A 71,470-nucleotide genomic window follows, 5' to 3' on the forward strand; every position below is an offset into this window, starting at 1 on the left:
AGAATAAACCGTAACTTTATAAATTTACGCATACTCCAGACATTCACAAACGGAATAACATGCAGAAATTAGGGGCCGGAGTAGTACTGGTTAGTAGGTATCTGCAATGGTCCCCAGATACGCTGGTATCCCCATTATAGAAAATGATTACCATTTCCAATGTTCAGCTCACAAGTACTCTTTCCAAAGTTAAACTATGGTACTGGAATAAAAGGTTGTGTGCAACATATATAAAGCTACTATCAGAAATTAGACAGCGAATAGAGAAGGCTGTATGCCAGGTATATAAAAGTTAGCACAAGATACAAGTAATGACACAGATTTCATACTAACCTGCTTAAGCAATATCACCACACAATGTGCACACTTCATGGAGCGTCCTGGAATACAATATCTTTTGTGAAGGCTCAGAAGATGTAACAAGAAGCAATTGAGCATTGTAACCACGATATCAACCTGGAATCAAGAGAAAGAATTACGGTTGTCAGAAATTACTAGGAAGAAGAGATAGACAATTCATAAAGCATGCTCCATTCACATGAAAATGTTCAAGTAGAGAAAGGCTACCATATGTGGAAGGAGGAAAGGAACAATAATCTGCTTTGACGTAAATGCTAGCATTGCCACACTTGCAATTACATATGAAATAGAACCTCCAATCATCTACAAGAACCCAGTATATCATTAAACCAGGAGTACTGGATACTGCACTCAATTTTTAAGCGTGTAATTCAAGATTTTCCATTCAGAACAGCTTATACTTACACCCTTATCAAATTGAAAAATAAGGGCGCTCTCCTGCATCTGCAGAAATCGTACAAGTTCCATATCCTCGATGCTAGACATCTCGTCCTCGGTCTCTTCTAATATTCTATGAAAATCATTGTCAAGAAGTTTGATATTCTCGCTGATCACTGCATTCAAAAATACCACGTAAAACCCAGTATCTTCTTCAGCAATCTGAAAACAATAAAGTCCAAAACAAAACATAACAAAAAATATTAGAAAGTTAATAGGCCCAATGTGTCCCAAACTGCAGAATTGGGAAGCGAAGTGAGTGTTAGTAGCAGCAATATTAGAAGTAGTAGCAAAAACCTGTCTCCATGCCTCGCGGTGTGAAGGAATCTCCCACAAGCAATCAAGAACTTCCAAAATGCTTTTGCGAAATTGAAGCTTTGTTATGCAAAAGATGGAAAAGAACCAGTCAGCAACTAAAACTAAAATGCAAAAGATGGAAAAGAACCCGTCAGCAACTAAAACTAAAAATAGATACGATGGGTCCATTGTATTTTATACTAATTAAGTTGATTGTATTTAACTAGAGATGCTGGTTAGGCTTATGTTTATCACAATGACGATGATTATTAGCAGAGATCCAAATACTAAAAAAGTTCACCTTCTATTGTTAATTAGTTTAAGACAATTGTAAGCATTTCTGGGGAGAAACTGGGTTGTGTAATTTGATTTGATTGTGTGTTTTTTTGCTTTTTTACAAAATTTTCCGGTTAAGACATGTATAGACACTGGTATTCGAACTGGATACACGTGGACATGGCAGCAACTCTGCTAGCCCGTTAATGTTTAACATTTTCGAAAAGCAGTTCCATAAAGCATGAAATGACAGAAAAAATAACGAAAGAGGAAAAAAAACATGTTCTCTTCTTCATAAAATGATGGTGTCATGTTATTTTGTCAAAATATAACTCGTGTATGGTTAACATTTTTACTGATTAATGTTTTCCTCATTTCCTAGTTTTTCCCTTCGGCCTGTATTTGTTGAATAGCTTTTTTTAAGTGGATTTAGTGGATGTCAGTCATATGGTTTGAAATAGTATAAAATATGAAATGCTTGTGAATAATTTCCTTTTTCATGTAGCATTATCCCCAAGGTCTATCTGGACCTTGGTGTATGTTGTCAAACAGTTTGAAATAGTGCAAAATATGAAATGTTTGCGACTTATTTTCCTTTCTCATGTGGCGTTATTCTCAAGAGGGGTTATCCTGAAACTCTCAGACCAGTGTAATAAAACAAAAATCACCTTATTTGGAGATCCTATGAACTCCTTCCCAGCATAAAGTTCTAGAAGATTACGAACAAGAAACTCCACACATAGTTGGCTGCCTTCTAAAATGGTAATTGCTGAAGACGAGCATCTGCAAATTGAAAACTGAAGTATAATTACAAGAATCAATAGAGATGGAAGATTTAGATACAAAAAAAAAATGCCCAAACACCTTCTATTGCGGATACACAGATCCAAGAGTTCCACCATCCTTTGTCTTATATAAGAGTTTCGAATATAATTTGGACTTGCCACGAACATTATAATGAATTTCAAAAATTCATCCTGATGAAAGAAACAAAGAAAAATTAGGAATTAGATATACATCAAGTAGTTAGGAAGAAGGCATTGAAGAGAGAGTAAACTGGATTAATGTTGAAAAGGTACATATATCCAAGTGCAATAAGCGACCGTACCATTTCAGGAATGACATCGGCCAATGATTCAGAGTACGTAAAGACAGCAATAAGCACTTCTATTGCATCTTCGACCAAGTGTTCAGGCACACATGCAAATTCAATCGGGCAGCTTGATGGCAAAGGCATTTTAAACCCGCCAACAAGGGATACCAACCAAACAACCATCAAGCGGTAGAAGGATAATGCGTCTTTAAGTAATGCTTTATCCTTCCAACAGAAATAAAGAATTAGAACGTGAACTGAAACATTAATGATCAGAAAAGGCGGATCTTGAACCATATTGTCAGTTATCTATAGCTCTATACTCCAAAACAGATAACTATAGTTATTACTTTTTTGGATGACCAACTTGCATAATTGACCAATACATTAGTTGACAAACTTTCACCGATTTCATTAGAGGTTTCTAAACACCAGATACAACAATCCATTGGCAGAGATAGATACTGTAATCATAAGAAAATCTTCAAGCACTTCAAAACCTATATTACATAAAACTTCATGGCATGTAAAACTTCAAAGTGAGCATAATACCTGTAGTATCTGAGATAAATAACAACAAAATTTTTGCCAATCTTTTTTTACTCCAAAAGGAAGATGCTCCATATCCTGCTCTGGCTGTGGGAAGGGAGCGTTTCCTAACAACGCATTCAAAGTGGGCAGAATATTTTTATTTAATGCCAGTTTCTGCAAGTATAACGGAACGTAACTCATATTATGTCTTGCCAAAAAAAGACATTAAAAAGTTACCAGACTTGAACAAAATAGAACACATTAAGAAAACATTAAGGAAAAAAAGGTAGAAAGATCCACCAATCTCACACAAATTAATGTACTAATAGTTACCCGATGCAAATGCAGTAGCTCGGAAAGTGATTTGACTAGACCCATATGAAGAACCCTCGCCGTCATAAAGAAAAATTTACAACCGATTGTATATCTAGTTTTCCCACGAGAATTTGTTAATTTCTCCGTTGAAAGTACAGAAACTAAACCCACATTGCTGCCAGAACTGGTGGCTTCTTCGGAGGAATTGGACAGCAAGTCGGAGCCGTCGCTTTTTCGAAATTCAGAAATCCATGCTACAACTTCTTTGGAAGATGCGTGGACAGTAGTCAAATCACTGAAATAAATCAAAATTGACAAGGTGTGAAAACACGAAATTGCCAAAAGGAAAAGATAAAACGTAAGCATATCTCACCTCACATCCAAATGAGGATTGCAAAATAAATATGTTCCATCAATTTCACTTCTCTTGGTTAAATCTTTATCTATGAATTTCTTGCATAGCAGAAGCATGACAGCACTGAGGTTCACAAACATGCCAGAACTCCCACAATTTGGATCAACCTGACACCAAACTAGATGCATTGGTCAACTGATATTACATACTACAGGCCGGGAGTGAAGCAAAGGAACCCGACAACGTTTTCAGTCAGAAACGCAGAATAACGGTGTTCACTGAGAACCATGGGTACCCCAAACAAATCTGGTTCCAACATATCTGATAGCTATTTCCACGCAACTATACATTTTGAGTAACAAAACAAAAATAAATACATCATGGTACACAACAAAAGATTACCTGTATATTAGTCACTGAAGAGTTTTGCCTAATTATTTCTGATAGATACTCGAAAACATTCTCTTGCGTTTCACAGTTTCTAAGGAGAGACAGAAGCACTTCTTCAAGCCCGTCGTGTAATATTTTCGTGAGAGCTCTTACCTCTTTGGAAAAAGATGACTTGGCATTTGTTCGGCGAGTCAGTAACCGACAAGAGATCACCTTTCTGGTAACATAAACATGGCAAAGAAAAAAACTAAGAACACTGAGCAGCTAAGTTCGAAATCTTAAGAGGCAAGCCAACAGAGTCACAAGCGAAGATGAAGGCACTAAAGGGGCGTGGATGATGAGTATTGAAACAGCAAAAAATGGATATATGATGACAGTTAGATAATAGTGCGTTAACAAACCTTATTCAAACTAATTTGCTGCAAAAGGGAACATTTCAAAAGGCAATATAATATGATAAAATAAAAAGGACTTATCTTTCTGAGCAGTCAAATAACTTGTCTCAATCATGCAATGACATATCCTTGCAAATTCATAAACCACACTTTCTAGTGATGCTATCGGTCTTTACATCCTTAAAACCACCCAGATCCTTTAAACAAGCACCAATGTTTTAAGGTTGTACTGATACATAATGTGTAGAGTGACTAGAATTCGCAACACTCCAGTACTAGGAAAGGTGATAGAAAGTCCTAAGAAAAGGTAAATTATCCCTAGCAATGTAACATATTGCAACTTGCAGATTAGGTTGTGATTATACGAAGATGAAAAACGTTGTTAACTTTAACGTACATGATGCCTATGGCTTCTATTTTTTAGGCTGTAAATTTGTATAAACATCAGTTAAAACTTGTAAGATCAGTGAGCATTTCAGGAAATTCATGTACAATCATTTGTAATAATATAACTAACGAAATAAAAGAAAATTTTGATTAGAGAAAGGAAAAAAAAGTTAATTAAGCTCACCGTGGACACCATTCATTCTTCTCGGACAACCTTTCGTCTGGAATAAGACTAACATTAAAGAAACCACCTAGTATGCTTAGCCTCTCGAATTCAATCCCGTCAGTAACCTTGGGTATCCACCTTGGGTGATTCACTAGAACTTTAGCACAGATAGGAGTTTTAACTAAATAAGTTAATCCCTTCAATGGCTCCTCAAAATTACCCGGACGCAAATCCTCTACCGCCACCTTACTTCTCAAATCATGATATAATGGTGTCAAAACCAACTTCAAACTATCATAATCGGAATCCTTGATAAATTGCTCCAGAAACCCCTGTGGACAATGAAATCCGCCAAAAGGTTTGCCACAAACTTTTGAGTAAAGTAGTGGCAGTAGATATGATTCCCTAAAATTAGTTTCACCGTGTGTTTTAAGGAACAAACTAGCATCGTAATCTTTATCTCTGTTGTGTAGCCGAACTGAATCCACGAGATGCATCAGGCTATGAGAAACAATTAGCTCCTTTGCTTGTCTAGATATAGTGTTCAAGGCACAACACTGAGTATAATTAAAGCCCATGCCTATGGCCAGCTTAATTTGATTTTCCTCTTCTTCTCCGTTAGCACGAAGATAACATCCAATTAAATAAGGTAAAGGTTGTTCTGCTTCGGAATTACCATCACATAGTCCTGATAAACGATCTTTGAGAACCTCCACCATGTAATCTCTGCATAACTTATGTTTATCTACATTTTCATCAGATTCCTCCTCCAAAGTTGAATCCTTTTCTAGGGTTACTTTGAAGATTTTCCTCATTATGTTATATTCTTCTTCATCACAGATGAATCTCCGACGTTTTCCGAGAACCATAGCTAATATACAAGATTTCTTCTTCTTCTTTTTTTATGTACAATAAAGAAACTTTATGAAAGAATGACGATAATATTGTACAGTATATAAGTAAACAGCGATCAAAGGGAAAACTAATGGGTCGAGATCCCATGTCCCCTTCTTCCATTGCCCTCGTGTCTCTCCTATAATGTATCGACACGTGTATTTTATTTACTTCCCATATTTTCTACAGTTTAAAGATTTTATTATTTTAAGAAACAATAGCGGAAAGATAAAATACTTTTCTTTGTTGGCGATAAGAGAATCAAATTCCTTCTCAATATTAATTTTTTTTTAACAAGTTCATCTTTTCTTAATTGTATGAGATGCATCAGTGAGTTGCAGTACGTTAACAAAATAAACCCAAGATTAAAATAAAATTTGATTTGATTTTTGTATTTTGTCGAAGGTATTAGTAGTAGTCCATCATTCATGTAGAATAAAATTTTGATGATGTTGTTTTAGAAAATGATACGATTACCCCATCTACCTCAGCTTACTGGGCATGGAGTATTAAAACATGATCGTAACGAACATGGGATATTAAGAGATAATCCTTCAAACTCATGCTTGCGATCATCAACTAGCCTTCAAACCAAGTGGGATTGATATTCACTCCTTCCCTTCTCCAAACATTATTGGAATTTGTGCTTTGCTTATTCTCGAGCGAATTGATTTATCACTGCATTTGACTCTTAATTAGAATTAGCATCTAAAGAAATTCTGAAATCTATGTTCTTACCAAAATCCAGCTTGTGTTGTGCTTGACGATCATTTGGCACATGAATAGTTTTTATTTTTAATCGTTCATGATTTATGAACTGTGTTGATTTTTCCTTTCAACAGAAAACATTGCTGATTAACAAGTAGATATTAGGTTCAGATTTGGTTTAACGCCAACAAAGGAAAGTGATTATCTTTCGACTTTCATTTCTCAAAATAATGAGATTTTCTAACAATAAGAATTATGGGAAGTAAAGAAGAGACACGTGTCGATACATTATAGGAAGGGACATGAGGGCACAAGGAAGAAGGGGACATGGGATCTGGACCCAAAACTAATATACATACAATAAATAAACAGAATTTCAGGTTCAAAGACCTCAAATTTCTGTATTGTTATGGCTGTCGCCGATTGGAGAAGCAAAACATCGAATTTATTCAGATCCGAAACCTTCAGGAGTAATAATTATATAGTAATGGCTGCCACCGAGTAGAGAAGCGAAACCCCAAATTTGGAATACGAAACTTATGGAATTCATTCAGATCCGAAACCCTCAGGAAAGCACTAAGCAGATTTTTTTGGGACCATCACTTTTTTTAGGGGACCATGATTTAATTAGGCCATCTTCCCTATGGTTATAAGGGATGACCTAAAAGGTGGAGATGACTAAGTTACCCTTTTATTAATTATATAAATAATTATTTTTTTTAACTTTTTTAATTTTAACTTTTTTTTCTTTGTTTTCTTTTTCAAACTTTTTTAATTTTTTTTTTTTTGTGGTTCCGCTAAGAGAAAATATATATCAAAAATATTTAGATAGGAGTTTGGTTAAGTAAAAAATTTCTAAAATTTTTGCGAACGCATCGAACTCTCATTTCGATTTGCAAAGATTTTTATGAATATAACCGAACACTGGTCAATGTAATTTCAGATAAGAGTTCGGTAAAGTAAAAAATTTCTAAAAAAATTGCGAACGGACCGAACTCAAAGTTCGGTTAGGTACAAAATTTCTAAAACTTTTGCGAACGAGTTCGGTGTGCAAATATTTTTATGAATATAACCGAACGCTGGTGAGTGTATTTTTAGATAGGAGTTCGATTAAGTAAAAAATTTCTTGAAAAAATTGCAAACGGACCGAACTCAAAGTTCGGTTAGGTACAAAATTTATAAAACTTTTACGATCGCACCGAACTTTGGGTTCGGTTTGCAAGGAAATTTTCAGTTCTAACCGACGTGTTCTTGGTGTTCTATGTTTCAGGGAGTTCGGTTAGAAAACTAGAGTTTTTTTTAAACTACTCCTAACCGAACAATGCTCTGCAACTAACAATTCAACCTTAATTTGATGATTTCTAATCGATTTTTTCAAAGAAAAACAAATTAAAAGCAATGGGTTTGTGGGAAAATACCTCCGAATTTGCATATTTCTTGGGTTTGCGAGAAAAATACTTGCGAATTTGTACTTGTCGAACCAAAGCTAATAATAAAATAAAAAAAATTGAAAACAAAATTATTAAAAAAATAAAATTCAAAAAAATAAATAAAAAATAAAATAAAATGAGGACATTTTGGTCATTATATAAAATATGTGAATAAGGGATGGCTTCACTTTATTTCTAATGTCTTACCCAAAATAAAAGGATGGTCCCCTCAAGTGGTGCCCAAAAAATCGTTATTCGATATATAACAGAGTTAAACCAAAAAGCCCATATATTTTGTTAATGACTAAATTGCCATTCCCCTTTAACAAGGGAACATTATTCAAATACGCGGCCCATTGCAAAATACTCTTTCCAAACTTTGATACTCCTAACTTTATAAAAGCCCAGTACCCGAATTGTTAGTTTACCAAACGTAAATATTCAGGAGAAGGAAAAAAAAGATTTTTGTTAAAGAGAGCAAAAAGAGATCCGAGGAGAGCAAAAATCGTAGTCGACTCATTAATTAGGACCGATTCAACTTACTCATATAAATCGGACTAAGATACCCTTATTTACACAAAAAGACAAGGCTAAGTCCGGAACTGTGTTCGCGTACTCAGTTTGCAGACACAATGGACTAGTTCTAAAATAAGTAAGTATGAAAACTCATACTCAGAACTCAGCTTTGTTTGCGAACTCAATTTGCGAACTAAACTCCCTGGAATTTTAATGAAATAAGGTAAGCAAACTTGTTTTGCAAACCGTGGCATTATGTTCATGAATTGGTTTTTGTATAAGTAGTTTGTACAACTACCAACCAAACCGAATATGTTTTAATTTGTTCATAGATATTTTTATAAGAAGTGAGCAATCTAACAACTCTCTTAAAGCACATTTAGATTCATTTGATTATCTTTCATGATTGAATGATCATCATATTTGATCTAGAAGTGTTAATTGAAATTTGTTAAACTATAAGTGTTCATATGGCTAACTTCGGTTAACTGTTATTGAGCCAACCGGTTATACACTTTTAGGAACGGTTCATCCATATCTATATATAGATATATCTCATTTGTGTGTATCAAGCTAAACCATCGAACAATGGATTGTTTGCTTATTTTCTAAGCAGACTTAACTTGAATCTTAAATCAGGGGTTCGTCTAACAATGAATATCAATTGCTTAGCTTTGATTGTAACTAACCCTGGTTTGAAAGACTATATAAAGGAGTACTCTAGTAACTGGGAAACCTAATCCTGACACTTCCGCGTGTCCTAGTTGTAAACTAGAGTCGATTCTCCATTAACCTAGGTTTTCCAAAACCATTATTAGGTTAACAACTTGAAGACTTCATTTGGGATTCGTGAAGCCAGATCCAACTATTTTCTCCGTAGTTGCGTATTATGATCTTACTTTTTCTATGTATTGAGTTTTATCTTCTCTAAGATTTACTTGAGATTTATCTTCGATAGGTAAGATATAAAAAGTAATCACAACAATTCTTCATCTCAGACTCTTGTGACAATAACCTTTTCTGTTAATCAGTTGGGTTATTGTGAGGTGAATAAAATTTATAGGATACGCTCTTCGGGAGTATAAGTCCGGATTATTAGTTGAGTTTCCTAATCACCTTGATTTATCTAAAGACAGAAACAAAACCAGAATAGACTTATCTGTGGGAGACAGATTTGTTTATAAGTCTTCGACTTTGGTTCGTAGCAACTCTTAGGCGTGGGTGAGATTATCTAAGGGAATCAAGTGCGTAGAGTAATGCTGGTATTCAATAGGCGTAAGGAACGCGACTGTACCTTAATCAGTGTGAGACTTGGTTAGGGCTCAATTATATTCCAGTTCGAAGTTAACTTGTAGTAGGCTAGTGTTTGTAGCATCTTAATACAATGTGGTGTTCAAAGCGGTAGAAGGTCCCGGGGTTTTTCTGCATCTGCAGTTTCCTCGTTAACAAAATTTATGGTGTCTATATTATTTCTCTTCCACATTTTATTTTTATATAATTAAAATATCACAGGTTGTGCGTAGTTTAATCAATTGGTAAATCCGACCTTTGTTTGTTGGATATAAATTGATTGACACTTGAACATTGGTCTTTGGTACCGTCAAAGTATTTCTCACATCAATCAGGCTCATAGATTTCTATTTGTTTGATTTGCTGATTGAATTGAGAAAAAGAGATACAACTCCTTGACATCTTTCTTGATAGAGCTCACTTTATTAGCTGGTGCTCTCAGAATAATGTTGTTGTTAGTCCATATAGATTGTCGAACGAAATATTAGGTGGTGTTGTTAGACACCCGCTTTTTCAAGTTTCACCTTTCACAGGTGGTGGTACTCGTACTTACACCCCAGGCCAAGCTATATCCAATGTTGTTTCTCGTAAGCGTAACAAATACTTGGACAAATGTTTGCATATGGGCATGGGTTTGGTGTGCTTGCCTTTTAGAGTTGGGTGAAGATAATACGGTTTTCCTGAAAAGATTGAAAAATTGTTTAGTCAACATTGATGCTGGTAGCTAGTGGTGTAGGCAGTTTTATCTTTCACAAAATAGGCATTTGTCAAAAAGGTGTTCGTGCCCAGCTTGTTGCTAGGTTACCATACACTGAATAAAATATGATAGTAATTAAAATAATATTTTTTTGATAGAACTCATAATAATAAGTTCTTTATTAATTATTCATATTTTGTTAATGATATTAGAATTGGAAATTTAAAACTAATTTCTAAAACATGTCTATTTTCTAAAACATGTCTAACTTCTTGACTAATAATGTGCCAGCAGCACTACGTATCTAACCCCTATATTCCACCAAAAAAAAATGTGCCAGCAGCACTTGAAAAATTCCACCAAGAGACCGTCCGGTTAGTGACATCATTTCCATTTCAACCCCTACGTATCTAACCACTATATTCTGCTGAATGCCCTGGATAAGTGGACGGGTGTGATGTTGCCACATCAGCAGCTGCAGATTTGTTACTAGAAACATCCCGCTCAATTGGGATTTCGGTTTATTAGGAAAAAAGGAGAAGCAGCTCGATTGAGATTTCTCTCACCAGTACAAACTAGACGGAAAGTAGGTTTTCTCTCCTTTCCCGATTCCTCTTTTTCTCTTTCTGTTAAGAGATTCATTTGAAACTTTGACAATTCATCTGCAGGCTTCGATCATTTGCTCGACATATTCTTGAGTAATCAGAACGAGATCGTATTACAAGGTTAGGTTTCTATAAAACTTTATGAATCTAGGTTTAATTTTCGATTTTAAAAATACATGGATGATTACGATTGTGTATGTTGTTGGTGTTTGTTCCTGTTTACGACGACGATGATGGGGTTGTTTTGATTTGATTCGATTTGGTTTCAGACTGGTTTTGCTTCTGTTTTAGAAGTTTAGCTTCTGTCATCATCTCGGCTCAGGGTTTCACATGTGTCTTTCACTCAATTAGTATTCTAGGGCATAATATGATATGCTATAGTACTAATCCTACTGATTCGAGCAGCATATTAGTTCAGTTCAGTCAGGCTTCCTATTCCATAAATTTGGGATTTGGATCTGTATCTCATCGTCACTTTCTTCTTTGTAAGTAACTTACTGTGTGAAGTTTATTGGATCTTTGAAGATGGAATGATGTTAAGAACATTGACAACCTAATTTCGGCTTTTGCACACTTTCTGCACAATAGTTTGATGAATATCCCAGGCTACTATATATGTTGCATTTCAAATGATACCTTCTTTACGGTTTATTATTTGTTCAATTCCTCTCTACGATGTTATCTAGTTTTTTACTCTTTTTAAGCAACTATATTCTTTCTTTGTGCAGCAACAAAATGAATTTAGATATAGTGCTTAAGTTCCCACATGAAGAGGTCACATTATGCGTATGCCGATACTCACCAAAGGCTGCATTTACTGACCTAAAAAAGGTTTTGTTCTCTTCACTAAAACTTTGTACTAGTAATGTAACATCCCTTTTATATCTGATTGGAGTTAAATGGTATAATTTCCAGTGTCAGGGAGACAAATGTGATTCCTGGCTCCACAAAACGTGTTATCCACGCAACTACTGCCCATATTGTTATCTCGACATGATGGATGGTCCATTTTGCGAGCACACTGAAGCTCTACTACCACCAACTGTACTTACTAAATCCGATGGAAAAGATATAGGTAGAGGCACATTTGCAATAAGACCAGTTCATGATTTACGTCTGAAAGAGAACGCGCATCAAGTCCAACTATGGTGCATGAACCTACGTGACAATGCAGCTTCTGGCGTCCAGTGGCCTACAGAGTGCACGTTGACAGTTAACAGTAAGTCGGTTTAAATAAATAAATAAATAATCTAATTTCTTTTGGATTTTTTATATATTAGATCCTCCCTTGGCCGTCTTGTAGATTGCAGTTTGCCGATAAGTCCAACAGGATCTGCAAGCAGTCATGGTGATTGTGTAACTTCTTTTAACATACCATCCTGATTCTATATTAGCATTTAATTTTGGAACTAGTAACGGAATAGTTACCAAAATTCTGCCCTGATTTCGTTTCTCAACAGATTTCAAATAGCAAAATGAAAGGTGATAACACTGTTATCTTGATGGGAAATCTGCAAAGGATCATGACTACTTTTTTGGAGTGAGCTTGGTCAAAGTACAATCACTCGAACAGGTAATTCTTGTTAAATCTCCATACATGTCAACAGTGTTGATGTTCTAACAAATATTGACTTGTTCTTAGGTCTTGGAAAAAATTGTTGTCGAACCTTTGGAAGTGGCTGTAAACCATAGTGTTCCGGTACCTGGTGTGGAAATGCTAACAGCTAAAGTCAGCTTAACCTGTCCAGTAAGCTCAAACACACTCTCTCCTTCCAGTAAAAGGAGGTTTTTCTTGTTCTGGTTTTGCTTGCGTAAACTTGAAGTCGTAGTATCATTATCAGTGAATCACTATAGGATTATTGGGTAATATTTCTATTCCCGAATGCAGTTTAATCATTCCAGAATTACACACCCAGCGAGGTTCAAACAGTGCGGACACTTGCTTGACTTAATAAAGTTTCTGCAATACGCGCAAGCATCTAAGAAGGTTAGTATTACTTGCGTGTTTTTTTTCCTTCTTCTTTTTCTTTTTTGAGTTTCTAAGATTCATCTTAAGATCGGGTTTTTTTGGTAATCTAGTTATGAATCATCAATTTGTGAACATTGGGAATATGGGTATGTTTTTATTTTGCCTAGTTCCTGTTTGATTTTGAGAAAGTGATAGAATTCCCAATTCTTAATTGGAATTCCTGATAATGAAATCCTGTCATGGTTTTCTCGTGAACTTTTTAGCAACCTACAGACTTTATCAGTTTTGGAATATTTTTTATATGATAGAGCAGTCTCTGTTGTTTCTAACGAGACGCCATTCTCTGAATACCAATATGTAACGAAGCCTAGTTGAATTAGTGGTGGTGGACCTGGTGCTGCAACACATTTATGATATGTTTTTTTTTTTTTTTTTTTTGGTGCAGCTAGTGAAGTGGGAATGCCCAGTTTGCAGAAAGAGATACTCATTTACAGATCTGATATCTGATGGCTATTTAATGCCAATTCTTGCTGCATTACCCGAAGAAGTGAATGAAATCGAAGTCCAACACGATGCTTCTTGGAGGTTAATCGGAAGGACTACTTGGAATAAGCCTGGGCCTCCTTATGTTATTGACCAGTAGGAGGTGGGAGGAGAAGATGGAGTGGTGCATATCCCTTCTGATGAAGAGACTCAAGGTGTTGCATCTGCTTCCGTGGCACCTGCTTACACGGCATCTACTTCAGAAACTAAAGATGTTAATCCACTTGATGATAGCTTGAAGGTTTTGGAAAGTCAATATGTTGCATCTACCGGAGGAGGTGGAGTGGTGCATGTCTCGTCTGCTGAAGAGATTCGAGATGTTGCAGCTGCTTCTGTGGCATCGGCTTCCGTGGGATCTACGTCTGAAACTAGAGATGTAAGACCACCTGATGATTCCTTGAAGCTGCTGGGAAGACAGTATGGAGGAGATTCGGATTCTGACTGAGAAACGGTATGAATTTTGTTTCTCATCTCTCACTTTCTCTTTTTTAATCTTTCAAAATTTTGTCACCCCTTTCAGCTACAGTCTATTGTGTAAGTTAGTGCGCCATTTTTCATACTGAACATGTGCTTGCCTAAACTTGCCAATTGCATTACATGTACAGTAGCTTGATTATAAAATACATCCTTAGTGTTCCTACTGTTTACGTGGGTCTTATGTGTACTCTGCCGGTTCAACTAAAACAGAGAATCCATCGTAGGCATTTCTGTCATACTGGTAATTGTGGAATATTAGGCAGAATGGAAAAAAGGGAACCCAAATCTGATGTCATATCTACTTGTGGTTTTTGATAATCTGGAAGATGAAGATACTAACAACCATGTCCCCATGTTAATGGTTGTCATATGTAAATAGTTTTCTAACTGAATGCCTTCCTGAAATTTCTTCCGTGGGTAATTGATGAGTGGCTGTGTTGCAAACAGGAGCTTGCACAGCACTATGGGTACCAGAAGGCAATTTCAGAGAAATGACCTTCCACTGTGATGCATCTATGTAGAAAGTTTATATTTTAGCAGCTGAACACTAAGGATATCTCTCTCTTTCATACTCCTCGTTTTCACTAATCACATGTATATGTTCCTTTTCTTCTGTGATTGAACGGGTTATTAGTAGTAACCCATCTTCTTCTGTGACTGAACGGGTTATTAGTAGTAACCCATATATGTTTTTTTCGAATTATATATAGCCTTATATGCCAATTTCTTTGTACATCAGTTATTACTGTGAATCATTAATGGAACACCAGGTGCTACCTTTTTTTGCTCTTCTCCTGCTTGTTGATATGTTATTTTCAGTACCTTACCTGAATTTGGGTTACATTTGTAAGTATCAGTGTAAGAAATTTACACTGATCACGCTTGTGCTTGCATTAGATAGATGCTGTCTTGGATGACAGCAGAATTTGTTGTATACAAACCTTTTAATATTCTGAAGGAAGTAAGCAGAGAGGTGAACATTAACTATAAAGGATTGCACACCATTCAGGATATCCTGCCAAGTTTTGTTTATAAACCACTCGGGGACTCTTCCTAATATATATCAAATTAAGAAAAGCACCCACAAATAGATTTATTTCATGGGAATAACTTTGGTGTGCAACTATGTACACATCTACGAAAATCTACGGTAAATTCAACATTCATATCTGTAAAATATGGCATGATATGCCAATGAGACCGGGATACGGTGTACAACGGGAAACGATGTACAACTGCGTACACATCATTCCTGCATAGCTATCAAAATTATTTCTAAGGAACTCGTATCAGATATGCACAGAATCTGGCTCGGTTTTGAAGATGCCTGTTTGTACCCTATTAAAATAGCTACGTGCGTATCACATGAGGCTTATAATGGAAGCCTAAATCCGGTTTATTATGAAAACCGGTGGGTTTGTTATGGAAACCCACAACGCTTATTATGTAAGCCTGGGGTTGGTTTATTATGGAAACCGGTGGGTTTGTTGTGGAAACCCACAAGGCTTATTATGGAAGCCTGGATTTGGTTTTATTATGGAAACCGGTGGGTTTGTTATGGAAACTCACAAGGCTTATTATGGAAGTCTGGATTTGGTTTATTATGGAAACCAGTGGGTTTGTTATGGAAACCCACAAGGTTTATTATGGAAGCCTGAATTTGGTTTATTATGGAAACTGATGGGTTTGTTATGGAAACCCACAACTCTATGGATTAAAAGATCTTAATAAAAAGAGGTTAAGATTTTCATGGAATAATTATTATAGATAATTATTAAATATTATTTAAGATAAATCCTGATAAAAGAGGATATTTATCTTAAGTAGTTATAATTATTATTCAAGATAATAATTATTTGGGACAAGTGAAGATTATGATAAATATTAGAATTTATCATGAATCTGGTTGTTATTTGGGATTTATACAGATGAGGGAGGTTATTTGAATAACTATCAAAACCCTAAAGCTACATCTATTTTCTGCCTATATATAGAGGCAAAATCTCAAATCAAAAGGTACAGAATTCTATTCTTTTCACCATAATACACTTGCATACATCCGCTGATTTTAGCATCGGAGTGTTTTTGCAGGTACCCCAACCTCTTTTGATCAATTCTTTGGAGATTTTTCATAAACGGTAGCGATTGGATCAACTTTCCCGCATCTCGAAGATTGTAGGAGTGATCATTTTTGCACCAACATCTTTTGGCGCCGACTAAGAGGATACGAAGAAAAGATCGTGCTTCCCATTTGATAGAAGCCGTTCTCAAACGATTTTCGAAATCAGGGTTTCAAAATCATTGTGAACAAAAAGTTGCTGAGAGTTTCTGAACTTTTTCAGAAAGTTGTAAAAGGTTTCTGACTCTTTCAAAAAGTTGCAGTAAGTTTCTGAACTCTTTTCAGAAAGTTGCAGAAGATACAGAAAAGTCGCAGAAAGATTCTGAACACTTTCAGAAAGTTGTAGAAGATCCAGAAAAGTCGCAGAAAGTCTCTGAACACTTTCAGAAAGTTGCAGAAAGTGTCTGAATTCTTTCAGAAAGTTGCAGAAAGTGTCTGAGTGTTTTCAGAAAGTTGCAGGAGGTGTAAACGTTTTCAGAAAGTTGCGTAAAGATCCAGGAAGTCTCTGAACGTTTTCAGAAAGTTGCAGAAGTTTTCTGAACGTGTTCAGAAAGTTGCGGAAAGATCCAGGAAGTCTCTGAACTCTTTCAGAAAGTTACAGAAAGTTTCTGAACGTTTTTCAGAGTTGTAAAAGATCTGAAAAGTTGTTGAAAGCAAAGTTAACAAAGAAAGAGTAACTTATGAATTCTTCAGGAGAAAATCAACTTGAGATGGACGTTGATGCACCTACCGGAAATCCTTCGGGTCAACATGCCAACAATCGAACTTTAAGGAGCGCTTTCGTCCATACTCATCAAGACGAAATGGAAACATCGCTCTCATCAACGCATCAGTCGCTCGTTCTGTGAGATCGACTCCAAGTCTCAGGGGAAACAATGTTCTCTTACGTAGATCACCTCCCCGGACTATTAGCGAAAACCTCAATCGTCAAAGAGGGACTCAAGGTCAACACCCAAGCATCCAGCAGCTTCGTGAGGAGGACATCGCTAATAGAGGAGCACGGGCTAACCAACAGCCTGCGCAAGATAACAACCCACAGCCTGTGCAAGCTAACAACCCACCAGCTGCACAAGTTAAAAATTCGCGGGTGACTCCTATCGACTTGACGTTACGTGAGCGTTTCCAGGAATTGGAAAGGGAAAACAAGCGACTCAAGGTTGCATTGGAGAAAAGAAAGGAGCTTGAAGAAGAAGCTATTCCACATTTCGAAAGTAATAGGTCAAACCGTCATTCTCATCGAGAACGATACGACCCACGCAAAGGGGACGAAGTTCTTGACGGTCGTCGGCTCAGTCAAAGTGATGCAAGAAGAAGCGAGGATGTCAGGAACGTTTATCAAAGTCGCGATCACCATGATGACGATTATTATGATCGTTATGTGCCCGATGATGATCATTATTACACGGCCGAGCAAGATAGGCGAACCAGATCAAGTCACAAGAAACATAGACAAAGGGATGACCATATCAATGATGATCACTCGAAGAGGTCTAGACGTGATAAAGACCTTTCTAAAAGGAGAAAGGAGTCTGACAGGAATGAGCGGATTCGCAGAGAAACTGAGGGAGACTCGGTGAGAGGCGAAGAAATCAGCAAAAGAATGCTTAGTGAAATGATTGGTGAGCTGTTAGCCCAAAAGCAATCCAAAGATGAAGAGCAACAAATTTTATCAATGAAAAAATCGATGGACTCCCCATTTGTTGAAAAGATAAGGCGCTACCGCCCACCCTCGAATTTCAACCATCCTCAATTCAAGGAGTTTTTCGACGGACGCAATGGAAATCCAGTGGAGCACGTCCAACGATGTCAAGCCTCAATGAGTTTGTGGAGCTTCAGCGACGAGCTACTCTATAGAACCTTTTCAATGACCTTGACGGAGAGCCTGACGAAAGTCTTTTTGATTTTAGTAGGAGGTTTCGTCAGGAAGTTAATGAAATTGGAAAGGTGGACGAGGGATTCGTAATAGAGGCGTATAAAAATGCAAAGGATTACGATGAGTTTGGAATTTACAACTCGTTAGCAGTTCAACCAGTCAAAAACCTCAAAGAGTTGTATGACAGGGGTGATAGGTATGCCAAAGCCGAGAAGGAAAAGAAAGCAAAGTTGTCACGAACAACAAAAAGGTTCGGAACCGAGGGACACGCCACACCACGACAACATTTTCAGGCGATTTTAAAGGGAAAATCACGATGAACCCCGAAATAAGATGGCAACGGAAAAAATACCATAAGCCCAGATCCATCTAGCAAGTGAAGGGCGGATATAATAGATCTAGTTCCTGTTTCACAAGGGGGCGTCTTTTCTATTCGAGAATATCTCTTCAGATATTGGGGGCGTCTAAAGTGACGCCTAGCATGCAATCAAAACCAACTTGTTTAAAGAAGTCGAATAATAGAAGACATCTTTTTCAGTATCGTGGAAAGTACTGGGGACGAATAAAATGGAAAGAACAAACGCCCGAGGAGAGGAGACAAGGGCGAGATATTTTAGTTATCAAAGGCGAAGTATTTTAATTATGAAGGAAATACTTGCAATGTCTTTCTATAAAAGAGAAAGACAAAGGCGAAGTATTTTGGTTATGAAGGAAATTGTTGCGATGTATTTCTAGTAAAGAGAAAGGCGAAAACAAAGTATTATAATATAATTAAGCTGAAGCTATAATGGAGCGAAAGGAGCAAAGGAAAAATGTTGAAGAACACATGCGGAGGAAATGCTTGCAATGTTTTTCTAATAAAGAGAAAAACAAAGTGTTTTGCTTATTAAGGAAATGCTTGCAATGTTTTTCTAATAAAGAGAAAAACAAAGTGTTTTTCTTATCAAGGAAATAGCTGCAATGTCTTTCTAATAAAGAGAAAAATAAAAAGAAAAGCGTTTAGTAAAGGAGGTGGAGCGAAAGAAAGGAAATGTACGACGAAAAGCTAGAGACAGTCAACCCGTAGACCAGAGATTGTCGTATATTATTCACGGACACACAAGCATTGAGTCGTCAAGTTCTAGGCCAGTACGGGAACAAGTGGGCAACCAATGTGCCTAGCAAATTACGGGAGCAACCTGTATTCAAGTGAGGTATGTTCTCAAAGTCGAAGTTGAATTATTAATTTGATCCTGATAATTTTTCTATTAAAGAGATAAATTTGAGCGTTTTTCTATCAAAGAGAAAAACCAAGGAAATGCTTCATTCACCATAAGGGTGGGAGATGAGATTAGAGAAGATTTACAAGACCAACACTTAGGTCATATGTTAGCTAATGGAAGAGAAAGAGAACATAACATGTTGATATGTTTGGCGTTTGGGTAATACTATATGGAGTTTTAAGTACGTTGTTGGTACTTTGAACGTGTTTGGTGATTAAAGAACAATGGCTTATGAGATGATTAAGTACATTTTTGGTGCTTCGAATTATTAAGCCCTTTGGGGAAAATTCACACAACAAGCTGGCCAAGGCCACGAAAGTTTATCGAATAAACATCATATGACGAATTTGAACAAGCCGCGAAGGATAGTTCTTCTTTTGATTTTCTTAATCCGCAGAACAAGCTGGCCAAGGCCACGAAAGGTTATCGGATAAACAACATATAGCGAGCCGCGAAGGTTAGTTCTTCTTTTGATTTTCTTAATCCATCAACAAGTTGAGAATTAAGAGGGGGCGATGTTTGTACCCTATTAAAATAGCGTACGTGCGTATCACATGAGGCTTATAATGGAAGCCTAAATCCGGTTTATTATGGAAACCGGTGGGTTTGTTATGGAAACCCACAAGGCTTATTATGGAAGCCTGGTTTATTATGGAAACCGATGGGTTTGTTATGGAAACCCACAAGGCTTATTATGGAAGCCTGGATTTGGTTTATCATGGAAACCGGTGGGTTTGTTATGGAAACCAGTGGGTTTGTTATGGAAACCCACAACTCCATGGGTTAAAAGATCTTAATAAAAGAGGTTAAGATTTTCATGGAATAATTATTATAGATAATTATTAAATATTATTTAAGATAAATCCTGATAAAAGAGGATATTTATCTTAAGTAGTTATAATTATTATTCAAGATAATAATTATTTGGGATAAGTGAAGATTATGATAAATATTAGAATTTATCATGAATCTGGTTGTTATTTGGGATTTATACAGATGAGGGAGGTTACTTGGATAACTATCAAAACCCTAAAGCTACATCTATTTTCTGCCTATATATAGAGGAAAAATCTCAAATCAAAAGGTACAGAATTCTATTCTTTTCACCATAATACACTTGCATAGAACATCTGCTGATTTTAGCATCGGAGTGTTTTTGCAGGTACCCCCACCTCTTTTGATCAATTCTTTGAAGATTTTTCATCAACGGTAGAGATTGGATCAACTTTCCCGCATCTCAAAGATTGTTGGAGTGATAATTTTTGCACCAACATCTTTTGGTGCCGACTAAGGGGATACGAAGAAAAGATCGTGCTCCCCATTTGATAGAAGCCGTTCTCAAACGATTTTCGAAACCAGGGTTTCAAAATCATTGTGAACAAAAAGTTGCTAAGAGTTTCTGAACTTTTTTAGAAAGTTGTAAAAGGTTTATGAACTCTTTGAAAAGGTTGCAGTAAGTTTCTGAACTCTTTTCAGAAAGTTGCAGAAGACCCAGAAAAGTCGCAGAAAGATTCTGAACACTTTCCGAAAGTTGTAGAAGATCCATAAAAGTCGCAGAAAATCTCTGAACACTTCCAGAAAGTTGCAGAAGAACCATAAAGTTGCAGAAAGTGTCTGAACTCTTTCAGAAAGTTGCAGAAAGTGTCTGAGCGTTTTCAGAAAGTTGCAGAAGGTGTAAACGTTTTCAGAAAGTTGCGTAAAGATCCAGGAAGTCTCTGAACCTTTTCAGAAAGTTTCAGAAGGTTTCTGAACGTCTTCAGAAAGTTGCGGAAAGATCCAGGAAATCTCTGAACTCTTTCAAAAATTTGCAGAAAGTTTCTGAACGTTTTTCAGAGTTGTAGAAGATCTGAAAAAGTTGTTGAAAGCAAAGTTAACAAAGAAAGAGTAACTTATGAATTCTTCAGGAGAAAATCAACTTGAGATGGACGTTGATGCACCTACCGGAAATCCATTCAGGTCAATATGCCAACAATCGAACTTTAAGGAGCGTTTTCGTCCATACTCATCAAGACGAAAGGGATGGAGTGGAAACATCACTCTCATCAACGTATCAGCCGCTCGTTCTGTGAGATCGACTCCAAGTCTCAGGGGAAACAATGTTCTCTTACGTAGATCACCTCCCCGGACTATTAGCGAAAACCTCAATCGTCAAAGAGGGACTCAAAGTCAACACCCAAGCATCCAGTAGCTTCGTGAGGAGGACATCGCTAATAGAGGAGTACGAGCTAACCAACAGCCTGCGAAAGCTAATAACCCACAGCCCGCGCAAGCTAACAACCCACCAGCTACACAAGTTAACAATTCGCGGGTGACTCCTATCGACTTGACGTTACGTGAGCGTTTCCAGGAATTGGAAAGGGAAAACAAGCGACTCAAGGTTGCATTGGAGAAAAGAAAGAAGCTTGAAGAAGAAGCTATTCCACATTCCGAAAGTAATAGGTCAAACCGTCGTTCTCATCGAGAACGATACGACCCACGCAAAGGGGACGAAGTTCTTGACGGTCGTCGGCTCAGTAAAAGTGATGCAAGAAGAAGCGAGGATGTCAGGAACGTTTATCAAAGTCGCGATCACCATGATGACGATTATTATGATCATTATGTGCCCGATGATGATCATTATTACACGGCCGAGCAAGATAGGCGAACCAGATCAAGTCGCAAGAAACATAGACAAAGGGATGATCATATCAATGATGATCACTTGAAGAGGTCTAGACGTGATAAAGACCTTTCTAAAAGGAGAAAGGAGTCTGACAGGAATGAGCGGATTCGCAGAGAAACTGAGGGAGACTCGGTGAGAGGCAAAGAATTCAGCAAAAGAAGGCCTAGTGAAATGATTAATGAGCTGTTAGCCCAAAAGCAATCCAAAGATGAAGAGCAACAAATTTTATCAATGAAAAATCGATGGACTCCCCATTTGTTGAAAAGATAAGGCGCTACCGCCCACCCTCGAATTTCAACCATCCTCAATTCAAGAAGTTTTTCGACGGACGCAATGGAAATCCAGTGGAGCACGTCCAATGATATCAAGCCTCAATGAGTTTGTGGAGCTTCATCTACGAGCTACTATGTAGAACCTTTCCAATGACCTTGACGGGTAAGGCTCTAACTTGGTTCTCACAATTAGAGTCAAATTCTATTAAGAGTTTCGGGATTCTTTCAGATGTGTTTTTTGAGCAATACAAGATTAACCACGGAATCAAAAAAGAGAGCAGTCATTTATTCCTCTTGCACAGAGAGCCTGGCGAAAGTCTTTTTGATTTTAATAGGAGGTTTCGTCAGGAAGTTAATGAAATTGGAAAGGTGGGCGAGGGATTCGTAATAGAGGCATATAAAAATACAATCGATTACGATGAGTTTGGAATTTACAATTCGTTAGCAGTTCAACCAGTCAAAAACCTCAAAGAGTTGTATGACAGGGGTGATAGGTATACCAAAACCGAGAAGGAAAAGAAAGCAAAGTTGTCACGAACAACAAAAAGGTTCGGAACCGAGGGACACGCCACACTACGACAACATTTTCAGGCGATTTTAAAGGGAAAATCACGATGAACCCCGAAATAAGATGGCAACGGAAAAGATACCATAACCCCAGATCCATCTAGCAAGTGAGGAGCGGATATAATAGATCTAGTTCCTGCTTCACAAGGGGGCGTCTTTTCTATTCGAGAATATCTCTTCAGATATTGGGGGCAGCTAAAGTGACGCCTAGCATGCAATCAAAACCAACTTGTTTAAAGAATTCGAATAATAGAAGACATCTTTTTGAGTATCGCGGCAAGAACTGGGGGCGAATAATATGGAACGAACGAACGCCCGAGGAGGTATGTCCTCACTAGTTGTTACATTATAAAAGCGAATTTATAATCACAAATGAGAACTTTTTGCATGTACTTATTAAAGAAATACGTGCAATGTTTTTATAATAAAGAGGAAGACAAGGGAGAGATATCTTAGTTATCAAAGGCGAAGTATTTTAATTATGAAGGAAATACTTGCAATGTCTTTCTATAAAAGAGAAAGACAAAGGCGAAGTATTTTGGTTATGAAGGAAATTGTTGCGATGTCTTTCTAGTAAAGAGAAAGGCGAAAAAAAAGTATTATAATATAATTAAGCTGAAGCTATAATGGAGCGAAAGGAGCAAAGGAAAAATGTTGAAGAACACATGCAGCGGAAATGCTTGCAATGTTTTTCTAATAAAGAGAAAAACAAAGTGTTTTTCTTATTAAGGAAATGCTTGCAATGTTTTTCTAATAAAGAGAAAAATAAAGTGTTTTTCTTATCAAGGAAATAGCTGCAATGTCTTTCTAATAAAGAGAAAAATAAAAAGAAAAGCGTTTAGTAAAGGAGGTGGAGCGAAAGAAAGGAAATGTACGACGAAAAGCTAGAGACAGTCAACCCGTAGACCAGAGATTGTCGTATATTATTCACGGACACACGAGCATTGAGTCGTCAAGTTCTAGGCCAGTACGGGAACAAGTGGGCAACCAATGTGCCTAGCAAATTACGGGAGCAACCTGCATTCAAGTGAGGTATGTTCTCAAAGTCGAAGTTGAATTATTAATTTGATCCTGATAATTTTTCTATTAAAGAGATAAATTGGAGCGTTTTTCTATCAAAGAGAAAAACCAAGGAAATGCTTCATTCACCATAAGGGTGGGAGATGAGATTAGAGAAGATTTACAAGACCAACACTTAGGTCATATGTTAGCTAATGGAAGCGCAAGAGAACATAACATGCTGATCTGTTTGGCGTTTGGGTAATGCTATATGGAGTTTTAAGTACGTTGTTGGTACTTTGAACGTCTTTGGTGATTAAAGAACAATGGCTTATGAGATGATTGAGTACATTTTTGGTGCTTCGAATTATTAAGCCAACTTTGGGAAAATCCACACAACAAGCTGGCCAAGGCCATGAAAGGTTATCGAATAAACATCATATGACGAGTTTGAACAAGCCGCGAAGGTTAGTTCTTCTTTTGATTTTCTTAATCCGCAGAAAAAGATGGCCAAGGCCACGAAAGGTTATCGGATAAACAACATATAGCGAGCCGCGAAGGTTAGTTCTTCTTTTGATTTTCTTAATCCATCAACAAGTTGAGAATTAAGAGGGGGGGATGTTTGTACCCTATTAAAATAGCGTACATGCGTATCACATGAAGCTTATAATGGAAGCCTAAATCCGGTTTATTATGGAAACCGTTCGGTTTGTTATGGAAACCCACAAGGCTTATTATGGAAGCCTGGGGTGGGTTTGTTATGGAAACCCACAAGGCTTATTATGGAAGCCTGGATTTGGTTTATTATGGAAACCGTGGGTTTGTTATGGAAACCCACAAGGCTTATTATGGAAGCCTGGATTTGGTTTATTATGGAAACCAGTGGCTTTGTTATGGAAACCCACAACTCCATGGGTTAAAAGATCTTAATAAAAGAGGTTAAGATTTTCATGGAATAGTTATTATAGATAATTATTAAATATTATTTAAGATAATCCTGATAAAAGAGGATATTTATCTTAAGTAGTCATAATTATTATTCAAGATAATAATTATTTGGGATAAGTGAAGATTATGATAAATATTAGAATTTATCATGAATCTGGTTGTTATTTGAGATTTATACAGATGAGGGAGGTTATTTGGATAACTATCAAAACCCTAAAGCTACATTTATTTTCTGCTTATATATAGAGGAAAAATCTCAAATCAAAAGGTACAAAATTCTATTCTTTTCACCATAATACACTTGCATAGAACATCCGCTGATTTTAGCATCGGATTGTTTTTGAAGGTACCCCCACCTCTTTTGACAATTCTTTGGAGATTCTTCATCAACGGTAGCGATTGGATCAACCTTCCCGCATCTCGAAGATTGTTGGAGTGATTATTTTTGCACCAACAGCTGTGAGAGTGGTGTTATCATTATTGGAATCAGATGTGAAGGTGGTAAGTACTCTCATCCTCGGTAATAGTGGTTGATTTCCTTTCTTAGAGATCATCAGAAAAATATCTTTATTTTCCACGATTTTGTGGAGTCTCCAGAAATAAAATATCTTCATTCCCACCATTCAACGTGTGTAGGATTTATCTTTTCATTCTTACATGCACTCATGTGAGACCCATAAAAAGCCGTCTTATTAAGTGCAATTATCATAAAATCCTTTTAAGTGAGGCAGAAGTCGAGGAAAAATGCTTATTGATCGCTCTCAAACACGCGTTCTCTCATTATGGTGTGGTTATTTCTCACTCAACATTTAAGAATGAGAATATGTTCTTTTGTATTTCTAACTTCTTATTACTAGCATGCAGAAACTCTATGTCCTCATAGCTCTTTGGATGCTTGGGACGCTGGAACGCTTTGAAGTTGTAAGTTTTAGTTTGATTTGCTCGAGGACTAGCAAAGTATAAGTGTGGGGGAATTTGATAGGTGTAGAATACACCGTTAATTATTATCTATTGGTTATGCTTTCTTTATTATTTTTCTTGTAAATTATGTATTTTACGTGTGTTTTTGAGTTATTAGGTACTCTGGAGTCATGCATAAGAAAAGAAGAAGAAATCATCCAAAATTGCACAAGAAGAGCAAAATTGTCATTTCACCAGGAAAACCATATTGGAGAGCCGATCCAAGCAACTAACTCAGACCAGTAAGCTCAGTGAGACTAACTGAGAAGCTAACTCGACTGACTCTCTCCTCTTCATTGACCCTCCTGACTAATGGAAGACTGTTTTGACAGTCAGATATAACAGAACCTTGATGGAATATTCCGCCAGCGACAAAGAACACTCAGATGACCGGCATAGCTTTTCTGTCCAGATTATGGTGACGGAAGATGGAATCCGGCGATCAAAATCACATATTTTTGTGTGGGTTTCTTCTCATGGGTGTGAAGACTTAGAATTGGAATTGGACTTAATTTTGGAAAGAGAACAATGAGTAATTTTACAAAGACAAGGATTTGGAATGTTGAGCTACAAAGGGAAAGAGATTCTATTCCTAAGAGGAGTTGAAGCAATTTGAAGCCTATAAATAGAGAAGTTCTCTACTACACTTCTACACTTCTGTACACACACAACACTTGTGTTTTTGCTTGCTTTCAAAATTCTTCTTTTAATTATTTGTGTGAATTTCAAAAACATGAGTAGCTAATTTTCTTATTGATTGAGGATGAATTCCTAGTTCTTAACATGTTTTTTGTTTTTAAATCTACTTTGAAGTTTTTCACATGATTATCGTTTGTTTTCACTAATAAGAATGTTTATACATTCATGGTTGATTGATAGATTGTTTATGTGGCCAACTAAATTGATTTGTTAATTGATCTAAAGCTAGTGAAAGTTAGGGGATAAGTAATCGTTTCTTGACTTTTTACATAAGTAGAAAACACGAGACCTTACGGAGGGATTAGGTGGAGCAATTATGTGTGAAAACAACGTTAGCAAGTAGACCTTGAGCTAAGAGTCTAACTACTAATATCAACCTAATAAATTCATAAATCTTAATGCGTTTAACTAAATTACATCTTGAGTGAGCTACTACTAGGTGGTTTGGTGAATAGAATCTGGTAGTCGAGAACTTCCGTATCCGGTGATACTAGGGATTTAGGGGTTTAGCACTGAGCTAGCTGCTTTACCTACGGTTGGTGATAATCTGTGACTAATAAAAAGTGGAAAAGAACATAACTTGAATCATTGTTTTGCAACGAAGAAGGATTCCTTGATCTAATCTCTCTTATTGATTCCAACTTAAACTTTTAATTGTTTTATTTACTTTCTTTTGTTTTTAAAATCTAAAACCAATCCCCCCTTTTTGTGACAACTAAACAACTAAAACTTCTTGCTCCTCGTGGGAACGAACTTGACTACACTATATTACTTGTTAGGTGGAAAAATATTAATTAATTTGTTGTGGTTACGACACGCATCAGATGCATACACAGAGATAGCAATTCCAGTAGGTAAAATTTTTACCCATATATCACAAGATTATGCTCAAAGATGCTATATGCTGCAGGGATTGGATAGTGTTTAGTCTGGCAGCTAGGCTAGCAGGCAAACATGGGGTATCACTTAGGGCGGATCATGAAAGGTTCAGAGATTCAATGGAGTTACAGGTATCAGAGATGAAAAATTTGAGATTCGCGAATGATACCTCCGATATAAACCGGGTTTAGGCACTTCCACCAATTATCCCGCTCCGTTTTCTCCTTTCCTTAGCTTGTAAAGCAGCACCATAGGTTCCACAGATGGTGTTCTGCTGCTCCTTCTCTTTTTCTGCTTTTCCTTAGATTATGCTTCAGTTTTGCAGGTACCTAATGGCTCAACTGAACTGGTCAGTAGTACTCAGAAGTATGCAATCCTCAAACAAAGGCAAGGAATATCGATACTGATTACAAACAACTGAAAGGAAATTACAGTATGGCAATGATTTCGACTTATCCCACTGATTTTCTCAAAATTCAACTATGAGGATACACTTATGATCTATTCCAGAATACATTACAGGGAGAAATGAGCAAACATTACATGCAACAAAGAAGAAAAGAAAATGCTATATGCAGGAATGCTTGGTATCTTACAGGGTGATGATGCAAAGTAAACTAACTAACAAAAACTAATTATACATATGCTTGACTACAGTTGCGATTTTCAATAAGAAAAAGCTAAGTTATACTAGAATATTCACAATTACAGAATGTTGCTAATCAAATGATTGAATGCAGCTAAACAAGTAAGGATTGTACCCTGCATGTAAACTAAGGAGACTGAAAGTAATCAAAATCCTAACAGACAAACTACCGAACACCACTACCACTGAGATGCTACAGATGGAACTGAAACACCATTAGCTGCAGTTATGCGATGAGACTAACTAAAACAAAATACAGAAAGTTTAAAAGTGATGAAAGTTATACACATATGGGATATGCAACAGAAATGGTATGATACAAAATAATAAGAAACGGCTATGTGAAAAACTACAAATAAACTATGTGAATAAAAACTAAAGAACGGGATGCAATGACAGAAAATGATTTAAACTAAAGGCTACAACTACTTAGCACAAATCAACATGAGATATATACACAGGACCAACAATTTTGCAACAGCTTAACAACTAAAAAGAGACTTCCAGGAACTGATCAGATGCAAACTGACAAAAAACTACAGGATGCGACTAACTAAGCTACAGATTATACTATACTGAGAATCAACTAACCTAACTGGAACAAGATGCAGATATGCGATGAAAGTGAAAATGAAAACTACAACTAAGATGCAGATGATAGAATATACTAATTACAGAGATTGAGTGAGAGCAGTTTTAACTAATCAAGAGAAACAACATGAAGCTTTAAAATTACAGCTAAGCTACATAATGCTACAAGATTTTGTAAGATGCAGGATGCAAATTATATAACAGATGGGTCACAAAGTTACACTACAAAAACTTAAAAATACAACAGAAGACAGATAGACTACACTAACAACATGAAAACAGGAAAATCTAAACACATATATACAAGGTTATACTAAAAATCAGTAAAGTTAACCAAAGAAACAACTACACCGCTACCGAGTCCCCGGCAACGACGCCAAAAACTTTGTAGGTTTAGAAGATGCCTACAATATTAAACTGCAAGTGCACAGTTGGTAGGCTTCTAAAAGGTCTAAAAATTATCCCCGGCCAAAAACTTGGTGGGTCCGGAGATATGTATAAAATTAAGCGCAATAAAAACGCGGGCCTACAGTAATACCGCAAGTGCACGGTCGTCAGTTGTAGCTCGTGCAAGTACGGGTCGATCCACAGAGATCGGGTGTGTTTTGGAGTGTTCTAGCTATTTTGGGTTCTAGTTGCTATTGGGCTATGAAGCCTTTTGGCTTAGATTGGGCTTTGAGTACTAATGGGTTTGAATGCCCTTTGAATGAATTGGGCTCTGTAATGTGAACTGATGCTTTGGGCTCAGAGTTTTTGAACTAACAGTTATAATGGACTGGGCTTGACCTTTTGTCCTAGCAGTGAACTAGGCTTTGCCTTGAACTTAGGCTTGGGCTCAGTGTAGTGAACTGAGCTTGGGATTAAACCTGGGCTTTTGGTCTTTTGGGCCTTGGGCTAACAGTGACTGTGAATTGAGAATTGGAGAGGAAGCAGCAGCAGCAGGGTAGCAGACAGCTGCAAGGGAAGTGGAGTGGCAGTAACAGCTGCAGAAACTCAGATGCAGGAGAAGGGAGGAAAAGGCAGCTGCAGCACAAGGCAATGCAAGTAGTAGCAGCAAGAACAGCAAGGCAGAGGCAAGTGCACAGCAAAGCCAAGGAAACAACAGCAGCAACAGAGTTGCAGCAAGCCAAGGGAAGTAACAAGAAAAGAAGTAGCAGCAATAGCACAAGCAAGGAAGAAAACAGCAGTAAGGGAAGCAACAAGAAAACAAGTAGCAGCAGCACAAGGCAGTGAAGAAAACAGTGTAAACAAGGTAATGAGTAACAAAACAGTGAACAAAATGGAACAAAGTGAAAGTGACACAAAGGCAATTAGCCTAAGGCAGGGAAGATGGTGAAACTAACAGTGATAACAATGCAAGGCTAATTGCCTTTGTGTCACTTTCACTTTGTTCCATTTTGTTCACTGTTTTGTTACTCATTACCTTGTTTACACTGTTTTCTTCACTGCCTTGTGCTGCTGCTACTTGTTTTCTTGTTGCTTCCCTTACTGCTGTTTTCTTCCTTGCTTGTGCTATTGCTGCTACTTCTTTTCTTGTTACTTCCCTTGGCTTGCTGCAACTCTGTTGCTGCTGTTGTTTCCTTGGCTTTGCTGTGCACTTGCCTCTGCCTTGCTGTTCTTGCTGCTACTACTTGCATTGCCTTGTGCTGCAGCTGCCTTTTCCTCCCTTCTCCTGCATCTGAGTTTCTGCAGCTGTTGCTGCCACTCCACTTCCCTTGCAGCTGTCTGCTACCCTGCTGCTGCTGCTTCCTCTCCAATTCTCAATTCACAGTCACTGTTAGCCCAAGGCCCAAAAGACCAAAAGCCCAGGTTTAATCCCAAGCTCAGTTCACTACACTGAGCCCAAGCCTAAGTTCAAGGCAAAGCCTAGTTCACTGCTAGGACAAAAGGTCAAGCCCAGTCCATTATAACTGTTAGTTCAAAAACTCTGAGCCCAAAGCATCAGTTCACATTACAGAGCCCAATTCATTCAAAGGGCATTCAAACCCATTAGTACTCAAAGCCCAATCTAAGCCAAAAGGCTTCATAGCCCAATAGCAACTAGAACCCAAAATAGCTAGAACACTCCAAAACACACCCGATCTCTGTGGATCGACCCGTACTTGCACGAGCTACAACTGACGACCGTGCACTTGCGGTATTACTGTAGGCCCGCGTTTTTATTGCGCTTAATTTTATACATATCTCCGGACCCACCAAGTTTTTGGCCGGGGATAATTTTTAGACCTTTTAGAAGCCTACCAACTGTGCACTTGCAGTTTAATATTGTAGGCATCTTCTAAACCTACAAAGTTTTTGGCGTCGTTGCCGGGGACTCGGTAGCGGTGTAGTTGTTTCTTTGGTTAACTTTACTGATTTTTAGTATAACCTTGTATATATGTGTTTAGATTTTCCTGTTTTCATGTTGTTAGTGTAGTCTATCTGTCTTCTGTTGTATTTTTAAGTTTTTGTAGTGTAACTTTGTGACCCATCTGTTATATAATTTGCATCCTGCATCTTACAAAATCTTGTAGCATTATGTAGCTTAGCTGTAATTTTAAAGCTTCATGTTGTTTCTCTTGATTAGTTAAAACTGCTCTCACTCAATCTCTGTAATTAGTATATTCTATCATCTGCATCTTAGTTGTAGTTTTCATTTTCACTTTCATCGCATATCTGCATCTTGTTCCAGTTAGGTTAGTTGATTCTCAGTATAGTATAATCTGTAGCTTAGTTAGTCGCATCCTGTAGTTTTTTGTCAGTTTGCATCTGATCAGTTCCTGGAAGTCTCTTTTTAGTTGTTAAGCTGTTGCAAAATTGTTGGTCCTGTGTATATATCTCATGTTGATTTGTGCTAAGTAGTTGTAGCCTTTAGTTTAAATCATTTTCTGTCATTGCATCCCGTTCTTTAGTTTTTATTCACATAGTTTATTTGTAGTTTTTCACATAGCCGTTTCTTATTATTTTGTATCATACCATTTCTGTTGCATATCCCATATGTGTATAACTTTCATCACTTTTAAACTTTCTGTATTTTGTTTTAGTTAGTCTCATCGCATAACTGCAGCTAATGGTGTTTCAGTTCCATCTGTAGCATCTCAGTGGTAGTGGTGTTCGGTAGTTTGTCTGTTAGGATTTTGATTACTTTCAGTCTCCTTAGTTTACATGCAGGGTACAATCCTTACTTGTTTAGCTGCATTCAATCATTTGATTAGCAACATTCTGTAATTGTGAATATTCTAGTATAACTTAGCTTTTTCTTATTGAAAATCGCAACTGTAGTCAAGCATATGTATAATTAGTTTTTGTTAGTTAGTTTACTTTGCATCATCACCCTGTAAGATACCAAGCATTCCTGCATATAGCATTTTCTTTTCTTCTTTGTTGCATGTAATGTTTGCTCATTTCTCCCTGTAATGTATTCTGGAATAGATCATAAGTGTATCCTCATAGTTGAATTTTGAGAAAATCAGTGGGATAAGTCGAAATCATTGCCATACTGTAATTTCCTTTCAGTTGTTTGTAATCAGTATCGATATTCCTTGCCTTTGTTTGAGGATTGCATACTTCTGAGTACTACTGACCAGTTCAGTTGAGCCATTAGGTACCTGCAAAACTGAAGCATAATCTAAGGAAAAGCAGAAAAAGAGAAGGAGCAGCAGAACACCATCTGTGGAACCTATGGTGCTGCTTTACAAGCTAAGGAAAGGAGAAAACGGAGCGGGATAATTGGTGGAAGTGCCTAAACCCGGTTTATATCGGAGGTATCATTCGCGAATCTCAAATTTTTCATCTCTGATACCTGTAACTCCATTGAATCTCTGAACCTTTCATGATCCGCCCTAAGTGATACCCCATGTTTGCCTGCTAGCCTAGCTGCCAGACTAAACACTATCCAATCCCTGCAGCATATAGCATCTTTGAGCATAATCTTGTGATATATGGGTAAAAATTTTACCTACTGGAATTGCTATCTCTGTGTATGCATCTGATGCGTGTCGTAACCACAACAAATTAATTAATATTTTTCCACCTAACAAGTAATATAGTGTAGTCAAGTTCGTTCCCACGAGGAGCAAGAAGTTTTAGTTGTTTAGTTGTCACAAAAAGGGGGGATTGGTTTTAGATTTTAAAAACAAAAGAAAGTAAATAAAACAATTAAAAGTTTAAGTTGGAATCAATAAGAGAGATTAGATCAAGGAATCCTTCTTCGTTGCAAAACAATGATTCAAGTTATGTTCTTTTCCACTTTTTATTAGTCACAGATTATCACCAACCGTAGGTAAAGCAGCTAGCTCAGTGCTAAACCCCTAAATCCCTAGTATCACCGGATACGGAAGTTCTCGACTACCAGATTCTATTCACCAAACCACCTAGTAGTAGCTCACTCAAGATGTAATTTAGTTAAACGCATTAAGATTTATGAATTTATTAGGTTGATATTAGTAGTTAGACTCTTAGCTCAAGGTCTACTTGCTAACGTTGTTTTCACACATAATTGCTCCACCTAATCCCTCCGTAAGGTCTCGTGTTTTCTACTTATGTAAAAAGTCAAGAAACGATTACTTATCCCCTAACTTTCACTAGCTTTAGATCAATTAACAAATCAATTTAGTTGGCCACATAAACAATCTATCAATCAACCATGAATGTATAAACATTCTTATTAGTGAAAACAAACGATAATCATGTGAAAAACTTCAAAGTAGATTTAAAAACAAAAAACATGTTAAGAACTAGGAATTCATCCTCAATCAATAAGAAAATTAGCTACTCATGTTTTTGAAATTCACACAAATAATTAAAAGAAGAATTTTGAAAGCAAGCAAAAACACAAGTGTTGTGTGTGTACAGAAGTGTAGAAGTGTAGTAGAGAACTTCTCTATTTATAGGCTTCAAATTGCTTCAACTCCTCTTAGGAATAGAATCTCTTTCCCTTTGTAGCTCAACATTCCAAATCCTTGTCTTTGTAAAATTACTCATTGTTCTCTTTCCAAAATTAAGTCCAATTCCAATTCTAAGTCTTCACACCCATGAGAAGAAACCCACACAAAAATATGTGATTTTGATCGCCGGATTCCATCTTCCGTCACCATAATCTGGACAGAAAAGCTATGCCGGTCATCTGAGTGTTCTTTGTCGCTGGCGGAATATTCCATCAAGGTTCTGTTATATCTGACTGTCAAAACAGTCTTCCATTAGTCAGGAGGGTCAATGAAGAGGAGAGAGTCAGTCGAGTTAGCTTCTCAGTTAGTCTCACTGAGCTTACTGGTCTGAGTTAGTTGCTTGGATCGGCTCTCCAATATGGTTTTCCTGGTGAAATGACAATTTTGCTCTTCTTGTGCAATTTTGGATGATTTCTTCTTCTTTTCTTATGCATGACTCCAGAGTACCTAATAACTCAAAAACACACGTAAAATACATAATTTACAAGAAAAATAATAAAGAAAGCATAACCAATAGATAATAATTAACGGTGTATTCTACACCTATCAAATTCCCCCACACTTATACTTTGCTAGTCCTCGAGCAAATCAAACTAAAACTTACAACTTCAAAGCGTTCCAGCGTCCCAAGCATCCAAAGAGCTATGAGGACATAGAGTTTCTGCATGCTAGTAATAAGAAGTTAGAAATACAAAAGAACATATTCTCATTCTTAAATGTTGAGTGAGAAATAACCACACCATAATGAGAGAACGCGTGTTTGAGAGCGATCAATAAGCATTTTTCCTCGACTTCTGCCTCACTTAAAAGGATTTTATGATAATTGCACTTAATAAGACGGCTTTTTATGGGTCTCACATGAGTGCATGTAAGAATGAAAAGATAAATCCTACACACGTTGAATGGTGGGAATGAAGATATTTTATTTCTGGAGACTCCACAAAATCGTGGAAAATAAAGATATTTTTCTGATGATCTCTAAGAAAGGAAATCAACCACTATTACCGAGGATGAGAGTACTTACCACCTTCACATCTGATTCCAATAATGATAACACCACTCTCACAGCTGTTGGTGCAAAAATAATCACTCCAACAATCTTCGAGATGCGGGAAGGTTGATCCAATCCGCTACCGTTGATGAAGAATCTCCAAAGAATTGTCAAAAGAGGTGGGGGTACCTTCAAAAACAATCCGATGCTAAAATCAGCGGATGTTCTATGCAAGTGTATTATGGTGAAAAGAATAGAATTTTGTACCTTTTGATTTGAGATTTTTCCTCTATATATAAGCAGAAAATAAATGTAGCTTTAGGGTTTTGATAGTTATCCAAATAACCTCCCTCATCTGTATAAATCTCAAATAACAACCAGATTCATGATAAATTCTAATATTTATCATAATCTTCACTTATCCCAAATAATTATTATCTTGAATAATAATTATGACTACTTAAGATAAATATCCTCTTTTATCAGGATTATCTTAAATAATATTTAATAATTATCTATAATAACTATTCCATGAAAATCTTAACCTCTTTTATTAAGATCTTTTAACCCATGGAGTTGTGGGTTTCCATAACAAAGCCACTGGTTTCCATAATAAACCAAATCCAGGCTTCCATAATAAGCCTTGTGGGTTTCCATAACAAACCCACGGTTTCCATAATAAACCAAATCCAGGCTTCCATAATAAGCCTTGTGGGTTTCCATAACAAACCCACCCCAGGCTTCCATAATAAGCCTTGTGGGTTTCCATAACAAACCGAACGGTTTCCATAATAAACCGGATTTAGGCTTCCATTATAAGCTTCATGTGATACGCATGTACGCTATTTTAATAGGGTACAAACATCCCCCCCTCTTAATTCTCAACTTGTTGATGGATTAAGAAAATCAAAAGAAGAACTAACCTTCGCGGCTCGCTATATGTTGTTTATCCGATAACCTTTCGTGGCCTTGGCCATCTTTTTCTGCGGATTAAGAAAATCAAAAGAAGAACTAACCTTCGCGGCTTGTTCAAACTCGTCATATGATGTTTATTCGATAACCTTTCATGGCCTTGGCCAGCTTGTTGTGTGGATTTTCCCAAAGTTGGCTTAATAATTCGAAGCACCAAAAATGTACTCAATCATCTCATAAGCCATTGTTCTTTAATCACCAAAGACGTTCAAAGTACCAACAACGTACTTAAAACTCCATATAGCATTACCCAAACGCCAAACAGATCAGCATGTTATGTTCTCTTGCGCTTCCATTAGCTAACATATGACCTAAGTGTTGGTCTTGTAAATCTTCTCTAATCTCATCTCCCACCCTTATGGTGAATGAAGCATTTCCTTGGTTTTTCTCTTTGATAGAAAAACGCTCCAATTTATCTCTTTAATAGAAAAATTATCAGGATCAAATTAATAATTCAACTTCGACTTTGAGAACATACCTCACTTGAATGCAGGTTGCTCCCGTAATTTGCTAGGCACATTGGTTGCCCACTTGTTCCCGTACTGGCCTAGAACTTGACGACTCAATGCTCGTGTGTCCGTGAATAATATACGACAATCTCTGGTCTACGGGTTGACTGTCTCTAGCTTTTCGTCGTACATTTCCTTTCTTTCGCTCCACCTCCTTTACTAAACGCTTTTCTTTTTATTTTTCTCTTTATTAGAAAGACATTGCAGCTATTTCCTTGATAAGAAAAACACTTTATTTTTCTCTTTATTAGAAAAACATTGCAAGCATTTCCTTAATAAGAAAAACACTTTGTTTTTCTCTTTATTAGAAAAACATTGCAAGCATTTCCGCTGCATGTGTTCTTCAACATTTTTCCTTTGCTCCTTTCGCTCCATTATAGCTTCAGCTTAATTATATTATAATACTTTTTTTTCGCCTTTCTCTTTACTAGAAAGACATCGCAACAATTTCCTTCATAACCAAAATACTTCGCCTTTGTCTTTCTCTTTTATAGAAAGACATTGCAAGTATTTCCTTCATAATTAAAATACTTCGCCTTTGATAACTAAGATATCTCTCCCTTGTCTTCCTCTTTATTATAAAAACATTGCACGTATTTCTTTAATAAGTACATGCAAAAAGTTCTCATTTGTGATTATAAATTCGCTTTTATAATGTAACAACTAGTGAGGACATACCTCCTCGGGCGTTCGTTCGTTCCATATTATTCGCCCCCAGTTCTTGCCGCGATACTCAAAAAGATGTCTTCTATTATTCGAATTCTTTAAACAAGTTGGTTTTGATTGCATGCTAGGCGTCACTTTAGCTGCCCCCAATATCTGAAGAGATATTCTCGAATAGAAAAGACGCCCCCTTGTGAAGCAGGAACTAGATCTATTATATCCGCTCCTCACTTGCTAGATGGATCTGGGGTTATGGTATCTTTTCCGTTGCCATCTTATTTCGGGGTTCATCGTGATTTTCCCTTTAAAATCGCCTGAAAATGTTGTCGTAGTGTGGCGTGTCCCTCGGTTCCGAACCTTTTTGTTGTTCGTGACAACTTTGCTTTCTTTTCCTTCTCGGTTTTGGTATACCTATCACCCCTGTCATACAACTCTTTGAGGTTTTTGACTGGTTGAACTGCTAACGAATTGTAAATTCCAAACTCATCGTAATCGATTGTATTTTTATATGCCTCTATTACGAATCCCTCGCCCACCTTTCCAATTTCATTAACTTCCTGACGAAACCTCCTATTAAAATCAAAAAGACTTTCGCCAGGCTCTCTGTGCAAGAGGAATAAATGACTGCTCTCTTTTTTGATTCCGTGGTTAATCTTGTATTGCTCAAAAAACACATCTGAAAGAATCCCGAAACTCTTAATAGAATTTGACTCTAATTGTGAGAACCAAGTTAGAGCCTTACCCGTCAAGGTCATTGGAAAGGTTCTACATAGTAGCTCGTAGATGAAGCTCCACAAACTCATTGAGGCTTGATATCATTGGACGTGCTCCACTGGATTTCCATTGCGTCCGTCGAAAAACTTCTTGAATTGAGGATGGTTGAAATTCGAGGGTGGGCGGTAGCGCCTTATCTTTTCAACAAATGGGGAGTCCATCGATTTTTCATTGATAAAATTTGTTGCTCTTCATCTTTGGATTGCTTTTGGGCTAAGCTCATTAATCATTTCACTAGGCCTTCTTTTGCTGAATTCTTTGCCTCTCACCGAGTCTCCCTCAGTTTCTCTGCGAATCCGCTCATTCCTGTCAGACTCCTTTCTCCTTTTAGAAAGGTCTTTATCACGTCTAGACCTCTTCAAGTGATCATCATTGATATGATCATCCCTTTGTCTATGTTTCTTGCGACTTGATCTGGTTCGCCTATCTTGCTCGGCCGTGTAATAATGATCATCATCGGGCACATAATGATCATAATAATCGTCATCATGGTGATCGCGACTTTGATAAACGTTCCTGACATCCTCGCTTCTTCTTGCATCACTTTTACTGAGCCGACGACCGTCAAGAACTTCGTCCCCTTTGCGTGGGTCGTATCGTTCTCGATGAGAACGACGGTTTGACCTATTACTTTCGGAATGTGGAATAGCTTCTTCTTCAAGCTTCTTTCTTTTCTCCAATGCAACCTTGAGTCGCTTGTTTTCCCTTTCCAATTCCTGGAAACGCTCACGTAACGTCAAGTCGATAGGAGTCACCCGCGAATTGTTAACTTGTGTAGCTGGTGGGTTGTTAGCTTGCGCGGGCTGTGGGTTATTAGCTTTCGCAGGCTGTTGGTTAGCTCGTACTCCTCTATTAGCGATGTCCTCCTCACGAAGCTACTGGATGCTTGGGTGTTGACTTTGAGTCCCTCTTTGACGATTGAGGTTTTCGCTAATAGTCCGGGGAGGTGATCTACGTAAGAGAACATTGTTTCCCCTGAGACTTGGAGTCGATCTCACAGAACGAGCGGCTGATACGTTGATGAGAGTGATGTTTCCACTCCATCCCTTTCGTCTTGATGAGTATGGACGAAAACGCTCCTTAAAGTTCGATTGTTGGCATATTGACCTGAATGGATTTCCGGTAGGTGCATCAACGTCCATCTCAAGTTGATTTTCTCCTGAAGAATTCATAAGTTACTCTTTCTTTGTTAACTTTGCTTTCAACAACTTTTTCAGATCTTCTACAACTCTGAAAAACGTTCAGAAACTTTCTGCAAATTTTTGAAAGAGTTCAGAGATTTCCTGGATCTTTCCGCAACTTTCTGAAGACGTTCAGAAACCTTCTGAAACTTTCTGAAAAGGTTCAGAGACTTCCTGGATCTTTACGCAACTTTCTGAAAACGTTTACACCTTCTGCAACTTTCTGAAAACGCTCAGACACTTTCTGCAACTTTCTGAAAGAGTTCAGACACTTTCTGCAACTTTATGGTTCTTCTGCAACTTTCTGGAAGTGTTCAGAGATTTTCTGCGACTTTTATGGATCTTCTACAACTTTCGGAAAGTGTTCAGAATCTTTCTGCGACTTTTCTGGGTCTTCTGCAACTTTCTGAAAAGAGTTCAGAAACTTACTGCAACCTTTTCAAAGAGTTCATAAACCTTTTACAACTTTCTAAAAAAGTTCAGAAACTCTTAGCAACTTTTTGTTCACAATGATTTTGAAACCCTGGTTTCGAAAATCGTTTGAGAACGGCTTCTATCAAATGGGGAGCACGATCTTTTCTTCGTATCCCCTTAGTCGGCACCAAAAGATGTTGGTGCAAAAATTATCACTCCAACAATCTTTGAGATGCGGGAAAGTTGATCCAATCTCTACCGTTGATGAAAAATCTTCAAAGAATTGATCAAAAGAGGTGGGGGTACCTGCAAAAACACTCCGATGCTAAAATCAGCAGATGTTCTATGCAAGTGTATTATGGTGAAAAGAATAGAATTCTGTACCTTTTGATTTGAGATTTTTCCTCTATATATAGGCAGAAAATAGATGTAGCTTTAGGGTTTTGATAGTTATCCAAGTAACCTCCCTCATCTGTATAAATCCCAAATAACAACCAGATTCATGATAAATTCTAATATTTATCATAATCTTCACTTATCCCAAATAATTATTATCTTGAATAATAATTATAACTACTTAAGATAAATATCCTCTTTTATCAGGATTTATCTTAAATAATATTTAATAATTATCTATAATAATTATTCCATGAAAATCTTAACCTCTTTTATTAAGATCTTTTAACCCATGGAGTTGTGGGTTTCCATAACAAACCCACTGGTTTCCATAACAAACCCACCGGTTTCCATGATAAACCAAATCCAGGCTTCCATAATAAGCCTTGTGGGTTTCCATAACAAACCCATCGGTTTCCATAATAAACCAGGCTTCCATAATAAGCCTTGTGGGTTTCCATAACAAACCCACCGGTTTCCATAATAAACCGGATTTAGGCTTCCATTATAAGCCTCATGTGATACGCACGTACGCTATTTTAATAGGGTACAAACATCGCCCCCTCTTAATTCTCAACTTGTTGATGGATTAAGAAAATCAAAAGAAGAACTAACCTTCGCGGCTCGCTATATGTTGTTTATCCGATAACCTTTCGTGGCCTTGGCCAGCTTGTTCTGCGGATTAAGAAAATCAAAAGAAGAACTATCCTTCGCGGCTTGTTCAAATTCGTCATATGATGTTTATTCGATAAACTTTCGTGGCCTTGGCCAGCTTGTTGTGTGAATTTTCCCCAAAGTTGGCTTAATAATTCGAAGCACCAAAAATGTACTTAATCATCTCATAAGCCATTGTTCTTTAATCACCAAACACGTTCAAAGTACCAACAACGTACTTAAAACTCCATATAGTATTACCCAAACGCCAAACATATCAACATGTTATGTTCTCTTTCTCTTCCATTAGCTAACATATGACCTAAGTGTTGGTCTTGTAAATCTTCTCTAATCTCATCTCCCACCCTTATGGTGAATGAAGCATTTCCTTGGTTTTTCTCTTTGATAGAAAAACGCTCAAATTTATCTCTTTAATAGAAAAATTATCAGGATCAAATTAATAATTCAACTTCGACTTTGAGAACATACCTCACTTGAATACAGGTTGCTCCCGTAATTTGCTAGGCACATTGGTTGCCCACTTGTTCCCGTACTGGCCTAGAACTTGACGACTCAATGCTTGTGTGTCCGTGAATAATATACGACAATCTCTGGTCTACGGGTTGACTGTCTCTAGCTTTTCGTCGTACATTTCCTTTCTTTCGCTCCACCTCCTTTACTAAACGCTTTTCTTTTTATTTTTCTCTTTATTAGAAAGACATTGCAGCTATTTCCTTGATAAGAAAAACACTTTGTTTTTCTCTTTATTAGAAAAACATTGCAAGCATTTCCTTAATAAGCAAAACACTTTGTTTTTCTCTTTATTAGAAAAACATTGCAAGCATTTCCTCCGCATGTGTTCTTCAACATTTTTCCTTTGCTCCTTTCGCTCCATTATAGCTTCAGCTTAATTATATTATAATACTTTGTTTTCGCCTTTCTCTTTACTAGAAATACATCGCAACAATTTCCTTCATAACCAAAATACTTCGCCTTTGTCTTTCTCTTTTATAGAAAGACATTGCAAGTATTTCCTTCATAATTAAAATACTTCGCCTTTGATAACTAAAATATCTCGCCCTTGTCTCCTCTCCTCGGGCGTTTGTTCTTTCCATTTTATTCGTCCCCAGTACTTTCCACGATACTGAAAAAGATGTCTTCTATTATTCGACTTCTTTAAACAAGTTGGTTTTGATTGCATGCTAGGCGTCACTTTAGACGCCCCCAATATCTGAAGAGATATTCTCGAATAGAAAAGACGCCCCCTTGTGAAACAGGAACTAGATCTATTATATCCGCCCTTCACTTGCTAGATGGATCTGGGCTTATGGTATTTTTTCCGTTGCCATCTTATTTCGGGGTTCATCGTGATTTTCCCTTTAAAATCGCCTGAAAATGTTGTCGTGGTGTGGCGTGTCCCTCGGTTCCGAACCTTTTTGTTGTTCGTGACAACTTTGCTTTCTTTTCCTTCTCGGCTTTGGCATACCTATCACCCCTGTCATACAACTCTTTGAGGTTTTTGACTGGTTGAACTGCTAACGAGTTGTAAATTCCAAACTCATCGTAATCCTTTGCATTTTTATACGCCTCTATTACGAATCCCTCGTCCACCTTTCCAATTTCATTAACTTCCTGACGAAACCTCCTACTAAAATCAAAAAGACTTTCGTCAGGCTCTCCGTCAAGGTCATTGAAAAGGTTCTATAGAGTAGCTCGTCGCTGAAGCTCCACAAACTCATTGAGGCTTGACATCGTTGGACGTGCTCCACTGGATTTCCATTGCGTCCGTCGAAAAACTCCTTGAATTGAGGATGGTTGAAATTCGAGGGTGGGCGGTAGCGCCTTATCTTTTCAACAAATGGGGAGTCCATCGATTTTTTCATTGATAAAATTTGTTGCTCTTCATCTTTGGATTGCTTTTGGGCTAACAGCTCACCAATCATTTCACTAAGCATTCTTTTGCTGATTTCTTCGCCTCTCACCGAGTCTCCCTCAGTTTCTCTGCGAATCCGCTCATTCCTGTCAGACTCCTTTCTCCTTTTAGAAAGGTCTTTATCACGTCTAGACCTCTTCGAGTGATCATCATTGATATGGTCATCCCTTTGTCTATGTTTCTTGTGACTTGATCTGGTTCGCCTATCTTGCTCGGCCGTGTAATAATGATCATCATCGGGCACATAACGATCATAATAATCGTCATCATGGTGATCGCGACTTTGATAAACGTTCCTGACATCCTCGCTTCTTCTTGCATCACTTTGACTGAGCCGACGACCGTCAAGAACTTCGTCCCCTTTGCGTGGGTCGTATCGTTCTCGATGAGAATGACGGTTTGACCTATTACTTTCGAAATGTGGAATAGCTTCTTCTTCAAGCTCCTTTCTTTTCTCCAATGCAACCTTGAGTCGCTTGTTTTCCCTTTCCAATTCCTGGAAACGCTCACGTAACGTCAAGTCGATAGGAGTCACCCGCGAATTTTTAACTTGTGCAGCTGGTGGGTTGTTAGCTTGCACAGGCTGTGGGTTGTTATCTTGCGCAGGCTGTTGGTTAGCCCGTGCTCCTCTATTAGCGATGTCCTCCTCACGAAGCTGCTGGATGCTTGGGTGTTGACCTTGAGTCCCTCTTTGACGATTGAGGTTTTCGCTAATAGTCCGGGGAGGTGATCTACGTAAGAGAACATTGTTTCCCCTGAGACTTGGAGTCGATCTCACAGAACGAGCGACTGATGCGTTGATGAGAGCGATGTTTCCATTTCGTCTTGATGAGTATGGACGAAAGCGCTCCTTAAAGTTCGATTGTTGGCATGTTGACCCGAAGGATTTCCGGTAGGTGCATCAACGTCCATCTCAAGTTGATTTTCTCCTGAAGAATTCATAAGTTACTCTTTCTTTGTTAACTTTGCTTTCAACAACTTTTCAGATCTTTTACAACTCTGAAAAACGTTCAGAAACTTTCTGTAACTTTCTGAAAGAGTTCAGAGACTTCCTGGATCTTTCCGCAACTTTCTGAACACGTTCAGAAAACTTCTGCAACTTTCTGAAAACGTTCAGAGACTTCCTGGATCTTTACGCAACTTTCTGAAAACGTTTACACCTCCTGCAACTTTCTGAAAACACTCAGACACTTTCTGCAACTTTCTGAAAGAATTCAGACACTTTCTGCAACTTTCTGAAAGTGTTCAGAGACTTTCTGCGACTTTTCTGGATCTTCTACAACTTTCTGAAAGTGTTCAGAATCTTTCTGCGACTTTTCTGTATCTTCTGCAACTTTCTGAAAAGAGTTCAGAAACTTACTGCAACTTTTTGAAAGAGTCAGAAACCTTTTACAACTTTCTGAAAAAGTTCAGAAACTCTCAGCAACTTTTTGTTCACAATGATTTTGAAACCCTGATTTCGAAAATCGTTTGAGAACGGCTTCTATCAAATGGGAAGCACGATCTTTTCTTCGTATCCTCTTAGTCGGCGCCAAAAGATGTTGGTGCAAAAATGATCACTCCTACAATCTTCGAGATGCGGGAAAGTTGATCCAATCGCTACCGTTTATGAAAAATCTCCAAAGAATTGATCAAAAGAGGTTGGGGTACCTGCAAAAACACTCCGATGCTAAAATCAGCGGATGTATGCAAGTGTATTATGGTGAAAAGAATAGAATTCTGTACCTTTTGATTTGAGATTTTGCCTCTATATATAGGCAGAAAATAGATGTAGCTTTAGGGTTTTGATAGTTATTCAAATAACCTCCCTCATCTGTATAAATCCCAAATAACAACCAGATTCATGATAAATTCTAATATTTATCATAATCTTCACTTGTCCCAAATAATTATTATCTTGAATAATAATTATAACTACTTAAGATAAATATCCTCTTTTATCAGGATTTATCTTAAATAATATTTAATAATTATCTATAATAATTATTCCATGAAAATCTTAACCTCTTTTTATTAAGATCTTTTAATCCATAGAGTTGTGGGTTTCCATAACAAACCCATCAGTTTCCATAATAAACCAAATTCAGGCTTCCATAATAAACCTTGTGGGTTTCCATAACAAACCCACTGGTTTCCATAATAAACCAAATCCAGACTTCCATAATAAGCCTTGTGAGTTTCCATAACAAACCCACCGGTTTCCATAATAAACCAAATCCAGGCTTCCATAATAAGCCTTGTGGGTTTCCACAACAAACCCACCGGTTTCCATAATAAACCAACCCCAGGCTTACATAATAAGCGTTGTGGGTTTCCATAACAAACCCACCGGTTTTCATAATAAACCGGATTTAGGCTTCCATTATAAGCCTCATGTGATACGCACGTAGCTATTTTAATAGGGTACAAACAGGCATCTTCAAAACCGAGCCAGATTCTGTGCATATCTGATACGAGTTCCTTAGAAATAATTTTGATAGCTATGCAGGAATGATGTGTACGCAGTTGTACATCGTTTCCCGTTGTACACCGTATCCCGGTCTCATTGGCATATCATGCCATATTTTACAGATATGAATGTTGAATTTACCGTAGATTTTCGTAGATGTGTACATAGTTGCACACCAAAGTTATTCCCATTGAAATAAATCTATTTGTGGGTGCTTTTCTTAATTTGATATATATTAGGAAGAGTCCCCGAGTGGTTTATAAACAAAACTTGGCAGGATATCCTGAATGGTGTGCAATCCTTTATAGTTAATGTTCACCTCTCTGCTTACTTCCTTCAGAATATTAAAAGGTTTGTATACAACAAATTCTGCTGTCATCCAAGACAGCATCTATCTAATGCAAGCACAAGCGTGATCAGTGTAAATTTCTTACACTGATACTTACAAATGTAACCCAAATTCAGGTAAGGTACTGAAAATAACATATCAACAAGCAGGAGAAGAGCAAAAAAAGGTAGCACCTGGTGTTCCATTAATGATTCACAGTAATAACTGATGTACAAAGAAATTGGCATATAAGGCTATATATAATTCGAAAAAAACATATATGGGTTACTACTAATAACCCGTTCAGTCACAGAAGAAGATGGGTTACTACTAATAACCCGTTCAATCACAGAAGAAAAGGAACATATACATGTGATTAGTGAAAACGAGGAGTATGAAAGAGAGAGATATCCTTAGTGTTCAGCTGCTAAAATATAAACTTTCTACATAGATGCATCACAGTGGAAGGTCATTTCTCTGAAATTGCCTTCTGGTACCCATAGTGCTGTGCAAGCTCCTGTTTGCAACACAGCCACTCATCAATTACCCACGGAAGAAATTTCAGGAAGGCATTCAGTTAGAAAACTATTTACATATGACAACCATTAACATGGGGACATGGTTGTTAGTATCTTCATCTTCCAGATTATCAAAAACCACAAGTAGATATGACATCAGATTTGGGTTCCCTTTTTTCCATTCTGCCTAATATTCCACAATTACCAGTATGACAGAAATGCCTACGATGGATTCTCTGTTTTAGTTGAACCGGCAGAGTACACATAAGACCCACGTAAACAGTAGGAACACTAAGGATGTATTTTATAATCAAGCTACTGTACATGTAATGCAATTGGCAAGTTTAGGCAAGCACATGTTCAGTATGAAAAATGGCGCACTAACTTACACAATAGACTGTAGCTGAAAGGGGTGACAAAATTTTGAAAGATTAAAAAAGAGAAAGTGAGAGATGAGAAACAAAATTCATACCGTTTCTCAGTCAGAATCCGAATCTCCTCCATACTGTCTTCCCAGCAGCTTCAAGGAATCATCAGGTGGTCTTACATCTCTAGTTTCAGACGTAGATCCCACGGAAGCCGATGCCACAGAAGCAGCTGCAACATCTCGAATCTCTTCAGCAGACGAGACATGCACCACTCCACCTCCTCCGGTAGATGCAACATATTGACTTTCCAAAACCTTCAAGCTATCATCAAGTGGATTAACATCTTTAGTTTCTGAAGTAGATGCCGTGTAAGCAGGTGCCACGGAAGCAGATGCAACACCTTGAGTCTCTTCATCAGAAGGGATATGCACCACTCCATCTTCTCCTCCCACCTCCTACTGGTCAATAACATAAGGAGGCCCAGGCTTATTCCAAGTAGTCCTTCCGATTAACCTCCAAGAAGCATCGTGTTGGACTTCGATTTCATTCACTTCTTCGGGTAATGCAGCAAGAATTGGCATTAAATAGCCATCAGATATCAGATCTGTAAATGAGTATCTCTTTCTGCAAACTGGGCATTCCCACTTCACTAGCTGCACCAAAAAAAAAAAAAAAAAAAACATATCATAAATGTGTTGCAGCACCAGGTCCACCACCACTAATTCAACTAGGCTTCGTTACATATTGGTATTCAGAGAATGGCGTCTCGTTAGAAACAACAGAGACTGCTCTATCATATAAAAAATATTCCAAAACTGATAAAGTCTGTAGGTTGCTAAAAAGTTCACGAGAAAACCATGACAGGATTTCATTATCAGGAATTCCAATTAAGAATTGGGAATTCTATCACTTTCTCAAAATCAAACAGGAACTAGGCAAAATAAAAACATACCCATATTCCCAATGTTCACAAATTGATGATTCATAACTAGATTACCAAAAAAACCCGATCTTAAGATGAATCTTAGAAACTCAAAAAAGAAAAAGAAGAAGGAAAAAAAACACGCAAGTAATACTAACCTTCTTAGATGCTTGCGCGTATTGCAGAAACTTTATTAAGTCAAGCAAGTGTCCGCACTGTTTGAACCTCGCTGGGTGTGTAATTCTGGAATGATTAAACTGCATTCGGGAATAGAAATATTACCCAATAATCCTATAGTGATTCACTGATAATGATACTACGACTTCAAGTTTACGCAAGCAAAACCAGAACAAGAAAAACCTCCTTTTACTGGAAGGAGAGAGTGTGTTTGAGCTTACTGGACAGGTTAAGCTGACTTTAGCTGTTAGCATTTCCACACCAGGTACCGGAACACTATGGTTTACAGCCACTTCCAAAGGTTCGACAACAATTTTTTCCAAGACCTAAGAACAAGTCAATATTTGTTAGAACATCAACACTGTTGACATGTATGGAGATTTAACAAGAATTACCTGTTCGAGTGATTGTACTTTGACCAAGCTCACTCCAAAAAAGTAGTCATGATCCTTTGCAGATTTCCCATCAAGATAACAGTGTTATCACCTTTCATTTTGCTATTTGAAATCTGTTGAGAAACGAAATCAGGGCAGAATTTTGGTAACTATTCCGTTACTAGTTCCAAAATTAAATGCTAATATAGAATCAGGATGGTATGTTAAAAGAAGTTACACAATCACCATGACTGCTTGCAGATCCTGTTGGACTTATCGGCAAACTGCAATCTACAAGACGGCCAAGGGAGGATCTAATATATAAAAAATCCAAAAGAAATTAGATTATTTATTTATTTATTTAAACCGACTTACTGTTAACTGTCAACGTGCACTCTGTAGGCCACTGGACGCCAGAAGCTGCATTGTCACGTAGGTTCATGCACCATAGTTGGACTTGATGCGCGTTCTCTTTCAGACGTAAATCATGAACTGGTCTTATCAAATGTGCCTCTACCTATATCTTTTCCATCGGATTTAGTAAGTACAGTTGGTGGTAGTAGAGCTTCAGTGTGCTCGCAAAATGGACCATCCATCATGTCGAGATAACAATATGGGCAGTAGTTGCGTGGATAACACGTTTTGTGGAGCCAGGAATCACATTTGTCTCCCTGACACTGGAAATTATACCATTTAACTCCAATCAGATATAAAAGGGATGTTACATTACTAGTACAAAGTTTTAGTGAAGAGAACAAAACCTTTTTTAGGTCAGTAAATGCAGCCTTTGGTGAGTATCGGCATACGCATAATGTGACCTCTTCATGTGGGAACTTAAGCACTATATCTAAATTCATTTTGTTGCTGCACAAAGAAAGAATATAGTTGCTTAAAAAGAGTAAAAAACTAGATAACATCGTAGAGAGGAATTGAACAAATAATAAACCGTAAAGAAGGTATCATTTGAAATGCAACATATATAGTAGCCTGGGATATTCATCAAACTATTGTGCAGAAAGTGTGCAAAAGCCGAAATTAGGTTGTCAATGTTCTTAACATCATTCCATCTTCAAAGATCCAATAAACTTCACACAGTAAGTTACTTACAAAGAAGAAAGTGACGATGAGATACAGATCCAAATCCCAAATTTATGGAATAGGAAGCCTGACTGAACTGAACTAATATGCTGCTCGAATCAATAGGATTAGTACTATAGCATATCATATTATGCCCTAGAATACTATGTTGGAAAAAACGGCTTTGTTATACCAAATTTGCATGGACTATGTTTTGATCTCTAGACCTATTGCCCACTACTTGTTTTTTCATTTGAATAGATAAAACAATAGTCCCACATAGACTAAAATCTAAAGAGTTTTAGACTTAAATACCATAGAATTGGCTAAAAGGGCATGGCCCTTGGGTCATTAGACTTTTGTGTGAGGGGAAGGCCTAGACTAGGGCAAGGTTGCCTTTCTTGGTAAAACTTTTGGTACGTGTTTTACACACATGTAGAAGAATCTTCTTCTTTGTATGCACATGTTTTGTCCTGGCTTTCTTGTCCGTACATGTTTGGCTTGGCTTCTCAACAACACACTGCTCTAAGCCTAACAAAGGCAACACTGTTTTCAACCAAACATTACCAGTATTTCTGTCATACGCATGGTTTTAGACTTTTGTGTGAGGGGGAAGGCCTAGACTAGGGCAAGGTTGCCTTTCTTGGTAAAACTTTTGGTACGTGTTTTACACACATGTAGAAGAATCTTCTTCTTTGTCTGCACATGTTTTGTCCTGGCTTTCTTGTCCGTACATGTTTGGCTTGGCTTCTCAACAACACACTGCTCTAAGCCTGACAAAGGCAACACTGTTTTCAACCAAACATTACCAGTATTTCTGTCATACGCATGGTTTTGTTGCATGCATTTTTCCTCTCGTTTGTAACGTCTTAAACACTATATAAGGGAGAAAACATCTCTTCTTATGCTCTCCCTCTGCTTTCAGAAAATAAGTTTTTATTTCTAGTTTCTCTGTTTTTAGCTTTTGCTAACACTGCCAAGTTCTAAGGGTACTCTCTTTGTATGCTACATTAAGGGGTATTATCAGTAGTTGTATCCTGGAGGTGACTCGCCAACTGCTATAGCATCTCAGCGGAGTAGTAGACGATATTGCCTTTAGGACAGCGTATCGTATACGTGCCTCTATATTTTCTGTGCATCTCCAACAACATCGGTTTGAGCTAAGTATCTTCTTCTCAGTTACATTATTAGTTCTATGTCCAACGTACTAATTGAGTGAAAGACACATGTGAAACCCTGAGCCGAGATGATGACAGAAGCTAAACTTCTAAAACAGAAGCAAAACCAGTCTGAAACCAAATCGAATCAAATCAAAACAACACCATCATCATCGTCGTAAACAGGAACAAACACCAACAACATACACAATCGTAATCATCCATGTATTTTTAAAATCGAAAATTAAACCTAGATTCATAAAGTTTTATAGAAACCTAACCTTGGAATACGATCTCGTTCTGGTTATTCAAGAATATGTCGAGCAAATGATCAAGCCTGCAGATGAATTATCGAAATTTCAAACGAATCTCTTAACAGGGAGAGAAAAAGAGGAATCGGGAAAGGAGAGAAAATCTACCTTTCCGTCTAGTTTGTACTGGTGAGAGAAATCCCAAAGGAGCTGCTTCTTCTTTTTTCCTAATAAGCCGAAATCCCAATTGAGCGGGATGTTTCTAGTTACAAATCTGTAGCTGCTGATGTGGCAACATCACGCCCGTCCACTTATCCAGGGCATTCAGCAGAATACAGGGGTTACATACGTAGGGGTTGAAATGGAAATGATGTTAACACTAGCCGGACGGTCTCTTCGGTGGAATTTTTCAAGGCAGAAATTAACATTTAATCCCATTATTCTTGGGTTTGGGACATTCTAGTCCTCCCCTCCCAAGTCCGGTATACGGTAGTCCAAAATTCCATCGCATTAAGACTTTAGTCCAAACTTTGGACGAGTTAGTCCAAATTTCAGCCGATTCAAAAAATGCCACCATTTTTTCTTATCTTAATTATGCTTCTATTATAAATGTCACCTTTTAATTGGCTGACCATGATGCGTGTCGTAACCACAACAAATTAGTGAATATTTTTCCACCTAATTAACAAGTAATATAGTGGAAGTTAAGTTCGTTCCCACGAGGAGCAAAAGGTTTTAGTTGTCTTATAATGTCATAAAACGGGGGTGGGGTGGTTCGGGGAGGTTGGTTGGGGGTGGGGGGTTCGATTTTAAAAAGTAAAAAGAAATAAATAAAGCAATTAAAAGATAAAAGCCAATCAATAAGAGATATACGATCAAGGAATCCTTCTTCATTGCAAAACAATGATTCAAGTTATGTTCTTATCCACTTTTTATTAGTCACGAATTTTCATAAACCGTAGATTAACAGGTTCGCTTAGCTAACCTCAAAATTCCTCTTTTCACTGAGTAACAGGTCCGCTTAGTTATCAGATTCTATTCTAAAGAACTACCTTGAGGTTCGCTTACAAGATGCAATTCAATGAACACATTAAGATTTATGAATTTAGGTTTGATACTAGTAGTTAAACTCAGTTCGCTGGTCCACTTTCTAGCGTTGTTTTCACACACAATTTCTCCACGGAATCCCCCCGCAAGGTCTCGTGTTTTGTAATGGTGTAAAGAGTCAAGAAACTATTACGTATTCCCTAACTTTTAGTAGCTTTAAATTGAGTTAACGAATCGATTTAGCGTGCACTCTAAACAACCTATCAAACAATCATAAACACTCATATTAGTAAAAACAAACGATAATCATGTGAAAACTTCAAAGTAGATTTAAAACAAAACTCAAAACATGTCAAGAACTAGGAATTCATCCTCAATCAATAATAAAATTAGCTACTCATGCTAAGGAGTTCACACAAATAAAAAAGAAAAGTGTTGTGTGTGTAAAGTTGTGTAAAAGTGTATAGAGAAAAGTAGAAAACTTCTCTATTTATAGGCTTCAATTTGCTTGCAATCTTCTTAGGATTAGGATCCTTTTCCCGTTCAATCTCCAAGTCCTTGTCTTTGTAAAATTCCTCCACTTCTCTTCCAAATTTAAGTCCAAATTAACTTCCATATCTAATTCCAAATCCAAGTCTTCACACCCATGAGAAAAGCTCACACAAAAATTCTGTTATTTTTGGTCGCCTGAGAAGTCCTTAGGATCTCTGAAATACGTCCGGAAAAGGCGCTGGAATCTTCTTCTCCGCCAACGGAATATTACGTCCCGATGCTGTTATAGTTAACTGTCAAACTAACAGTCTTCCGTTAGTCAAAGAAGTCAAGTCTGAGTTAGCCACACCCAGTCAACTTGAGTTAGATGTCTTAATCGGTCTTACTGGCTGAGTCAAGGGATGGATCGGCTTATCGTCTCCCAATAGTGCTTCCTGTGAAATGACAATTTTTCCTTTCTTTCTCAATTTTGGATGATTTCTTCATATTTTCTTCTTCATGATTTCAAAGTAACTATAAAACTCAAAACACGCGTAAAATACATAATTTATAAGAAAAATAGCAAAAAAAGCATAAACAATAGATAATAAATAGGGTGTTTTCAACACCTATCAAATTCCCACACACTTATACTTTGCTAGTCCTCGAGCAAACTAAACTAAAATATACAACTTCAAAGCTTTCCAGTGCCGCAAGTATCCAAAGAGCTAGGAGGATATAAAGATTCTCAATCTAGTGTCAAGAAATCATAAGTACAAGAGAAAATTCAAATATATAGTGCAATTAATCGAAGAAAGTGTGACCGCTCAACCTATGCCATAATGAAAGATTTCAGGTTTGAGAGCGACCAATAAGCATTTTGCCTTGACTTCTGCCTCACCAAAAGGGTTTTATGAAATTACACTCAAAAGACGCACTTTTATGGTTCTCACATGTGTGCAGGTAGGAATGAAGAAATAAATCATGTGACACGTTGAATGGTGGGAAGGAAACCTTCCGAATGATTTGGGAGACCCCACAGACCCCACAAAATCGTGGGGAGTAAAAATCTTTTTCTGATGATCTCTAAGAAAGGAAATCAACCACTATTATCGAGGATGAGATTACTTATCGACCTTCACATACGATTGCCAATTATGATAGCACCACTCTCACATCATCCAATAGAAACGTCTTCGGCTCCTCGTCTTCATCTTCTTGGTCTTCGGCTTCGGCTTCAACTATTGATGATAAACTCTTGAACTTTGTAGATCCTTGACAATTTGTAACTATTTTCCTTAAATCCTTTTCGCTTGAAACTTCTTAATATATTTTTCCGTCCCCACGGATTATTAAACAAATAAAAACCCAAAATAACAAAATTTTCTCTTGTCATCATCTTCTTCTTTTTTTTCCCCCTAAAGACAAGAGAAGTAAAATACACAACAAAATGCAAATAAAACAAACCATGGCCATGGGAAAATTACTTTATCAGTTGATTCTTCACATCTTGTATTGTCTTGATATCATAAATTCCAATAACTCCCACCTTTTGATTTTCTTTGCTCTTATAAATAAGTCTTCAATTTGTATGTATAATTATGCTTATTGTATTGTAAGTCTTCAACGTATATTCAAAAATCTTCTCATTGTATGTTGCTTTACTTGAATATGAAATTTGCTCTTTTCTTGTTCCGTTGTTGCTTGTAAACCTTGAACGTCTTCAACTTTTCTTCGAACTTGTGATGCTCCACTTGTTAATTACAATGGTGTTTATATGGACCTGTTGTTGTCGAGAATTGCTAACTGCAAATCGAATTACAAGAAGGAGGCTTTCATCTATAGATGTTGCCCTCATGATTGACAAAATTAGCACTCAAGAGATCAAAAATAGTGCTGAAATTGGTGCGAAGTGGGGTAGCTCACCATTATACCCAGAATTAATGTACGGTGACACACACTCAAAACAAAGCTTTTTAGTCAACTACAAAGAATTTATGGTCGGTGCCTCACATGATGTAAAAACGGGTAGTCTCCACTAATGATTGATCATCGACTCTAATACTAAATATCTTTCTGCACCTCATTTGCATCACCGGTATGGTTATGTTGAGCCACAAACAGTAATGACTTCTCGCAAAGATTAATAACACCTAATTTTTAGCATTCTCTAGCACTTCTAAGTTTCATTATTCCGTATGTAAACATAGCTAGAAGTATACTAGTGACTCTAAAATCTCTACAATTTGGAGGTTTTATGCAATTTTTTTTTTTAAATATATGGTTAACCATCCCACCCACCCACCCACCCCACACACACACACTTAAATCTCACATTGTCCTCAATGTAATTGAATCGTCCTAGTAAAGTCAATGTGGAAAATCTTAACATGATATGGAACAAGAAAAAAAAAAGGAAAAGAAATACTAAACCAATGGGTTGCCTCCCATGTAGCGCTTGGTTTAAAGTCGCCGTCCCGACTTTCTTCTTGTAAGATTCACTCCCCATATACTAACAATCTGAAAATTTGGGGATCCTCCCATAGTACCTGTTTTACAAACAATAGCTCCATACAAATGTTAGCACAAGCAAATAATAATTATGTTATCGCTCGAAAGAAATTTCCCCCACACTTAGTCTTGTCTACACTCGGAAGTGTATAGAGAACATAGAATTTGGGAATTTATATGGTTTTTTCTTCGCAAACCTGCATGGTGTTAGCATCAAGTGTTTCCAATGGTGGATATCGAGAAATAAAGTCATTCAAAAATATTTTTGAAGCACATACATTCAAACCAATAAGAGGTAAAGGAGAAGAATTATTATGCAAAGAGTTAGACAAACCTTGCACAATCTCTTGTATTACTGAATCCTCTTCATTCTTAAAGAATTCATGTGAATTACTTACCTCTTGTATATCTTGGTCCTGTATCAAATCTTGCAACCATTCTTCGTTGTTTTCTACCTTAACCAAAGTCTTAGCATTATTAAAATCATTGTCAAGTTCAATTGGGTCTTCCACAATATCATTCAATTCGGTTTCATTCCCCAGCATCATCTCTTCAACATCCTCATCATTGGAATCAGGCCATTCCTCTCTCATAAAATCTTATCTGGTGTAAATCTTAAGATCTTCTTGTGAGTATGTTACATCGTGTATAACGATAGGTAAGTGATCTCCAAACTCCTCCTTAAATAGGTGAAGGATCGTTATTATGATCCGGAGTTGGAATAACTTCCTCATTGTTGCAAGGAATTACAAAAGGTTGCTCATCTTCAAAATATTCTTTGTTTCCATAGGAATTTCGTAATTGTTTTGGTTTGGAGGCCATACTTCTTCATCATCCCTATTTTTATCGAGTTGAGCAATTTGTTCGTATAATTTTTCTGAATTCCTTTGAATTTCTCGATGTGATTCCTCACTTTGTTGTTGAAGTTCTTGCATCTTGGTAGTGAAAGAATCCATAAAACTAGAAAATTTCTGAACAAAAGCATAACTATCCTCCCATCCTTGTGCTTGCTCACTTACATACCCGTCATAAGGTTGTTGATTTTGTAGTGATTCTTGCATCTTTCGTTGAAGCTCCCTGATCATGGTGCACATCTTTGCTGCAAAACTAGAGAATTTCTGATCAAAAGCATAACTATCCTCCCATCCTTGTGGTTGCTCACTTACATACCCGTCATAGAGTTATTGATATGCATGAGAGTACCCATAAGGTTCTATAGGATATTGATCATATCCAAAAGATTGGTTTTGATTGTATCCTAAGGATGGTTGGAAGTTGTCATGATGTTGAAGTTGAAAACCGTATTGATTGTTGCAATATGCTTGCTCTTGGCCACCATACATGGAAAACTTGTACCTAAAATAAAAATTCTAGAAAACAAAGTTAGAAACAAAAATAAAATCTGAAAACAAAAATAAAACGAAAAGAAAAACAACTAAAACTGCTCCGCTGCTCCCCGAAAGTATAGTATTTTTCCTGCCTGTCACGCGGGTGACTCAGGTTCGATCCCCGGCAGCGGCGCCAAAATTTGATGTGTGTCGTAACCACAAAAAATTAGTGAATATTTTTCCACCTAATTAACAAGTAATATAGTGGTAGTTAAGTTCGTTCCCACGAGGAGCAAGAGGTTTTAATTGTCTTATAATGTTACAAAACGGGGGGGTTTTATTTTAGATTTTAAAAAGTAAAAAGAAATAAATAAAGAAATTAAATTATAAAATCCAATCAATAAGAGAAATACGATCAACGAATCCTTCTTCGTTTCAAAACAATGATTCAAGTTATGTTCTTGGTGGAATTTTTCAAGTGCTGCTGGCACGTTATTAGTAAAGAAGTTATTATGAGGTTAACGTTGGAAGTAGAAATTAATTGAAAAAGCGGGGGTCTAACAACCACACCCAATATTTCGCTTAGAAATCTGTATGGACAAACTCCAAAGCGGACTGAGTTCGCGGACTTAGCTCATGCACTTCTCCGGTTCACTTGATCAACAAAGTTCGCAAACTTCGGTTCAAGCACTAAGGAGTTATACATATATGTGTTTCCACAACAATGCTTATATCCTCCAAATGGTTATATAGTCTAAACTTCAATCATTGAAAAATTCTCAGAGGACGTTATATAGTTGTTATTCACAAACCATTTATCGTCAGAGCAATTTTCAAAGTGATTGGAACATAACATGACTTTCGTCACTAGGTAAAGATGAACTTGGCTAAAGCGAAAGCTTTACCAACACATATTTTGAGAAATAGATAGGCGAGGTAAACTCGGCTCCAAATATCAAATATATATAATCTAAGTCTATATAGCAAAACGACTTTTGTCTCAAGATAGGAGATAAATAGACTTTTGAGTGATAGATAAGTTCAAGTATCCACATACCCTTTTGTCGATGAAGATCCACCAGTTCCTTGAGTAGTCCTTCGTCTTGTATGATGATTGCCATGGAGTTCTTGAGCTCAACTTCAGCTTCTATCCTAGTCAGATACCTTAGATATAGTAGACTAGAAATCAAGACTTAAAGTTTTGATCACTAACATTGACAAACATGCATGCGAGTTCGACCGAGCAACGCTCTAACAGGCGACATAGCTTTGCCAAAGGAGTTATGGCAAGTCCATAGTGTGGAAACATCCACTGGAGTAGGGATTTTCGTGGGTGGCTATGATTTGGCGCCAACCCTAGGGATCCCCCGGTTCCACAAGGCTCGTGGCATGCTGTGGGGTCGAAGTGACATGATTTGTGCCACGACTGGAAATTGGGGCTTTGGTAAATGCATAGGCACCCGAAAAACCCTAATCTTAAGATTTTCATGGCGTTGGCCACTAACATGAGGTAGGTTAGCACATAGGGCGCTATTTATGGTAGGTTGCCACAAAGTGGCATGCTGGTATGTTACCGCGACTGTAGGATCAGAATCTCGCAGCAATAATGCCTCAGCGAAATTATTAACAACACAACACAACAGTGTCGTAGAACAACTTCAAAAACGAAATAATAAACGACGTCAGCTAAATCATGAAAAAAATGTGATGGTCCCGCCAAAATTAGGGACTTTGCGAGATTAACATTTGTAAGGTTGCAAGAATGTCGCAAGCCATATCCGAAAATAAAGGACAGATTAGCTGTCATCCATTATGTAATTCCTTATAAATAGTCATTCAATTGTAACACCATATAACATGCTGTTGGGAAGGCCATGGATACACGCAATTAAAGTTGTAGCATCAACGTTGCATCTATGCATCGGGTTCCCCATGCCAAATGGAGTAGGTGAGATTAGAGGAGATATTGACAATGCGAAATTATGTTATCAAATTGAAGTAAAGCATTATGAAGGACGAGCAAAAAAAAATGACAATTTCGCAGAAAAATAGCAAAGGAGACAAAGAAAGAAGAATAATTTAGAGTATACATGATAAGAGCAAAAGAAGGAAAAGGAATACCCAGCGAAATTTCGAAGGAAGGAGATGAACCAGCGAAGATGATAAAAGAGCCAACACCAATGGGAGAACCCAAGGCCAGTTACACTGCGGCAAAACCAACAAAAGAAGTAAATGTTGGGACTATAGAAGAACCCCAAAAACTGTCAATCTTTTGCGGGAATATAAAGATATTTTCGCGGGGAGCATGGATGAGATACCTGGAATAGATTCCTCAATCGCATGTCATAAGTTGGAGATTAACAAGAATGTGAGACCATTTAAACAGAGAATAAGAAAAATCGCAACAACCTACCATCCTCAAATAGAAAAAGAATTACAGAAAATGCTTGAGGCGGGAATTATAAGAGAAGCTAAATACCCAGAGTGGATAGCAAACATGGTTGTTGTTCCAAAGAAAAATAAAGGAATAAGAATTTGCATAGATTTCACTGATTTAAACAAGGCTTGCCCTAAAGATAGTTTTCCATTGCCGGATATTCCTCAAATGGTTGAATCAACAGCGGGAAATGATAGAGTGTCTTCTTTAGATGGGTACAAAGGTTATAACCAAATCCCTCTCGCTGAAGAAGATCAAGAGCACACTGCTTTTTTTCTCTCCAAGAGGTTTATACTGTTATACAAAAATGTCGTTTGGTTTGCGAAATGCAGGAGCAACGTATCAAAGAATGGTAGAGAAGGTGTTTGCGAAATGGATACACAAAACATTAGAGGTGTACGTGGATGACATGTTAGTGAAGAGTAAAGAATCCAAAGATCATGTACAAGATTTGAGGGAGATTTTTGAACAGATGCGGCAGTATAACATTAAACTGAATCCTGAAAAATGCATTTTTGGGGTTGCATCGGGAAATTTTTTAGGCTACATTGTATCAAAAGAAGGAATACAAGTTGATCCAGAAAAAGTACAAGAAGTTCGTGACATGCCAACACCAACAACGGTAAAGGATGTACAAAAATTGAACGGACTTTTAGCTTCGCTAGGAAGATTCATTTCACAATCATCAGACAAATGTAAACATTTTTTCAATATACTCAAGAAGGATGCGAAATTCAAATGGACTGATGAATGTGAAAAATCTTTTCAATGGATCAAACAACACCTTATGAATGTATCTATTTTACAAAAGGCAGAACTAGGAGAAGAACTATTGATCTATCTTGCGACAACATCACATGCTTTAAGCGCTGTGTTATTGCAAACGGATGCAGGAGTGGAAAAACCCAATTATTACATCAGCAAAATATTTAATGCTGCGGAGAGGAATTATTCAAAGATTGAGAAGCTAATTTTAGCATTAATATACGCCGCATTTAAACTTCGCATATATTTTCAAGCACACAAAATAAGGGTGTTAACAGAAGTACCAATTGAATCAGTGATGAAGAATTCAAAAAGATCGGGTAGGGTGGAGAGATGGAATGCACAAGTAGGACATTTCGAAATCAAGTATGAAATATTATCTTCACCAAATCACAAGTTGTCGCAGATTTCTTAGCAGAATTTCCTATAGAAGATGATGAAGCGGTGGAGGAGATGATGGATATAGAAGAAGAACATGGAGATCCAAAAGACTTATTAACAAAACCAAATAGATGGGAGATATTGGTAGATGGATCATCAAATGGGGAAGGCAATAGGGTTGGAATTGTCTTAATTTCGCCAGAAGGAACGAAGATGGCTTTTTCATTCAGATTGGAATTCGCATCCACTAATAACGAAACGGAATATGAAGCTGTAATACATACCTTAAAGTTCGCAATAGAAATGAAACTAGAAAATGCCAGGATCACTAGTGATTCGCAGCTAGTTATTTGCAAAATAAAGGGAGAGTACACTACAAATGAACCATACTTGAAGAAATACAAGAAGCTCGTTGAAGAATTGTCAGCGAAAATCCAAAAGATAAAATGGAGGCACGTTTCAAGGAAGGATAACAGACTCGCAGACGCTTTTTTTTTCATCTCAAGCATGATGACATATCCAACTGCGAGATGCATAAAAATACAGACACTTCAGTCACTATCAAACAATAAAGAAGAAGAAGAAGAAGTGAACGTAATGATAATAGAAGGTGGAGAAGAAGAACAAACGAACAATATCGCAGATTGGAGAACAGAACTTCATGCATATTTGGCGAAAGGAGAAACACCAAGAAACAGATTGGAAGCACACAAGTTAAAAATCCGCGCAACAAATTATGAATTAAGAAATGGGATGCTATACCGAAAATCCTTTAATGGACCATTACTCAGATGTTTGACACGAGAAGAAGGAGAAAAGGTGCTAAAAATGTTACATAGTAGGGATGCTGGCAATCACAGCGGGGGAAGATCTTTGGCACATACAGCAAAAATGCAAGGCTATTACTGGCCATACATGCACGAAGATGCAAAACAAATATCAAGACATTGCGAAGATTGTCAGCGGCACGGAAAGAAAATACATGCACCTGGAGCACCATTGTCATCTTCAACCAGTGTATGGCCTTTTGGAAAGTGGGGCTTAGACATTGTGGGGCCATTTTTACCAGGTTCTGGACAAAGAAGATATTTAATGGTCGCAACAGATTATTTCACAAAATGGACAGAAGTAAAGTCAGTATAGCATATTCGCGACAAAGATATCTTTACATTCATATTCGAAAATATCATTTGCAGATTCAGAATTCCCGCACAGTTGGTATCTGATAATGAGAAACAGTTTGAAGGACTAAACATAAAGATGTTACTTAATGCATTTAAAATAAAATGTGGAAAGTTTACTCCTCTGTATCCACAAGCTAATGGGCAGGCAGAGGCAACAAACAAAACAATTGCAGATATATTAAAGAAGAAATTAGAAGGACATCATAGATCATGGTGCGAACAAGTACATAATGCAGTATGGGCTTATAACACAACTAGAAGAGAATCTATTGGAATGTCACCTTTTTGTTTAACATACGGAGTTGAAGCGGTGTTACCAACAGAAATTGTTATTCCGACGACAAAGAGAGAAGCTTGGGAGAAAAATCTTAGTGCGGTTTTGATATTAAGCAAACTTGATGTGTTAGAAGAAAAAAGAGAAAGAGCTTTACATCATATGGAGAATTATCAGCGAAGATTAGACCGAGAATATAATAAACGTGTCAAAGTACGCGAATTTCAACCAGGAGATTTAGTTCTGCGAGATACACCAATATATCAGCGAGAAAATGGTGGAAAGTTAGCGAAAAAATGGGATGGACCTTACATCATTAAGGAAATAGTTGGGACAGGAGCTTATAAATTAATGGATCCAGAAGGTAGAGATGTTGGTCATAGACTTGACAGACCATGGAACAGATTGTACTTAAAAAGATATTATCCATAAGAAGCTTTGAGAAGTTATGGATTCTGAAAGAATAGTTGCGAGATTATTCATATCAAAACAAGATCATTAAGTGCGAAATTTTCGCAGAGATAATCAGAGAACAATGACAAAAGAGAAAGGGGCGAACCTTTATGGCGTACACCCTAGTTCGCGAATATAATTTCGCAAGAGGCAAATGTAAGACCTAATGTACGTCAAATAAGGGGTACCTGTTGCATGGCTTAGGGAAAGGCTACACCGCCACCGGAACCTGAGTCATGGAGATTTTGGGTCAATAAAACCCATCCGGGAGAGGCACCTTGGATTCTCAGCTTAATAATATGACTTAGGTTGGGCGACTAAGGTAATAAGGACTCTCCCAAGGAGTGCAGAATCTGACCAAGGCGCCGAGGTACACGGCTGAGTCAAGAGTGCCAGGGGCGTCTGGAGCGTACCTTGGCATTCTTGAAAAGTCTTGGCTTATACTGTACTCGGCCCGAAGAAAACCCCACTTATGGTGCAGTCTCGTAACCATAAACTCTATAGGTAAAAGTGATAAGAGGCTGCGAAAACAACTGGTTGTTGTTAAGACCGGATGGGAGGAGCCAACCTTGTACGGTAGAGGTACGCCTCCTTGAAGGGGTAACCAGGGGGGAGATAAGGGCGGCACCCTCCATTAGGGAGCTGATAAGTGTCTTAAGACGCAAATGTCATGAGGATTTTTACTCGCAAGAGTATCAAGGATTGTCATATTTGTGCGATAATCCTGAAGAGGCAATAATACTAAAGAGAAAGATAAGACGAGATCAATGGGTTTTCGCATGAAAGTGCGAAGACGTCCTGCGATTTCGTCGCAAGACGACAATGTCATGGGGATTTATTTTCGCAAGAATATTTGGGCCTGTCATATTGTCGCAACAATCCTGAAGAGGCAATAATACAAAAGAAAAGTTAAGACAAGATCAATGGGTTTTTGCATGAAAATGCAAGGACGTCCTGCGATTTTGTCGCAATAACAAGAGGTGGCAAAATAAGACCTTTAATTAGGAAGGAAAAATAATATCACTTAACAAAACAAAATATTTATAAATATTCATAACAGGTCATTTCTCGCAAGAAAGATAATGAGAGGCAAGTATAGGAATCAGTAAACAAGAGGCATTATCTTTCTCGCCAGCAAAATACTAAAAGAGAAAATTAATTCCAAAGTTGATTGAAGAATATTATTCGCAAGAAACAATAAAGATGAAACATTTCAAGAAGATAGAACTAGATAAGAAGCTCATGCTTCAGTATTAATTCTAGTAGAAGGAGACAATGGACGCTCTTCGCCAATGTTCTCATTATCGCCAGCCTTTTCTTCATTTTGATTCTGATCTTCACCAACAATAATTTCTTTGAGAGAGATTTCTTTTTCGCCGCCATCTTGATTATCGCCAGCAATTACTTCTTTAGAAGGATCTCTTCTTCATCTTCCAAAAGACTATTCTCTCCACCACTTTCATAATCATAATCACTGTCAGCAGGACGAAGAATTTCATCATCATCTACTTCCAAAGGTTCGATTGATGTAAGAGTAAAAGATTTGGACAATAAAATATCATTCACAAGAACTTCAGCCCGGAGATGAACTTGACGAAGAAGTGCTCTTTGATAATTCCTATCTTGAATATCCTTAAAGTAAGCAAGATAATCAAGTCTTCTTTCTGCTCGGTCGCGAGAACCAGTAAGGACAGAGACGAGAAGTGCATTTTCTTTGCGAATTTTGGCATATTTAGCCTCTAAAACAGAAATGGAAGAATGAAGATTTTTCTCAGACTCTGCGAAAAGTAGCATACAAAATTTCAGTAAGATGAAGAACTCAAAAGGGTATGACAAAAAAAAGATAGTTAAGGCAGTCAAACTGTTATGACTACCTTCCTTTTGCGAAATAAGGTGTTGAATCAAGGTCAGACAACTATTCTCCCAACGGTCCATTGCATCATCAAATTTATCTCCAACTAAACCTTTAAGTCGAGACTGAAGATTTTTCTCTTTAGAAATAAGAAAGGCATTTTTCTTCGCAAGCGAAGAATAAGATTCTTCTAATTTGGAATATTGTTCTTTAAGTTGGTTCGCCTTTACACTTAAAGCTATTCTACCTTGAATGAGTGTATCTCTTTCAGCGATAGATGACTCTGTTACTTTTTTAAGTTCGTTTCTCAAAGAGCGAAGAGATTGTTCTTGGTCATCACATACTTTCTGAAAAATGCTAAGTTGTTGCGAAGATATCGCCATCTTGTTTAAACAAGTTCGTTTCTCTTGAGATAGATTTCTATTCTCATCTGATAAAGTTTCCATCCCTAGATTAGCTTTAGTCAAAGAATAAGAGAGGCGAGATATTTCATTACTTAATAAATTTTGCCTATGAACTAATTGAGTATTTTCATTGGTAAGATTATTTATATGATTAACAGATTATGAATAGAGATTATCTAATGGTTATATTGATCCATCAGAATCTCTTTATCAACACGGGATTTTTCAACAGCAGACTCAAATTGATATCTCTCCATTTTTCGTTTTTGGTTTAAAGCTTAACATGCGAAAAAGGGATTTCAAGGACAATTAAGGAAATCATACCTCTCAGTTCATCATTCTTCTTGCGAAGATTGTCACGATCCAGTGAAACATTCTGGATCTTTTGATTTTCGAGACGAAGAACGTTACACTCTTTTTCCAAAGCTGTTTGCGAAGCAGTTCTGTCAGAGCCAAAATACTTGCACAGAATTTCGCAAACACCAGACTTGACAAGATCAATGGGAGATTTCTTGCCATCATCCAGGATCTCAGACAAAACTTTGAAAGCAATATTTATTCTTTTCACAGTTTCTTTCGAAAAAGGAAGAGGCTCAGGTAGAGAATTGGCAATAATAGAAGGTTGGGAAACATTATCAATAGAAAGAGAAGAAGTTTCATTCACAGAATGATTAATAAGGGGGGTTTAAATCATTGAAATGTCAGGTGAAGAAATGAAATTTGAGGCAACCTTTTCGAGAATTGGAGATAATGGTTTAACTTGCGAAGATGTCGCAGGGGATTTTGAAGGGATAAGTAAGTGGAATGGAACAGAGGTTTCAACGGTTTTGAGGTGGCGAGATTTCTTGAGAGGTTTTTTTGGCATCCTTATCACCCTGCGAATCACAATCCAGATAAGAAACAGAGGCAACAATATTGTTATTAGAAAAGAATAATGTTTCTTACTACCTTATGATTCGCAGACTTTATTTTGTTTAAAACAATCTTATGCTGAGATTTGGGAATATTAGGGTTCTGAACCGTAAATTTGGTGTTAGAGGCGTTTTTGTTGAAATAACAACAGTATGGGAATCACATAAACATCATCAAATAAGGCAGTTAGCAAGATCAATTTCAGCAAAACCTATAAGAAAGAAAAAAGAAAACTAACCTTGATGAATCCATGGAAAACACCAGTAGGAAGATTAGTTCGTAAGAATTAAAAAGGAAGAAAGTTACGAACAGTGAAGATCTGCAGAGGGAATATGGAGATGAAGAAGAAATTAAAAAGATTAAAAGAAGAAGAAAGAAGAAAAAGTTGCAATGGCAGAACTTACGGAAGAACAATAGAATTGCAGAGATGAGAGAGTAAAAAGAGAAGAGAAAATAAAAAGAAAATGGAAAGAAGAGTAAGAAGAATATATAAAGAAGATTTTTTTTACTCGAAAAGATAAACACTATTAATATGAAAAGACGTGAGAGGTTGAAAAGCAACGGTTACAGAAGACGTGTCAAGAAATAGATGGAAGAAAGGATACGTGTGATAAATGCATAATATGAAGAGATGGATAGTTGCGGCGTTTCTCACATTGTTCTCTACTTCACAGAGAAGATATGAGAAGAGGAAAGATGTAGGATCAGAATCTCGCAGCAATAATGCCTCAGCGAAATTATTAACAACACAACACAACAGTGTCGCAGAACAACTTCAGAAACGAAATAATAAACGACGTCAGCTAAATCATGAGAAAAATGTGATGGTCCCGCGAAAATTAGGGAGTTTGCGAGATTAACATTTGTAAGGTTGCGAGAATATCGCAAGCCATATCCAAAAATAAAGGACAGATTAGCTGTCATCCATTATGTAATTCCCTATAAATATCCATTCAATTGTAAGGAAAAGGGAGAGATCTTTTTGGAGAGTAGTAGATAACAAACAGGAGAGAGAAAAATCAAGTGTGGTTGATGTTCTTATTCCCTTTCATTTTTCTTGTAAGATTGTTCAAGAGATTAATCAATAAAATTAAGATTATTAACCTAAAATGAGTTGAATATTAATGAAATCTTGTGAGGGGTGTAGTATAGGATTTCCTGCAACTACAATGGCAGAGTGGCATGTTGACATGTTACCGCACCAGAGTGGCATGTTGGCATGCCAATCAATATGTTATTGTGGCAGGGCGCATTTGGCTTTCCAGTTAGTATGGTGCCGCGGCAGGGTGCGTTTGTCCTTTAATGTATGGTGGTAAGTTTAGAGCGACTTGATTGGCCAAGAAAAGGGGGTCGGCCAAACATAAGACGCGGATACACTTCTGGTGAGAGTGTGGCGGCTTTAGAGCGACCTGATTGGTCGATTAAAGGAGGGTCGGCCAAGCATGGGCGTGGCTACACTTCTGGCGAGAGTGTAGCGGCTTTAGAGCAACCTGATTGGTTGATGGGAAGTGGGGCCGGTAAGTATGGGCCCAGCCACAACTTATGTGCGTGGAGAGTTTAAAGCGTCCTGATTGGTCGAGGGAAATATGGACGGTTTAGGATGGGGCGTGGCCAATTGAAAATGGCGCCAGCTGGCCTAAAGCATGGACACGCCTCCCTTTGCTACTGCAACTCCCTGTTTTTCTGATTCTGGGTTTTTGCACTTACTAATCCATGGTGGATTAATTTCCTAGTTTTCCTAGGCCTACTTTCGTCAAGCAAGGTCTGGTATAATATGCGAGGCGAGAAACCCTAACTTCTGCAAGTTAGTCAGGGTAGTTGATTGAATTCTATGTGTTGACACAGGGTTCTTTTAAGTTCATTTCCAGAGAGCAGCATGATTTTCTGATTGAATACCTTATGCAAAGACCTTATCCTTGGTATTTGGAAATTCGTGCTACTCTGCTGCGAGTGAACACAAATCTTCATGCCATATCAACGTTAAGGGTTCAGCTGGGGAACATAACATAGAAGGCATTCAAAGGAACTTATATTAAGTGAATATAGGCAAGGCTCCGAAATTTACAGAACATCTGGGATGGTTGTTACATTCCCCAGTCTGGATAAATTTCATGTAAATATATTGAACGGCTCAATAAATATGCCAGTGGAGAGGTTAACACTCACGACACCGTTTCCTTATAGAGTGACGTCACATCAGATGCAAGGTTTTACGATTTTAACCCTAAGCTAAAAACCACCATCAACACCCATTTGCTGTCAGAAATTGGGTAAATCACCCCCACACTTAGTAATTTGAGGATCTCTTTCTTCACAACCTCCATAATTGGGGGGTTAAGCCTACGCTGAGCATCACGTACAGGATTAAAATCATTTTCCATTAGGATTCTATGCATGCACATGGATGGACTAATGCCTTTGATATCAGCAATTGTCCAACCAATAGCCGTTTTGTGCACTTTCAGAACCCTAAGTAGACGTTCTTCTTGTATTGGGGTGAGGTTTTTTTCAATAATCACCGTAAGTTCTTCTTTATCACCCAAGTACGCGTACTTTAAGTGATCCGAAAGCGGCTTCAACTCAAGTTTTGGGTGCCTGCAGAATAGAAGGTAATGGAACCTCATTAGTTACGGGTAAAGAAATATAAGAAATATTACCTGGTTTAGATTCTTGTAGTGTTGTTAAAGCACCACACTTCTCCACTATCTCTTTGGATAAATCAACGTCCAGGTTCGTCTGTCCATGAACGTCCAAATCAATGTTATTTCGTAGCACAACTCCGAGTTCATCTTCACTATTCAAATCAAACATTTGTTGCGCTAACGAACCAATAACATCAACAGAGAAAGCAGAGTGAACATCACTAGGATAGCGCATGGTTTCAAAAATATTGAACCGTATGATCTCCTTATCAAATTCCATAGTGAGTGCACCACTATCAACATCAATATCCGTCTTTACAGTTTTCATAAACGGTCTCCCAAGAAGTAACGAAGTAGATGAACAATTATCTCCATTGTGCATATCCATAATGTAGAAATCAACCAGAAAGATTAACTTATTCACTTGAACTAACACGTCCTTCACGACTCCCTTAGGATATATATTGGATTTGTTAGCCAATTGAATAGTAATCTTTGCTTCTTTTAAAGGTCTGAGATTCAAAGAATCATAAACATCGGCTGACATAACACTTATGGAAGCTCCTAAATCAAGAAAAGCACGCTCGAATCGTCGGTTACCAATAGTAACGGGTACCGTGAAACCACCAGGGTCTTTACACTTTGTAGGCATCTTCTTCAGTAACATAGTTGTAGCACTCTCTCCCACTTGGGTAATATCATTAGCAATCAACTTATCATCCTGCGTACATAAATCCTTCAAAACCTTGGCATACCTGGGTACGGTTCTGATGGCCTCAATAAATGGAATGTTGATGTGTATCTTGCTGAAAATATCCACGATCTCCTTGTCTTGAACTTCTTTCTTGGATTTTGCAAAACGACTAGGAAAAGGAGGTGGTATGGTAAAAGTGGGAACCGTGCCCTTAGGTTGGCCGGTTGAGGTTGCCTTTTACTTTGGTACGATTTCCGCCTCTACTTCCTTTTCAATATCGTTACTAGGTACACGTACTGCTCCCGTATCCATATTTGAGTCTTCCACTTGCCTTTCACTTATTAAAGTTACTGCATTGACGTGCTCTCTTAGGTTTACAAATGGTTGTGATGGCAACTTTATTGAAACCTGTGCCTTTAGTAAATTCACATCGGTTTCCATTTGCCCCATTTGTAATTGTAGATCTTTGACAGCAACATCGTTCTTTTGTTGATAATGTAGGTTTTTTTGCAGTATTGTACCTTGTTTCTGTGAAATACCTTTTGTTTCTTGCATCATAACCTTGATCATCTCCTCTAAATTAGAGCTTCGGTTTTGTTGTTGATGTTGTGGTTGAAATTGTGATTGTTGAAAACCACCTTGTCGTCCGAAAACGGGGTTGGAAACTGCAACTTGCTTGTTTGCATAACTGAAATTCAGATGATCTTTCTAGCCAGGATTATAAGTATTAGAGTAGGGATCATACCTTTGCCTCTGATTTGGAAACACAACGTTCACCTGTCCGGTCTCTTCTTTATAAGAAGGAATGAGAACGGCTGCCATTTGTTGCATCATCTTCTCCATATTACCCATTCTATCCTCTAAGTATGAAGAAGAACTAACTTCGTTGACCCTCCTGGCCATCGATGCGCCTCTTGTATTAAATTTCTGCGTGGTTGCCGCCATGTTCTCGATCAGTTCCGTGGCTTCATCAATGGTTTTGTTGGCTATGCACCACCACTAGCCGCATCTATGATATTTTTCTCTGACTTAAGCATTCCATCATAAAAGTACTGCATTATAAGTTGCTCACTGATTTGGTGACAGCTAGACATAAACTTCTTATACCGTTCCCAGTAATCGTAAAGAGTTTCACCAACAATTTGCTCAATTCCATTTATTGCTTTACGAATAGTTGCTGCTTTGGAAGCGAGAAAGTACTTTTCTAAAAACACTTTCTGCATATCATTCCATGATGTAATACTTCCTTGTGGAAGGTTGTAAAACCATTCTTCCGCAGAATATGTCAAAGAAAATGGGAAACTTGTAAGAAAAGCTTTGTCTTTGTCAGTCCCAGTTGGCTTCAAACTTGTCAACCTATGTTGAAATAGTTGCAAGTGTTTAGTTGGATCATCTCCAGGTGGCCATTTAAACTTCAGCAACTAATGTATCAACTGAGATTTAAGTTCAATAGAATCATCTAAGTTGATGCAAAGCTTTTGTTGATCAAACGATGGAGATGTTAGATATTTGAGCGTTCTTCTTGGAGGAGGCCCCGCCGGAGGTGGAGGTAGTGATGGAGCTCCACCGTCTACCATCTCTTCTAAAGGTTCTTGTTTCCTGTGATGATGTGCTTGTAGTACTGTTCCCTTGCGAGTTTGAATACCGCACCTCAAATAATCATAATCTTTCGGTGCCAGAGATTAAGCACCTGAAACCAAAATCTAGAAAATGAAATTAAAAACTACAAATAAATTCTAAAAACAATAATAAAACTAAAAGAAATAACAACTAAAGCTACCGACTGCTCCCCGGCAGCGGCGCCAAAATTTGATGGGTGTCGTAGGCTCAACAAATTATTAATCTTATTTCCACACAATTAACTGGTAATATAATGAAAGTAAGGATCGTTCCCACGAAGAGCAGTGAGTTTTAGTTGTCAAAGTGTCACAAGGGGGGGGGGTTGTTTTAGATTGCAAATAAAATAAATAATCAAAGCAAATAAAGTTGAATTGTAATCAATAGAGAGATATTATCAAGGAATCCTTCTTCGTTAATAAACTATCAATGAGTTAATATATTCATCTATTCGTCATTAATCATATATTATCACGAACCGTAGAATAACAGGTACGCTTAGCTATTCCAAAAATTCCTTATATCACTGGATAACAGCTACGCTTAGTTACCAGATTCTATTCGTCTGAACCACCTTGAGCTACGCTTACAAGATGTAATTCAATCGAATGCCTTAGGGTTTATGAATTTAGGTTTAATCCTAGTAGTTAGACTCGGTACGCTCGGTCTACTTGTTAGGGTTGTGTTTACACACGATTGCTTTACAGAATCCCTCTGCAAGGTCTGGCGTTCTCTACTTGTGTAAGGAATTATTCAACAATCACGGATATATTAACCCTTACTAGAAATAGATTATATTAACAAATATATTTAGTTGGCAACCTAAACAATCTATCAATCAATTATAAGTATTTTAATAGTAGACACAAACGATAATCATATGAAGAAATCAAAATAGATTCATATATGAAATCAGATCAAGTTTACAACTTAGAATTCATGCTCAATCAATAGGTGTTTAGCTACTCATGGATGTAGAAACATCCATGATATATACATATAAGAAAAGTAAAGAAATAACGTTACGATTGAGAATTGCTCTGTGTGATGTTTCTTCTCTCCAAGCCTTACAATTTCGTGACCTAATGATATGATCTCATTTTACATAACCTAACACCTTTTTATAGGTTTTACATTGCTTGGCCTTCACGTATTTAGTTCGGTTCAAGAACCCGACCCAAAATAACGAAATAACGTTCCCAAACGTGACCTTAGGCCTTCAAAGGAGTTTATACACGTTTTCCTACTTGCTAAGTACGCGTACCTCAAATTCCAACAGACGGAACTTGGGTATGCGTACCCTACTGTCTTCGGTATTCGATAAAAACTCGTTTTGGCCACAACTTCTTCGTCCGAACTCGGAATGACCTCATTATTTTTGCATTCTTTTTATCTTTCAATTATATACGAGATGATGATGAAAAATACTTAATTTGAATGACTTAATATTCGTCTTTGTCCCTTCTCTTGATTTTGAGCGTTTTGCTCCTTTTCGTCGCACTTCTTCCGCTTCTCTTGGACTTGGGCACTTGGATTATTAGAATACTTCTCTTCATAGATATTTTCAGAAATTTGTAGCTCATTTTTGGATGATTCACCTAATTGAGACAAATAAGAGAAAACAAGAGTAATAATATGAAAATATGCAAGAATAGTAGCTTAAACAAGTATGGAATGGATACTAAAATCATATGAATTATGCACTTATCATTTATATTATTTTGTGATCAAAATTCCCTTCACTTTTTTTTCCTTTGAAAGATACATAATCATGGCTCTCATAATTAGAGGTACCACAAAAAGGGATATAGTAGAAGCAGTTTTTGTGTGTCTATGTGAAAGAATACAATCTTCAAGAAAGAAAAAGGAGAAGTCTACAAATGATGAAAAATGTTATTCCTCTAACTGTTTTTTGTTAATTTGTCATCATGATAATAACTTTAGGGCTATGGTGCAGGATTTCATCATTAAAAGAAATGATTTAAAATCTTAAATCATTTTATCCTTGGAAAAATATAGCTCACTATTAACGAATGTTGTCTTTGATAAAGAACACCTTGTGTGAACTGAAAACAGAGCTTAGTGAGTTAACTGGCATTTTTGAAGATCTGGAAGAATTGGATAATCCTATAATCAATGGATTTTTCAATAATGAAATGGAATTTTTTGTAGATGCCCTGAGAAAGCTCTACGATGTCTAGGAAAACTTCTTATAAATGTTTTTCTTGTTTAAGAAGGATAACTAGGGTTTGGAATAGCAATTATTGTGAATACACATAGCTATTGCCAACGATTTTCATCTTGCAATGTTTTAGATTTATTTATTTAAATTCTAAGTTATTTGGAAGATGATTTTGCAGTATTTAATCTTTATTGGTTTTATATATTAAAAAAGGTTTATGAGATATATACGTGTTTACGTCTGTAAGCTGTGCTTATCTCATATATGCTCAAAAGTTAAGTCTATTATGTCTTTACGCATATATTAATAAAAAATATAATGAACTTTTGAAAATCCGCAGTATTGATCTTTCCCTGATCCACTTCTATGTGAAAGTACTGTATGGCTCCGTAAGTTTTCTTATGTTGAGCATTTCCAATTAAATTAACTAATAAGATCTTCTTGTGGTTAATTTATTCGAGTTTACTGGATACAAATTCATGTGATTTGTTAATGTCCAAAGAAATCCCTATTTTCTTGTAAACGTAAGGTCGCTCATGTTTTTCTCTTGGGAATGACATCAAATGGGGGAGAGTTCTTAAATGAACTTGTGTTTAATTTCCATATATTTGCGGGGAGTGCGGCTATGGAATATTGTAGGAGTTATCTTATATCTTTATAAACTCCCTGATGAA

The 71,470-nt window shown here is 37.3% G+C and overlaps 5 protein-coding genes and 3 long non-coding RNA genes across 9 annotated transcripts in view; 3 read left to right on the forward strand and 5 right to left on the reverse strand.

Moving 5' to 3' along the window:
* Window positions 1–5,914, reverse strand: part of LOC113281167 (probable ubiquitin conjugation factor E4) — a 7,459-nt gene extending 1,545 nt beyond the window's left edge. The window contains exons 1-12 of one of the 2 annotated variants that reach the window (XM_026529831.1): window positions 5,022–5,914; window positions 4,068–4,272; window positions 3,684–3,832; window positions 3,329–3,605; window positions 3,017–3,169; window positions 2,480–2,689; window positions 2,236–2,348; window positions 2,040–2,154; window positions 1,108–1,173; window positions 766–960; window positions 568–663; window positions 334–456 (exon numbers count right to left, since the gene is read on the reverse strand). In XM_026529831.1, coding sequence (XP_026385616.1) covers window positions 334–456; window positions 568–663; window positions 766–960; window positions 1,108–1,173; window positions 2,040–2,154; window positions 2,236–2,348; window positions 2,480–2,689; window positions 3,017–3,169; window positions 3,329–3,605; window positions 3,684–3,832; window positions 4,068–4,272; window positions 5,022–5,872 — 2,553 coding nt within the window. In that variant the 5' untranslated portion in view covers window positions 5,873–5,914. Of the gene's footprint in view, window positions 1–333; window positions 457–567; window positions 664–765; window positions 961–1,095; window positions 1,174–2,039; window positions 2,155–2,235; window positions 2,349–2,479; window positions 2,690–3,016; window positions 3,170–3,328; window positions 3,606–3,683; window positions 3,833–4,067; window positions 4,273–5,021 lie in introns of both variants that reach the window. The other variant, XM_026529830.1, reaches the window with a different exon arrangement.
* A 5,206-nt stretch (window positions 5,915–11,120) lies between these two features.
* Window positions 11,121–14,855, forward strand: LOC113277335. The gene is made up of 9 exons (XR_003324861.1): window positions 11,121–11,263; window positions 11,872–11,974; window positions 12,059–12,362; window positions 12,447–12,499; window positions 12,604–12,716; window positions 12,786–12,890; window positions 13,032–13,130; window positions 13,558–14,106; window positions 14,580–14,855. It is a non-coding gene; the product is annotated as an uncharacterized LOC113277335 (long non-coding RNA).
* A 2,076-nt stretch (window positions 14,856–16,931) lies between these two features.
* On the forward strand, window positions 16,932–18,214 carry LOC113278858 (putative mediator of RNA polymerase II transcription subunit 26). Its single transcript, XM_026527590.1, has 2 exons — window positions 16,932–16,995; window positions 17,085–18,214. The coding sequence occupies exons 1-2, from the start codon at window positions 16,932–16,934 to the stop codon at window positions 18,212–18,214; spliced, it is 1,194 nt and encodes a 397-aa protein (XP_026383375.1).
* A 3,063-nt stretch (window positions 18,215–21,277) lies between these two features.
* Window positions 21,278–22,318, forward strand: LOC113278859 (NKAP family protein UM04995-like). The gene is made up of 2 exons (XM_026527591.1): window positions 21,278–21,451; window positions 21,575–22,318. The coding sequence occupies exons 1-2, from the start codon at window positions 21,278–21,280 to the stop codon at window positions 22,316–22,318; spliced, it is 918 nt and encodes a 305-aa protein (XP_026383376.1).
* A 15,316-nt stretch (window positions 22,319–37,634) lies between these two features.
* Window positions 37,635–38,615, reverse strand: LOC113278860 (nuclear speckle splicing regulatory protein 1-like). The gene is made up of 2 exons (XM_026527592.1): window positions 38,442–38,615; window positions 37,635–38,318 (listed from the first exon to the last, which is right to left on the reverse strand). Exons 1-2 carry the CDS (start codon window positions 38,613–38,615, stop codon window positions 37,635–37,637), a joined length of 858 nt encoding a protein of 285 aa, XP_026383377.1.
* A 3,065-nt stretch (window positions 38,616–41,680) lies between these two features.
* On the reverse strand, window positions 41,681–42,963 carry LOC113278861 (putative mediator of RNA polymerase II transcription subunit 26). Its single transcript, XM_026527594.1, has 2 exons — window positions 42,900–42,963; window positions 41,681–42,810 (listed from the first exon to the last, which is right to left on the reverse strand). The coding sequence occupies exons 1-2, from the start codon at window positions 42,961–42,963 to the stop codon at window positions 41,681–41,683; spliced, it is 1,194 nt and encodes a 397-aa protein (XP_026383379.1).
* Window positions 42,964–45,039: 2,076 nt separating this feature from the next.
* On the reverse strand, window positions 45,040–47,643 carry LOC113277336. The gene is made up of 7 exons (XR_003324862.1): window positions 47,533–47,643; window positions 47,396–47,448; window positions 47,179–47,291; window positions 47,005–47,109; window positions 46,765–46,863; window positions 45,789–46,337; window positions 45,040–45,315 (listed from the first exon to the last, which is right to left on the reverse strand). It is a non-coding gene; the product is annotated as an uncharacterized LOC113277336 (long non-coding RNA).
* Window positions 47,644–47,695: 52 nt separating this feature from the next.
* Window positions 47,696–49,785, reverse strand: LOC113277801. The gene is made up of 3 exons (XR_003325144.1): window positions 49,673–49,785; window positions 47,919–48,021; window positions 47,696–47,834 (listed from the first exon to the last, which is right to left on the reverse strand). It is a non-coding gene; the product is annotated as an uncharacterized LOC113277801 (long non-coding RNA).
* Between the last annotated feature and the right edge of the window lie 21,685 nt (window positions 49,786–71,470).

Source organism: Papaver somniferum, chromosome 5, assembly GCF_003573695.1.
Source record: "Papaver somniferum cultivar HN1 chromosome 5, ASM357369v1, whole genome shotgun sequence".
In the NCBI taxonomy this organism is placed as follows: domain Eukaryota; kingdom Viridiplantae; phylum Streptophyta; class Magnoliopsida; order Ranunculales; family Papaveraceae; genus Papaver; species Papaver somniferum.

Excerpts from the sequence above, each read along its gene's own strand:
- LOC113278858 (XM_026527590.1), top strand. The coding sequence starts at position 16,932 with ATGAATTCTTCAGGAGAAAATCAACTTGAGATGGACGTTGATGCACCT. Across the intron at positions 16,996-17,084 it reads ACCTACCGGAAATCCTTCGG|TCGCTCGTTCTGTGAGATCG; the intron begins GTCAACATGCCA and ends TCAACGCATCAG.
- LOC113278859 (XM_026527591.1), top strand. The coding sequence starts at position 21,278 with ATGAATTCTTCAGGAGAAAATCAACTTGAGATGGACGTTGATGCACCT. Across the intron at positions 21,452-21,574 it reads ACGTATCAGCCGCTCGTTCT|CTTCGTGAGGAGGACATCGC; the intron begins GTGAGATCGACT and ends AGCATCCAGTAG.
- LOC113278860 (XM_026527592.1), bottom strand. The coding sequence starts at position 38,615 with ATGAATTCTTCAGGAGAAAATCAACTTGAGATGGACGTTGATGCACCT. Across the intron at positions 38,319-38,441 it reads ACGTATCAGCCGCTCGTTCT|CTTCGTGAGGAGGACATCGC; the intron begins GTGAGATCGACT and ends AGCATCCAGTAG.
- LOC113278861 (XM_026527594.1), bottom strand. The coding sequence starts at position 42,963 with ATGAATTCTTCAGGAGAAAATCAACTTGAGATGGACGTTGATGCACCT. Across the intron at positions 42,811-42,899 it reads ACCTACCGGAAATCCTTCGG|TCGCTCGTTCTGTGAGATCG; the intron begins GTCAACATGCCA and ends TCAACGCATCAG.